Source organism: Nelumbo nucifera, chromosome 6 (assembly GCF_055504915.1).
Source record: "Nelumbo nucifera cultivar China Antique chromosome 6, China Antique-T2T, whole genome shotgun sequence".
In the NCBI taxonomy this organism is placed as follows: domain Eukaryota; kingdom Viridiplantae; phylum Streptophyta; class Magnoliopsida; order Proteales; family Nelumbonaceae; genus Nelumbo; species Nelumbo nucifera.
Window position 1 is genome coordinate 41,016,457 of NC_142654.1, and position 72,089 is coordinate 41,088,545.

The 72,089-nt window shown below is 40.4% G+C and overlaps 1 protein-coding gene across 10 annotated transcripts; it reads right to left on the minus strand.

The window, feature by feature from the left end:
• Positions 1–12,611: 12,611 nt before the first annotated feature.
• On the minus strand, positions 12,612–36,550 carry LOC104610649 (pentatricopeptide repeat-containing protein At2g46050, mitochondrial). Of its 10 annotated transcripts, none has more exons than XM_088890719.1 (4): positions 34,252–36,531; positions 17,557–17,704; positions 17,189–17,392; positions 12,612–13,444 (listed from the first exon to the last, which is right to left on the minus strand). In XM_088890719.1, the coding sequence occupies exon 1, from the start codon at positions 36,378–36,380 to the stop codon at positions 34,359–34,361; it is 2,022 nt and encodes a 673-aa protein (XP_088746845.1). In that variant the 5' UTR covers positions 36,381–36,531; the 3' UTR covers positions 12,612–13,444; positions 17,189–17,392; positions 17,557–17,704; positions 34,252–34,358. The 10 variants fall into 10 exon arrangements, with proteins under 10 accessions (XP_088746845.1, XP_088746846.1, XP_010275677.1 ...); XM_088890720.1 differs by having other exon boundaries at positions 12,612–13,025; positions 17,557–17,750; XM_010277375.3 differs by having other exon boundaries at positions 17,557–17,750.
• Between the last annotated feature and the right edge of the window lie 35,539 nt (positions 36,551–72,089).

The following is a 72,089-nucleotide window of genomic DNA, read 5'->3' on the forward strand; positions in this document are numbered from 1 at the left end:
ACTTGCCATTGTGGGCATTCTCATCTCAAATTGTCTGTGGATCTAGTTTACCACTAGCTGAGAATCACTAAAGGCTTCTACTCTTCGAGCTCCTAGGTCTAGGGCGAGGTGTAGCCCAACAATCAAAGCCTCATACTCAACTTCGTTGTTGGACGCTTTAAACTCGAACCTGAGGGCATGCTCTAACATCGTGTCATCCGGGCCAAGGAGAATGAGACCAGCTCCGCTGCCTTGCGGATTGGATGAGCCATCCACGTGCAGGGTCCATATTTGCGGTTGTGGGGCAGGATCATCAGTGGTGAATGTGCATTCGGAAATGAAGTCAACTAGGGACTGAGCTTTGATCGTGGGTCAGGGTGCATATTCGATGTCAAACTCACTCAACTCCACGCTCCATTTGATCAGGCGGCCAGATGCTTCTGGCCTTTGGAGGATTTGCTTGAGTGGCTAGTCGGTGAGCACTCGAATGTTGTGGGTCTGAAAGTATGGTCTGAGCATTCTGGCCGAGGTGACCAGAGCTAGAGCCATTTTCTCCAAGTTGGAGTATCGAGTTTCCATGCCACCAAGGACTTTGCTAGTGTAGTAAATTGGCCTTTATACCCGGTCTTCCTCCTTGATTAGTACTGAACTGACGACCTCATCTCCGGCCGAGAGGTAGAGCAATAGCTCATCCCCTGGGCTCGGCTTGGTGAGGAGAGGCGGCAAGCTCAGGTATTGCTTCAGTTCTTGAAAGGACCGTTCACATTCCTTGGTCCATTGAAAGTCCTTCGGTCGTTTGAGGGCTTTGAAGAAGGGCAGACACTGGTCCATAGATTTGGACATGAACCTGTTAAGGGCGGCTATTCTACCGGTGAGCCGTTGTACATCTTTATGGGTTCGGGACAATTGCATGTCGAGGATGGCCTGTATCTTTTCTGGATTTGCCAGGAATTTACTCGAGACAACCCCGAAAGCACATTTGGTCAGGTTCAACTTCATCTTATACTTCCTGAGGGTATGAAAGACTTCCTTTAGGTCGGCAAGGTGCTGCTCGGCCTTCTTGCTCTTCACTAACATGTCGTCAACGTACGCCTCTACGTTTCGAACAAGCTGATCTTTGAACACCTCATTCATCAGTCGTTGGTAAGTGGCGTCAGCGTTCTTGAGGCCAAAGGGCATGACCTTGTAGCAATACAAATTGCAGTCGATGATAAAGGCTATTTTCTCCTGGTCATCGGGATTAGGGCTGTTCATAAGAAGGCCCAACCCGACCAACCCGGGCCGACCCAACCCGAACTGAACCGACTTAGTAATTAGTAGTTAGTTCCTACTTCCTATTTAGTAGCTACAACCTACTTAGTTCCTACTTAACTAAGTTGTCTCTATCCTAATTACAACCTAGCTTAATTTCTAGTCTTCTAGTTAGGAATAACATTAATGGCAAGTATTGTAAGACAACTAAACAAGGATTTTTTTTTTGGAAAAGTTTAAAGAAAAGAATCAAAAGATCCTAGTTTCTATGGTCTTTTACACCAAATAGGCAACAAATTACAATTAGAATTAGGTGTCCTTTTTTACTTAGATTAGAAGGTTTCTTGAAATATACAAATTTTAGTCTTCTTTCTTTAATACAGTTTGACTTTCTATTTTCTTGATAACTTCTATTCTAAGTTTCTAACTTGATCCGCCCCCATTATTGCAATTGAGTTTCTGTCAAGCATGGTTGAACTTAGAGCCGAAACCAACCCAAACCGATCCAACCCGACTTAAACCGACCAGGTCGGTTTTGCTTAACACTGGGTCGGTTTCGGTTTCAAATTCAGGTAACCCGACCAAGTAGGGTCGGTTGGAAAAACCTTAGTAAACCAACCCAACCCAACCCGTGAGCAGCCCTAATCGGAATGCATTCGGATCTGATTGTACCCTGAGAAGGCGTCCATAAAGCTCAGGAGTTCATGGCCCGTCATTGCATCGATCTTTGGTAGAGGAAAGTTGTCTTTGGGGCAGGCCTTGTTTAGGTTGGTGAAGTCGATGCATATCCTCCACTTCCCATTGGCTTTTTTCACCATTATGACATTGGCCAGTCAACCGAGGTACTTGACCTCCCGAATGAAGCCAGCGTCGAGTAGATTTTGTACTTCGTCTGCAATCACCTGCCACCGTTCTATTGCGAAACTCCTCTTCCTCTGCTTGATAGGTTGGTAGCGAGGGTCAGCGTTCAAACGGTGTGTGATGACTTCGGGGTCGATCCCCGACATATCTGCCGCCGACCAAGCAAATACATCAGCGTGGTCTCTCAGTAGTTGTACAAGCTCTTCCCGGAGGTGGTCATTTAAGAGAGAGCCGACCTGGACTGTCCTCTCGGGGTCTTCTTTGCTAAGCGGAACCTGGATGAGGTCTTCGATAGGTTGGCCGCGCTGTGTCCTCACCTCATCTCGAAAGTCATAAGCTTTTGTCATTAGTGTTTCTGCAGCCGGTCGTGGTTCTTGGTAGGAGAGCAGGTAGCACTACCGCGCAGTTCTTTGATCTCCACGTGCTACTCCTATGCCATATTCGGTGGGGAACTTCATAGCGAAATGGAATGTGGAGACTGTAGCTTGCAGAGCATTAAGGGTCGGCTTACCAAGGATGGCATTGTAGGAAGAGGGGCAATGAACCACAGTGAAGTCCACCATGGTTGTTGCAGTAATGTCACCGTCTCCGACCAGTAGGGGAAGAGTTACTTTCCCAGTGGGCAGAAGGGACTCCCCTGAGAAGCCAATTAGGGGAGTGTTGACGAGGGTGAGGCGCTCTTTGTCGATGCCAAGCTTTTTAAATGCATCCTCGAAGAGTACATCGGCGGAGCTACCTGCATCAACCAGGATCCGTCTTATCTCGAGGTTGGCCACCTTGGCTGTAATTACCAAGGCGTCATCATGCGTCGGTAAATGTGATGGTCTGGCCACGCTTCTTCTTGTGCCCCCGGTTGTCAATTTCACACAGTCGCACATACTTCTTGTGCCCTGAGCTACTCTCCCCTCCTGCAACGATTCCACCTGATATGACGTGGATCACACCAGTAGAGGGAGCTTGGGGCGGTGGTTGAGGATCCTCTATGCATTGTTCTTCCTGTGTCGGCTTCTCGCTCTTGATGAACCCATCGAGGTATCCGCACCTGATTAGGTCTTCAATGTGGTTGCGCATGTCGAAGCAGTTCTCTGTGTCGTGGCCATGATCTCTATGGAACTCGCAATGCTTGTCATGATTCCTCTTGTTGCTTTGCGTTTTCATCTTCTCGAGCCAACAAACGTAGTTACGGTCACGGATTTGCATCAAGACTTTATACAACGACATATTGAGCGGTGTGAAGTTCTAATAGGTTGGCGGGGGTGTCCGTGGTCCGTGGTCGGGTGGGCGATCTTGCCTCTTATGGTTCCGATATGATCTTTCTAACTTTCGCTCCTCAATATCTCTCCTTCTTTTGTCGGGCCTCTCTTCCTCATCTCGTAGTTGTGTTTGCGCTTCTTCTGCGTTGATATCCTTCTATGCATGGCTCATCACCACAACTAGGGTTTGCGGGGGTTTCTTGGAGATGGAAAAGTTGAATGGGGATGGGTGGAGGTCGTGCTGGATAGCGGTGACAACCACAAATTGGTTCAGGTTCCTAACCTATAGTGCTTCCTTGTTGAATATGGCCAGGTAGTCCCTGAGGGACTCGTTTTTCCTCTATCGCACCTACATGAGGCTGATTGAGGTCTTCTAATGCTTTTGACTCACTGTGAACTGAGCACAGAACTGGGTCTCCAGCTGCTCCCACAACGCTATTGAGCGTGGAGGCAGGGAGGAATACCAGGTTAGGGCTGGAGGTTTTGCACATCAAGCCCTTGGAGGATCTGTGCAACATTAACTGAGCCTTCAATTTTTCGATATGGTTGGCGAGATCTGTGTTTCCATCGTACTTGTCAAGTTGAGGTGCCCGCCATCCTGTGGGAGGTACCTCGTCCACAATTTCCTGGGTGAAGGGTGGTTCCTTAGCCGTGGGCACGGTAAGTGGCGTGGGCTGATCTACAACCGGCGTTGTGCTTCTCTGGCTACGCTCTAGCTCTTCTAAGTGCTAGTGGAGTTCTCGAATCTCATCATCCCTTTGGTCCGGAACCGCGGTGTGCGTTGCCCTTTCCTTCTTGGGGCACGCTGCGCGGTCTTTCATGGAATTGGATTCGGCGACGAAGACCACGTGAGGTGGCGTTCGTTTGCCGAGCCTTTCCTTGGCCGGGATCCGCGTTGTTTGGTCCGTCCTGCTACGAGAGCGGATGGAGGGGGCCGATCTTCTTGTTGTATCCTGCTTTTCTTGGTTGGACCGCGCGACGCCCTTGTCTGCTCGGTGCACTTTAGGGTCCTCGGGACGAGGATCATCCTACGTGCGCGTCGGTGCATAAGGGGGGACAGTCTTGCTAGGCGGTGTCACGGGTCTTAGGTTCTGAATCATTTTGAAGATCTTGCCAACCTTTTCTTGCATTACTCGGAACTGCTCAGGATCAACCGTGGCTGGAGGTTGTGGAGTTTCTTGATGGGGAGGACTGTGGTGGCGAGATTCCCGAGATGGGGATCAACCTTTTAAACGCTTGGGCTGGTTCTTGGGCATCTTGATCGCTTTCTTGATTACGCGGTAAGGAAAGATTTTCGATAAGGGCTTTTTGTGTGTGTACCAAAAACGACGCCAATCTGATGCTACTCAATCCGAGGTGGTGCACGAACTGAGGAAAGCAACCAGATAGTCCTTGCTGGTAGGGCGGGGCCAAGCTAGAAGGACAAGGTTGTACTTCAAGACCTATGATCAAGGAAACTGAAGTCAGAGGCCTGAGGAGTTATCCTTGGGTAAGGACTCCGATGCTCAAGTCAGTAGGATGTGATGGATGGCTGGGCCGAGCTATATGGATGCTGGTCCGAGCTAATTAGTAGTATGGGTGTTAGAAGTTGGGGATCCCTTACCTCGAGCATGGAGTACCTTTTTATAATTGAAGATCCGTGTCCTGGTCAGATTGGGCTTCCGAGGTTATCGGGATGAGGTTAGCCGTCGAGGTATTCGGGATAGAGTCCCATTCCCCAGCGGAGTCGTCTCTCCTTATCTATTGGTGTGCTCATCCATATGACGTATATTTAACGTGACTGTAAGGATAAAATGGGGGGCCACAATAATAGCATAACTCGGCCGAGCTGGGTTGACATGGCCGAACTATGCCAACGTGGTAGGGCAATAGTTGAGCGGCCAGGTGTCTCGCAGGGCCAACTCAGCCATGACCCGAACAGTGCCCTTTTTTGGGGTGCTGATTTGGGCACATCCATTCTTTCTAAAGAGGTGGTGCATGAAAAAAATGAAAAGTTAAAGACAACAGTTATTCTTTTTTATTTTTCTTGAGCAAGAACAAAATTTAAAATAAAAAAAAAAATCACCTATATTTGATTAATTGGGGGTGTTGTCTTCCTTTTTTTGTCGAAAATGGGATCTGCCCAAATCAGTCCCTTTCCAAATTTTCGACATTCGCTAACGTCGAAATTGTAGCTTTCTTTTATTTTAAGGCTTTAAGCAAATAAAAATATATACATGTTACGACTTACGACAATAGGGGTGAACGTTATCAATGGCAAACAAAGCAGTTGGATAACGGCCTCAATAAAAGACGTTACGTTAACAACAAAAGCCGTGGCTGGCAAAATATGAAAGGAAGATACGAGGAAGGTGGGTTGGGTGTATCATGTCAGGATATAATTTGGCCTCTTAAAGCTAAAAGTATATCGGGTCAAATTGGGAAATTGGAAATGATGTATGAGTTTGGATTTTGGAATGAAGTTTGGCTGTATTTTATTCATAAAATATATTGGAAGTTAGGTATAGATTCTCTAGCCATAAAAAAATTATTATCATCTTGCAGTCATTAATTTTAGTGTAGAAAAGCTGAAAAGGCCTATGCTTTGTTTGGTTGCAGTGCAATTTTATTTGTACTAGTATAAATGTATGGGAATGCAAATGAAAAAAAAAATGTAAATTTTTGATTAATTTTGTTTTGGGTTTTACTTATTCTGTTTTATGTCTTAATTTACTTCATTTGCATTGCAATCAAACAAAATAAGCTAAAATTTTGAATAAAAATAAGTCAGAATTTAAACTCAAACCATTTACACTGCCACAGTTTTGCATTAATACAAATTTATTTGCTTTGCAACCAAACACAGCCTAAATTTAATTTAACATTATCAAATGCTAATAATTTAAGCAAAAGAGAACGTTCTAATCGAGCACACCCCACACCCTTGATCTGAGGCTTGAGGGTCAGAGCCCCATATAGAATTTTTTTTTGTTTTTCTGGTAGTCCGTTTACTTTAGATTTTAGTGGTCTCCTACCTGCACCTGCCCCTGCCCCTGCCCCTGCCCCGCAAAACCTTATATATTGTATTTTTAAATCTTGTTGTATTTGTATTATACATATTTGAATTTATATTGTTTGGTGAAGATTAGAAAGAAATACAAAAAAACATAAATGGTGGGTACAAAATGTATAAAAAATAAAATCATAGGCAAGAAAGGCATTGGGGCTGACAATTTTGACCCCAATCCACTTTACCCACCCATTCTAATGGAGGATCAAGATGGGTCACTCGACCCATTAGGGTCAGGGTGAGGTTGGGTTGAGCGTTACTCATTGACCCTCCATTTCTTCTTCGTTTGATTTTTTTTTTTTTTTTTCTACTTCGACATTTCTTTTTCTCCTCTGTTTCAGTAGGGTTTTTTGATTTTCTCCTCTTTTTCGGGTTGCTAAACTTCCAAACGACCAACGATCTTCATTGCCGTTGTTCTCTCCACCGCCGTTTAGGGCTCTCTCAAGTCGCTCACTCATTGCTACCTTTCTCGTTGCCACTATTTAGGGTTCTCTCAAGTCACTACCATGATTTTTGTTGCCACTCTCGCTGCCGCCATTTAGGGTTCTCTCAAGTCGCTGTCACTATTCTCATTGCCGCCGTTCTCACCACCACCAGCAAGGCAGCAATGGTTTCGCATAACTGGCAGATGAAGCTTTCAGAGCTAGCTTTTACAGAGCCTCACCCCAAGCTTTGAATCAACGACTAGATATTGAAGAGAGGAGATGATGCCTACGATTGAACATAGCAAACGATACTAATGATTGAACGAAGGAGGAGAAACAAGAGCGAGCAGTCAGGAATAGACAACGCCGACGAGTGAGACGAAACCATCTGATCCGAGAAGCACCACCGTAGCCAAATCTTTTGAGATTTTTTATCATTTTTTATATTTTATACAATTATTTTTTATTTTCTGCAATTTTTCTGTTACTCTAATTCTAATCTTTGGCTGAACTGAAACATATATTTTTTGAAAAAATTATCATTTTTTGTGTTTCCTACCATTTTTGTACTTTGATGCAATTTTGGCATTTTCTTTAATTTTCTATATTTTTTACAATTTCTCTTTTATATTTTTATTCATTTTTTATTTTCTAAGTTTTTTCTACACTTTCTGATGTTTTACAGGAAATAGAATTTTTTTACCACTTATTGTATTTTTTATGCATTTATTTTCATATTTATGTTTTTCGGTTTTCGTAGTTTAAATATATATAGTCATATGCTTTTATGCAATTGGAATCGAGAAAAGGTAAAAGAAAAGAAGGGTCTAATTTGAACAATTGAATTAAAGGATGAAATGGGTGGGTTAGTGGGTCAGGGTCAGAGTGAGTTGTGGCCTTCTTTAACCCATAGACATGGGTGACAAATGGGCTAATGGGTCAATATGGATGGATTGGTAGTTGGTACACCCAACCCATCCATTTGCCATGCATCATAGATATCGACACAATTAACCACCACTCACCAAGCACAAGCAGCCCCATGATAACTTGCAAAGTAAAGATTGTTCGCCGTGCTTTGTCTTGTGCAAATTGTTCAGTGTTCACACAGAGACCGTTCAATCGAATGACGAAATAATGAAACACATTGATGTAATTACAGCTGAATAGCTGATGAAGGGTTGAAAAAAAGAGAGTTCAGTGAACTCCACAAGATATTTATTTGATATTTTAACAATTCGGTGCCTTACACAGCCACTAGAGGTGATCAATAAAAACCGAAAACTCAAATTCTGATTAATCAAATCGATCGGTTTGATATTTTCGAAAAATCAAAAGTATTTGTTTGGTTTCAATTAATCAATATAAAAAATTGATGGTTAACGGAACCAACTGGTATATATAGTATATATTTTTATATTATTTATATATCATAAATGAATATATATACATTATATATAAATATATAATATATAGTATATTATTTATTATTTATAATATAATATTTTATATATTTCTAGTTTTTTATTATATATTTATATATTTATTTATAATATATATTATAAAAATAAAAAACGAAAATCGTCGAACCAAACTGATCAACTGATTAACCGTTCAGCTTCGGTTGGGTTTCGATTGCTAGTTATCCTAAAACCAATACTACCATTTCAGTTTGGAAAATAGGCCACTGATTTGTGAGCATCCCTAACAGTGTAAAAATTAAAAAAGAGAAGGCAGAGTACGAAGGTTCATTGCAAGTATTTGGGAGTTTATTGCAAAAGGGCAGAACCTCATTGCAAGGTTTCTTGAATTAAAATGAGTGAACGAATGAGATATAAATACAATTCGTGTCAGTGTAACCGACTTGTAACTAAGTTGCACAAGTGGTAGGTGACACGTGGTTAGCCAACTGTCATACAACTAATTATTTATTCTAACACCCTCCCCCCAAGTTGAGCATGAGAAGACATAATGCCCAACTTGAAAATGAGGTTTTGAAATGATGATACCCCGAGAGCTTTAGTCAGTAGATCTGCTGGCTAATTGTTGCTGCTGATGTGGAATGTTTTGATCCCGTTGCTCTAAATCCGCTCTCAAATAAAATGGCAATCAATATTAATGTGCTTTGTGTGTTCATGGAAAACCGAATTGGCAGTGATATGGAGAGCAGCTTGACTATCACAGTATAATTCCATTGGTGTTGCGATGTGAATTTTTAAATCCGCAAAGACCCGTTTAGGCCAAATGAGTTCTGAGGTTGTAACTGTCATAGCTCGATACTCGACTTCTACAGAGGATCGTGACATAGTGTGTTGCTTCTTGGTATTCCAAGAGATTGGAGATTGCCCAAGCATCATGATATAACCTGTTGTGGAGCATCAGGTAAGTGGACAACTAGCCCAGTCGGAGTCACAGAAGCCCTGGACCACAAAGTCATTAGTGGATGGGATAAAGATGCCATGATGAGGAGTGGACTTGAGATATCTGACCACCTATAAAGCAGCCTGGTGGTGCTCTTCTCGTGGATCTTGCATGAATTGACTAAGTTGATTAACTGTAAAACTGATACCATGCCTTGTGGTCGTAAGGTACAAGAGGCGCCCCACCAAACGCTTGTATTGGGCTGGATTTGAAAGAGCTGGACTGACATCATTATTGAAGTGTCGTTGCTATTCCATAGGAGTTGAACATGGTTTGCATTCGTGCATCCCAGTTTCGTTCAAAATGTCAATGATGTGTTTATGCTGACTTAAGAAGATGCATGAGTTTGAACAAGCCACCTCAATGCCCAAAAAATATGTCAAGGGTCCAAGATCTTTGATGCTGAAGTACTCATTGAGGTAAGATTTAAGGGAGACAATATGGCTTGGATCATTTCCTGTGATGATGATGTCATCTACATACACAAGGACTACAACAAAGGAGTTGTCTTGTTTGCTTGTAAAAAGTGATTCGCTTGCCACTAATTGGGTAAAACCGACATGTAAGAGCGTGTGAGTGAAGTTTTGGAACTACATCCGTGAAGCTTGTTTGAGGCTATAAAATGATTTTTGGAGTTTGCAAACGCGTTGATCACCATCTTTGGAAAATCCAAGAGGGATATGCATTTAAACATCTTCTTGGAGCTCACCATGGAAAAAAACATTGTTTACATCAAGCTGGTGAAGTTCCCAACATTTGGCAACAGCCACTATGAGTAGGAAACGAACAGTAACAATCTTTGCTACAGGTGCAAAGTTGTCATGGTAGTTAAGGCCTTCGACTCGATTGTAACCTTTTGCCACCAAATGAGCCTTATATCTGTCAATACTACCATCAGCTCTCAACTTAATTTTGTAGACCCATTTTAAACCTATGGCCTTCTTTCCGAGTGGCAAGTCTACAAGTGTGCATGTGTTATTCCACTCGAGTGCTTCAATTTCGGCTATCATTGCCTGTCGCCACTTAGGATCATTAACAACCTCAACAAAAGAAGATGGTTCTATTTCTGAGGAAATCGTAGCTAGACAAGCACCCGAGCTAGTAACCGCATTAGCAAGAGAAGGTGGAAGTTAGTAGTCATATGAGCGCAAACGGGTGGAGACTTGTCGAGGCCTACGTGGTCATGAGCCAAGCTGGGTTGGAACTTGGTTATTTTCTTCAATAGCAGTTTTCAGGTGAGCTTGTATTAGATGGTATATCATCAAAAGGCAAATGTCTGGATGGTTCCGTGCGTATTTCTAGGCTGCTAGCAAGTGTACTTGTGATTGGAGGTGGCGTATGACAAACAACTTCAGATTTAATTCAAAAGATAAGTTTAAGTACATCTCGTATGATCATCAACAATGGTAAGAAAGTAATGTGCGCCCGTATGTGATGGAGTCTTGTACCCTCCCCATAAATCACAATGTATCAAGTTAAAGGGTTGAGCAGCCCGAGACTGTTGAATAGGAAATGGTTTCTTGGACTGTTTGGCCCTGTGGCATGCATCGCAACAGCTGTTTTGAGGAAGGGTCGGAATTTCTGGAATGAGATAAAGGCGCTATGATGAGGCATGCCCAAGTCGTCTATGCCAAAGTTCTTGGCCTTTATTCGAAGTTGCAGTAAACACAACAGAATTATCTACAAATCCAGTAGTGGTAAAGTAATACAGTCCATCAATGAGCTTACCCATCCCAATCATGGTCTGAGAGACAAGGTCCTGGAGAACACAGAATGAAGGGAAAAAGAGAACAACGCATTGCAACTCCTATGTAAGTTTGCTAACAAAGAGTAAGTTGCTGTGGAATTTTGGGACATGTAAAACATGATTAATGATCAAGTTCGGTCCAAGATATACAGTTTCGTAATGGGATGCAGTTGTAACATCCCATTTGGAAGATGAATTGGTTTGGAAGAATGCAGCTAAGTGCGATTGGATGACAATGATGCAGTGGAAACCATATGGTCGAAGGCACCACTATCTAGAATTCGTCCAACGGAAATAGTGGAGTGCTTACCAGAAAGATTCACGTGTAGCTGATTCATGGTTCTCTCTGCTCAAAAGGCTCATCAACTAGTTATATTGCTGAATGGTCAGACCAACGATAGATGATTCATCATCATTGGTGTCTGCATTAGCACATGAACTCTGTTGTGGAATCTTTCTGGGCTTTATAGAGCGATTTGGCCCGCCCTTCTCACATCCAATAGGGTAACCTACAAGCTTGTAACATCGCTCCCTCATGTGTCCAGTTTTTTTGCTTAAAAGAGAGATTGACATCTGGTGGCGTTCTTCTTGGATTACAAGAAAATACGCCATGTTCAAATTCAGTAATGGATCCGATCCCAGAATGTTCGATCGAATGATGTTGAAATATTCATTTAAACCCATCAAGAATTGGTGGAGTTTTTCTTTCTCACGATCAGCAATGAAATGTTTCAAGGCTCTACAGGTGCACTAAGGGAGATCGGTGAGGCTTGTGAGTTCATCCCACAACCCTTTAAGTTTTGTGAAATATCCTGCTACGGTTAGGTCTCCTTGTTGTAGCACTACCAAGTCCCGTTTTAGCTGATGGAACCGTGGGACATTGCTCTGTGCAAATCTTTCTTCTAAATCTTTCTAGATCTCAGAGGCCAAGTCAATGAAGGCTACACTTTTGTGGAGTTCTTTGGACAGAGAGTTGAAGTGTTGAACAACCAAGAAACCACCATTGAATTACCTTTAACCCAAGCATTCTCCTTTGATGATCTTGGTGGTCGTGGTAAAGATCTGTCCACAAACTGGTATTTATTCTCGGCTCTCAGTGCATTCAGCATGGCACGTTGCCATGTCGGATAATTGTCTCCAGTCAAAGGAAAGGATACAAGAATGCTCCCTGGGTTATCAGATGGGTGTAGGTAGCAAGGAGAAGTTGGATCAGATTCCATGGCCGTCACGGTTGGAAACAACGGCGGGTGCAACAGCAAGAAGAAAAAACTCAGTGATGAGAGACCAAAGAGAATGGAGGAGTGATAGATGACACGTGGTTAGCCATTTGTCCTACAACTAATTATTTATTCTAACAGCCACCATAAAACACTACTAATCCAGACACACAATGACAGGTCACACCCGCCCAGACCATAGGTTGGTACATTCATTTGTAGAGATTGTTGTCAAAAAATACCTTTACTTATTGATCATTCTACCAAAGAAATGGAAAGACAGTAACCATATACAATTTACAGATACAATGCAAAAGAAGTAAAGAACAATTCATCCAAGCACCTGGATTTGCAGATTAAAAGGCATGCTGTACAAAAACGGAAAACTAACCCTACTAAATCATCTGGTGAACAAGAAAAATTCGGAGTTTACCATTTCTTTTTTTCCTTCGAAAAACAATGCTTCACGACAGCTCCCTCCAGTGCATGTGCAATCTTCATCATCTTTCTGCTTTTAATCTACCCAAACCACCAGAACCCTCACAATTAAGGTCTAGAAATCAAAGATATCACAAGGGAAAATGAGTCGTATGTTTTGTGTTACGGCAGTCTCCTTAAATTTGATTTGTCACAAATAACCAAGAGAAGTGTTGGAATAGACACGTTCTCTCATAGAAATGCCATTGACCAAATATAAACACAGAAACCCCTTGTGCCTCCAATAGTCCTTTCCTGGTAAACTTCCATTTCAAACAGTTGAAGAATTCTCCCAATTGCTGGTCTTACTTGCTATGCATTAACAGTATGATTGAATGCCGTTTCCTGCATCACAACAGAAGCACAGCCTTTTCAGATGGACAAGGATAAAAAACTGACAGGGCATATCCCTGTATACAATCATGTTACAGCATCACATTATCATCATCCATTTCTTGGATTTTGTCCTTCATATTCTGCAGGGAGGAAACATTAAATAGTTTGTTGGTGACTATTTGAGTCCCAATACAGTAGAATAATACTATATTATCTATGTAACTTAATTTCCTGAAATTCGCTATACCTTCAATTGATCCAAAACAACAAAAAAATCATTACATCTTTAAGACGTGGGGAAACATCTTCCGCTTCAATTGATGAAATGATAGCTTCACTAAACACTGAGGTGTCAATCTTGTTGAAACTACCTTCTTGAGTGGATGGTGGAGTTTGTGAACGTCCCAAATCAACATCATATGGCAGAACTGCAGGAGGTGCATAAGTTTTAAATTTCACTTGTAATAACAACACCTATATGTATCTAATTATATATGCAGAAAATAATACATTCATAAATACATAATATTATGGATGCCCCCACACACAAATATAGGTGTAATTGAAAAAAGCTAAACTTAAAAATAAGAAAGAAACATATATTATAATATTTGTAACCCATGACCCACTGACTGGGTTAAGAAGGTCAATGGTCAACACTAAACAGCTAGGGGTTATCATTCTTAGCCCGGCCCAGCCCGCAATATATTATATTTCAGATATACATATATGTAATATACATAGCAAATACATAATATATTTATATTATAAAATGCTATATTATATATTGCATATAAAAAAGTATATATACTTACTGACCCCTTTCATTAATTGGAGTGGACGGAGAGTGGTAATTCTCAAATCGGCCCAGTCTCTTTACAACCTTCTCCATCAGAAAAGATGATAAATTAATTAATTAAAACATGAGAAAAGGAGAGAGGGGTTTTCTTGGTAATGAAGGTCCGAAGAGAGAGAGAGACATCTTTTATTTAGTGCCTTCAATCTCCCTTCTTCCCGCCTTTTCTTTCCTTGCCCTGTTTTTTTGCAACCATAACAGAGGGGGGCAAACCAGCTCACCACCAATCTCTCCCTCCTCTTTTCCCTATATTCTTCCTTTTCTTTCTCACTCTTCTCTTCTTCCTTCTCTTTTCTTCTTTTTTTTTTTCTTTCTCTACTGCTACAACCAAACTGGTTGCAGTCACCATTTGACCACCCTCCCTCACCAGCTCTGCCTCCTCCCTTCTTCTTTTCTTCTTCCCCTCCTCTCCTTCTTCCTCCATTTTCTCTATTGACTTAAGTATAAAACACCATCCAGTCACCCCTTGCTCCTCTTCCTTCTCCTCCCTTCTTTTTCTTTTCTTCCTTCCTTTCTCCCTCCTTTTTCCCCTTTCTTCTCTGCCAATCAGACATAACAGAGAAGGTAGCCAAACATTGAACAGTCTGTCAGCCACTCATCTTTTACCTATCTATTCTCTCCCCCTTTCTTTCTTCCTCTTCTCTTATTATTTTACACTTTACTAATAAAAGTATAACTTTCTAATGGAGGAGGAATGGTAATTCAGGAATTTACCACTTCACCATCAAACAAGAATTACAACCACTCCATGCTTCAGACATTTAAGTCCTTTGTCCTTCCTTCCCTCTCTTTATCCTGTTTAGCTCACCATCTTTCTAGTCCTCAATCACACTCATCCTCATCAAACCAAGCTTCAACGGGAAATTAGGAGTCTTAGTCAGACCCGGTTTCATCCCTTGTCTCACACCATAGTCACAGTATCAATTAGACCATTTGAAGTCTATATTTGAGAAGGCTTCCCTCCTAAAAGTCGACCAAACAATATTTTTCATTTCCATTCATAGTTTTAAAGGCAGCAAGGAGAGGCTGGGCGATAGGGGGCGCCTAGGTTGAACCCTCAAGGAAATGTGATAATGGAACCTAGGGAACTACCCTAGGATAGAAAATCAACATATTCATAAGAAAAAGAAGAAACAAAAGAAAATTCAAAAAATATAGGGGCTGAACCCCTATTTTGCTTGGTGATTAGGCGAGGCAAGCCTCCAAAGCACAGGGGTCAATAAGTATAGTTTACCCCAAACCTCAGGGGAGGTATAAGTAATATACCCTATGGAAATTACAAAGACCCCCTTAAACTATGGGGTCAATGACAATTACCATCCTGAACTTCCATCTGCTCACTGTACAAGCTTCTGTACAAATGAACACCCTTTCAACCTGAAGCTGCTTTTGATAAAAAATCCTCCTATTTCTTTCCCTCCATATTGACAACAGAACTGCAAAAGGAATTTCTTTCCACAAGATCCTACCTTTTTCTGCTCTGCCTACCACAGAGCTAGGCAAGCAAATACAAGTTACATCTGACAGCACTAAACCTTTTCTTCTCAACATAACCTTCGTCAAGCACTTTTCTTCAGCAGCCACCCAAACAAAAAACTTCACTATAGAGGGTGCCAAACCACCCCAAACTAATTGACTGGGGAAAGCGCCTAGGGTGGCAGGCTCCAAACCAGAATAAAAGGATTTCACTGAAAAGGACTGACTTTGACCAATCCCAACAGCGCTGATCCGGAGCCAATGGATTTAACTTAAAGCCCTGTAGCCTTAAAAGAAAATCTGTTACCTGCAGAATCTCCAATCATTAAACTCCCTTTTGAAAGAGGGAACCCAAACTGAAGAATCCCCTGAACCAACAAAGCATTCAACCACCATAGCTTCTTTATCAGATGCCAGAAGAAATAAATCTGGAAACATCTCTTTCAAAGGGATGTCAGAACACCAAGAATCAGTCCAGAATTTCAGCCTGGAACCATTTCCTACCTTGTATTTAATTCCTTTAAGAAACCGGGGATAAGCTTTATAGATCCCTTTCCAGAAACTCAGCCGGATCCCAACCATTAACATGAAAGCCATACTTCTGCACTATAACTAGCCTCCAAAGCTCGTTGGACTCCTTGAGGAACCACCTTCTTATTTTAGATTGTTTCGTTTGGAGAAAATGGAGGTATTTGGGATTAATTAGGGTTTAAGAGAAAAGTGCAAGGAAAATAAAACAAGAAAAGGTTCATGTGGGCATTTTGGTAATTCAGCGCACTCTGTCATCTGACTTAAACTCATGTAGGAGAGAAAAACTCAACCTTCATCTATATAAGGAGACAAGCATATGTTGAACCCCATACCTTGGGGTACAGAGTGGGGGTTTTTGACATTTTCAATGTTTATAGCTCTGCAGTGGAATTCAGAAATCAACATTGGGCCTGTCCGTACTTAGACCGGGCTTGGGCTACAACCTTAACATGGGTGCTAATCCCAGCTTGGTGGCCCAGCCCATGATCACCCCCCATCAATCACCTGTGTCAGCAAGTCACTAACCAAGAAAAAGATTTTTTTAAGCAATGCAGATTTAGGGTTTACCTGAACTAAAGTCATGACCTAATGACAGGTCAAACAATCCAATTGTTCAAGTCAACAATGGATTGAAAAGACTTGGTTCAGTCATTAGGAGTTATTCATCTGCTCATTATTCAGTTTAGTCTGAAGTCCCATAATCATAAGTTCAATAGACAAGAAATTCTAGGTGTATGTCTTACTTTTGGGGTCCATTGGCATGGGCATCTTCATATTTATCATTAACAATGTGCAATACTAACTTGATCACCTATAAATTGTTATTTTGTAAGAGTAATTCTGAGATTTCTGAAAGTGGTTCTTAAAGGAACCCTAGAGAGATTTTAGGGTTCTATCTTCTTTTCATCTTGTTCCATAAATTGGTGTTGCTATTACATTGATTGTTAAAGTTCAGGATAACTGAACTAATGGAAAATACATGGAGTAGGGTAAAAATTAGAAGAAAAAGCATGGGATTGTAGTTTTAGAATTAAAGGATTAGGGGCCCTATAGGTTTGGAGCCAAAGAAAAGTAAGTGTAGACTCACCATTCACCTCTCTTCTTTAGTTAGAATTAGAGTTTTACCTAATTATATGCCAAGGGATCTCTTTCAAAAACAGAATACCTATAGCTAAAGAAAACACTGTCAAGATTTCTAGCTTTTGTCTTACATGGTAAAAGTTTCAAAATCAGTTAAAGGAGCAATAAAAATAAAATAAATAAATAATACTCCTAGAACAAGATAAAGATTTCCATCACAGACCCATACACTGTTGTGTTGTTTATAATGGCTGATGGGAGCATAAACCACCCCATTTGAACAGCCACGTGGATGCTGATGTGGATGACATCTGGTCGAGCTGCTCAACAAGGCCAATATGGAGAACGACGGCGTGGCACACTATCATTCACCTTGGAGGATGAATGGTGCACGCCACGGACCTCGGATGGTGTTGAAAGGACTTATTTGTGCCTGAAAAGGTCAAACCTTATTGGGCTTACAGGTGTGAAATTTAAATCTTCTATCAGTCCAAGAAAGGCGAATTCAAAATTCTCATGGAGAAACAATTTTCTCCTAAGATCACAATCTAGGGTTAAATGATCAAATTTGATGTCCAAAATGAACTAGAATCGTACCTGATATGGATACCACAAATTGCAACTCCCTGAGTGGTAGTTCATGCCCAAACTCGGGTCCAAATTGAGTCAAAGCAGAAGATGGCACAGCCCCAATTCCATAACTCGATGTAGAAATTTGGTGTGGATCAATGTGCACTCAAATATCCTACTTTGTTTGCAGCTGTTAATGACTTGAATATTCCGTGTTTTTGCTGAAAAAAAAAAAAACTCAAAGATAAAAGAGAGAAAAGTCTCCCCTTTCAGCCTAGATGGAACTAGGGTTTGGAGGTATGAGAATAGGTGATTATCTCTTTCAAGATTCTCTCCTACTCTATCTTATATAGAGTTGGAAAGTCATAGTCCTACTACGAGTTTCCAATCTTATTTCTAACTTAATTACAAGTTCTATACTTTGGAAACCATCCTAATCTTATTAGAAATAAGAAAGATCCAAGCCCATACTTAATTCGACCCATATAATTCAATTATCCAATTGTCTAGTCAAACTAGTCACACTAGTCTTTAATGTGAATTGGACCATTCACTCAAGTCATTTAAATCACATGTTTAGCTAGCCCATTAAACCTGAATATTGTATGGTGTGGGACTTACTAAGTCCTCACACTAATCCATATATATGGGTTTGGCCCATGTAGAGAACCACATGGAGCAAACTCACTAGACACATCTAGTGAACCTCTTGCCCAATCTAATTGGGCTTAGAATAGGCCCAACACTTAAACATAAGTGGACTTTGGTTTCAGCCAACTTATGAAGCCTAAAGCCAATGAATTAATATGAGAAATTCCATCATATTTCAGCCCAAAAGACTTTTGCTCTTAACCTCTCAGCCTATAATATCTATACATTACTCACAGAGAAGGACCTCTTCCTTGACTGTGAAATGCAATGTCACATCCTCTGCTCAAATAGATCCCGGGATTAAAACCTTTTGCAAACCTTTTTCATAAAATAAACTATTTATAAATTACACATTTTGCAAATTGATTTCAAAACACATTGAAATCCATTGTCGACAGTTTTAGGTTTTCATCAAACAATATAAACTAGGATATTCTCTTTGTTTGACAAAGTGGTTGATCCTATAACAATGATCTATTTGACCCTTAGAGCATTTCACTAGTTGGTACATCAAAAGTAGTCCAATCCAATACTCTTATATGCAGTACCATTATCAAGTCTTGAGTTAAGTTTCAACTATCCAGTTTTGCCCATTTATCTCCAAGGTCTAGGGCATAACTGGTTCAGTTTTGCCCACTTTTCAGTGTTTCAAGAAAACACCCATTGATTATACTTTAGATGATGCAATAGGACTGAAACAAACTATGACAAGACAGAAAGAGAGAGAGAGAGAGAGAGAGGGAGAGAGAGCGAGAGAAAGGGTACCATACAGCAAACTTGCAAGAGAGCTCTAAAGAAATCTTCATTATCTTCAAAAGGAAGAGAATACATCTATTTATAGAGTGACTTGTGTGACCCAAAATACTGTTCACCATAATTACAAAAAAGCCACTCCTTGTCTTGTGCATCGAGAAACATAATAACTTTCTACCTACTAATGCAAATAAACTAAAAATTGAAAGAGAAGCACTACTAAGCTAGAGGAACAAGATGCTTGATGTAATCTTAGTTATGTGCCACAAGGGCACTTTTGTCTTTTTATGTTTTTATTTTTTATTGATGCCCTAACATATAAATACAAAGACTGGTGCCACCAGCCATACGTTTTGGTCTCAATCGTCTCTTCTCTCTTCTTCTTTCTTCTTTCTTTCTTCTTCTTTTTTTCTTCTTCTCTGGACTGTAACTTTCAAAAGTCAATCGAATTGATCAGGAACCTAGACTCAAGTGCTTTTTTCATTGGTTCTTGGTATTGTTAGCAAGAACATCCTAAAATCTGCCCTAGCCGAATGGTGTAGGCTTGTTTAATAACTTCCTGTGGGTCGGTGATCCAAAACTGTGTGGGTGAAGAACCTATGTAGGTCATGTGTGACCTGGTTCAGATGGAGAAATACATCAGCAGAATTGTAGATGTTATGTGTGGCTTAAACTAGCCCTTGTGAGGTCAGTTAGACCTGTAAATCTGTGATAGCAGGTGTTGTGTTACTGTGACTGCAATTTGTTTTTAAACCTTACAGTGAGGGTTGTGTGTTTGTGAGTGTGTGGACTGCGGGGGAAGGGTTGTATGTCTAAAACTTCTGATAGCAGCCTTTGTTATGGCCTCTGAAGACTCTGCAACCTCTGGAACTTCTTTCAACCAAGGAGGAATGAACAGCAGTCTTGACTCTATGAGCTTTCCAACAATCATTATTCCCTTAGATGGCAGAAATTATTTGACATGGTCTAAGGAGATGCAGCTGTACATCATAGCCCGAGGTAAGGCAGGGTATATCAATGGAAAAGTGAAGGAACCTAGGACTGGTACTGCTGAATATGATAAGTAGGACCAAGAAAACTACATGATTATGTCATGGCTTTTGACTACTATGCTACCATCAGTTGAGCAGAACTTTATGTGGGCTGAGACAGCCAAGGAAATAAGGGAACAAGCAAGGTCAACTTACTCTGAGCAGAGACACTATGCTAGAATCTATCAATTGCAAGCCGAGTCTGCAACATGTAAACAAGGGGAAAGAAACTTATCCACCTACTATTCTGCCCTCACATCCATCTGGAAAGAGTTAGATTACTATCAGAACATTGATTGGGAGAGTGAAAAGGATGTCAAAACCTACAAACAGTTAGTGTCATAGCAGCGGGTGTTTGCTTTTTTGTTAGGGCTAGAAGGAAGACAAACTTTTGAAATAAATAGACTGTTTAAAATAGTTCAGAAAAGTGATAGAAAACAGCAGAAACAGAGTATCAAGAAGAGAGAAGAGGAAGAAGAAGGTGGCGGCAATAAGGGTTCAAAGAGAGATTTTCAAAATCTAATCCTCTCTTACACCCTAATCCCTTTTCATGAACTTAATTTCAGTAATTACAAAGAGGCCCTTAACTGGGCGAATAATTTAAAATAGACATAACATAAGTAAGGCCCATGTTGAGGCCCATTACAGCAAAGAACATTAAGAAGAAAAAATAAGAAAACAGTTTATGGGCCATTCGGCCCATCTTCTCTACACTCCCCCTCAAGCTGAGCATAGATGTCAATCATGCCAAGCTTGCCAATATCATGCTGAAGTTTGGCCTTGGGGATGCCCTTGGTAAGGAAATCAACTAACTGTCCTTCAGAAGAGATAAATGGTAGACAAACTTCTCCAGAAGCCACTCTTTCTCGGATAAAATGTCTGTCGACTTCAATATGTTTGGTCCTGTCAAGTTGCACCGGTTTGTGAGCAATTTTGATGGCAGTCTGATTATCACAATATAACATTAATGGCTTATCATACTCAATACCCAATTCCTCCATCAAGGATCGAAGTCAAAGCAGCTCAAAAACTCCATGAGCCATGGCTCTGTATTCAACTTCAGCTGAAAATCTGGCAACAACTGATTGTTTCTTGCTTCTCCAAGAAACAATATTACCTACCACCAAGCTACAGTACTCAGAAGTTGACCTTCTATCATCAATGTTTCCGGCCCAATCAGCATCTGTGTAAGCCTCCAGTTTCATATGACCATGCTTAGCAAATAGAATTCCCTTTCCAAGAGAACCCTTTAAATAACACAGAATTCGTTTTGCTACTGCCATGTGAGTGTCCCTAGGAGCATGCATGAACTGACTAGTGCAGCTAACAGCATATGCAATGTCTGGCCGAATCATGCACAGATAAAGCAGCTTCCCAAGTAACCTCTGGAAGACTCCCTTATCTTCAACAATACTCCCTCTGAGGCAGAAAGTTTGACTCATATCAATAGGAGGAGCAACTGGTCTAGCACCTACCTTCCCTATTTCAGTGAGCAAGTCAAGCACATACTTTCGTTGAGAGATAAGGATCCCATCCTTAGACTGAGCAAGTTCTATGCTAAGAAAATACCTCAATTTGCTCAGATCTTTGATCTCAAACTCTGTATGAAGGAAAGATTTAAGATCATTAATCCCTGTTACATCATTACCAATCACAATTATATCATCAACATAGACAATAAGATATTTAACAAGGGCAGCCCTAAACCTTTCAAACCATGCCCTAGGTGACTGTTTACGTCCATAAAGAGATTTCTTCAACTTGCATACTTTTCCCTCCATATCTGTGTCATACATCCCCGGAGGAAGAGACATATAGACCTCCTCATGTAACTCTCCATTCAGGAATGCATTTTCACATCCAGCTGGTAAAGTGGCCAATATGAATGTGCAGCCAGAGATAACAGAACCCTCATAGAGGTCATCTTTGCAACAAGAGCAAAGGTCTCCAGATAGTCAATCCCATATGTCTATGTATAACCTTTTGTAACCAGCCTAGCTTTGTACCTTTCAATTGTGCCATCAGCATGATATTTGATGGTGAAAAACCACTTACAGCCCACTAGTTCCTTCCCTTCATGCAAATCAACCACTTCCCAAGTGTCATTCTTATGCAGGGCATCAATTTCCGTTCTCATAGAATCCCTCCATTCGAGAATAGTAAGAGCTTCTGACACTGACCTGGGTATTGGGTTAGAAGCAACAAAAAAAAGATAGCCAAAATATGAAGGAGAGAGCAAATTATAAGAAAGGTGTTTTGGAAATGCAATGTGCAGCACACTTCCTTTTACCTTTCCTGATAACAATAGGGGTATCAAGGTCTAGGAAGGATGGCTCCAAAGGGATTGTATCAGTACTTGTTGTTTCTTCTATGACTGGAAGTGTAGGAGGCTCATGTGGTGTAGAGGAAATAATCTGCCCACTTCTAGTTCTCTGCCGCTAGTACAACCTAGGATTAAAAAGAGGACGAGGAGGTAACGAAGGAGGAATAGGAACATTGGAAGGAGAATAAGATGACTGTTCCTCCCTTAACTCATTTGAAGTAGAAGGAGGCTCAAAAGAATACTCAACTGGGACAGGAAGAGGGAGAGCAAACAACTGTGACAAATCCTCCCCCTTTGGACAATGCTTCTCCAGAGAAGGATCATAGAAAGAAGAAGACTCATACTCATCAAAGGTGACATCCATTGAGACAAACCAAGTTCCAAACTTTGGATCAAAAACCAAGGAAAATGCACTTGTGGGCCTTTGGTTTAAATTTATGTCTCTGGGTACTTGGAATGTATACATAACAAGTGCAGCCAAAGTCACAGAGTGGAATAGGAAAAAAGTCCTTGCCTAGATGAAGGAGACTTAAAACCCAACACTCAAGATGGCATATGGTTGATTAGGTAGGTTGCAATGAGGACAACATCCCCCCAAAATCTTGTAGGAATATGTGAGGCAAATAGGATACTTCTTACAACTTCAACAATGTGTCGGTTTTTTCTTTCAGCAACTCCATTCTGTTTTGGAGTTGGGAATTGCATGGTAAGTCGAAGTGGGCACAAGACCCAAATGAGAAATCAGCACAAGAACAGAACAAGAAACCAAATCAGAAGAGGTTCACCTCGGCTAACTTGGCCTCTCATGAGTCACAAAGTGGAGGAACTACTGTGAACTCTCAGGATTGCCCCCCATAGGTCTGATCTCAAGGAAAATATTATCACTACCTTTCATGATCATTTGGAGCAATATGGTAGGGCTCTCACACAAGCAGATTCTGGACCCACTCCTTCAACCTCTTTTGCTTCTTCCTCGGGTAACTTATCTTTTACATTCCATGTGTCTACTGAGACCACCGAATCTCCATGGATTATTGATTCTGGTGCTTCCAATCACATTACTGGTAAGTCAACCTTTTTCAATCATACACCCTTCTTTCTGGCAAAGATAAAGTGAGGTTAGCTGATGAGGACAACATCCCCCCAAAATCTTGTAGGAATATGTGAGGCAAATAGGATACTTCTTACAACTTCAACAATGTGTCGGTTTTTTCTTTCAGCAACTCCATTCTGTTTTGGAGTTAGGAATTGCATGGTAAGTCGAAGTGGGCACAAGACCCAAATGAGAAATCAGCACAAGAACAGAACAAGAAACCAAATCAGAAGAGGTTCACCTCGGCTAACTTGGCCTCTCATGAGTCACAAAGTGGAGGAACTACTGTGAACTCTCAGGATTGCCCCCCATAGGTCTGATCTCAAGGAAAATATTATCACTACCTTTCATGACCATTTGGAGCAATATGGTAGGGCTCTCACACAAGCAGATTCTGGACCCACTCCTTCAACCTCTTTTGCTTCTTCCTCGGGTAACTTATCTTTTACATTCCATGTGTCTACTGAGACCACCGAATCTCCATGGATTATTGATTCTGGTGCTTCCAATCACATTACTGGTAAGTCAACCTTTTTCAATCATACACCCTTCTTTCTGGCAAAGATAAAGTGAGGTTAGCTGATGGATCCTTCTCCTCCATTGCTGGTCAAGGATCTATATCTTTACCATTTGGCTTACCTCTATCAAATGTTTTACAAGTTCCAAAACTGCCTATTAATATGCTATCTATTAGTAGCATTACACACTCTTTGAACTGCTCAGTAACCTTTTTTCCTCAATCTTGTGTCTTTTAGGATTTGGCCTCCGGGAGGATGATTGGTAAAGGGAGCATGGTGAATGGTCTCTATGTGCTGGAGAATAAAGTTGGTCTTGCGACCTCAGAGTCTTTGAGTCAGTCAAGTCTGTGTCAGTTAATGATTTTCAGTGTCAAGTGTGTCAGCTAAGCAAACATTGTAGAACTTCATTTTCTTTACGTAATAAAAGATCAGATGTTTCTTTTTCCATTATGTATTCTGATGTTTGGGGACTTGTAAATATTCCAATGGAGAATGGCTACAGATACTTCATATCTTTCATTCACGACTTCTCTCCATATACGTGGTGCACCCTATGCACTCTCGAGACGAAATTCCTAAACTTGTGAAAGCCTTCCAACGTATGGTATACAAACAATTTCAAACAGAGATTCAAATTTTCCAATCAAACAATGCCAAAGAGTATTTTCATGGTGACCTCATAGAATTTTTTGAAACTTGTGGCTCTATTCATCGTAGCTCTTGCGCTAGAACCCCTCAACAGAATGGGGTTGTAGAGAGAAAGAATCGTTACCTTCTAGAGGTTGCTCGGGGGTTGCTGATACACATGAATGTTCCCAAAAGGTTTTGGGCGGATGTTGTTATGACTGTGGCTTATCTTATCAATCGGATGCCATCTCATCTCTTGGAGTACAAGTCCCCTCATCAGCTCATCTTCCCTACAACTCCATTGTTTCCTATCCCTATGCCATTGGACTCTCAGGGGTTGAATCCATCACCGCATCTAGGTACTATTGTTCCAATTAATGTCCCTGAACCCATTGATATTGATACTTCTAATTATGATCTGGATCTTCCTATTGCTAAGAGAAATGGTGTCAGATCATGCACCACACACCACCCAATGGCTCTTCCCTTATCCTATGAGAATGTTTCACCCTTTTTCCATGCTTTCCTCTCTGCTATTGACAGTGTTTCCCTTCCTAAAAGTGTTGCAAAAGCTTTACTTGTTTCTAAGTGGACATATGCAATGAAGGAGGAAATCAATGCCCTTCACAAAAATGGCACATGAGAGTTGGTAGATCTTCCTAAGGGAAAGGAACCTGTGGGATGCAAATGGGTATTCTCTATGAAACATAAGGCAGATGACACAGTAGAGAGGTACAAGGCCCGACTAGTTGCAAAAGATTTTTCACAGGTGTATGGAGTTAATTATGCGGAAACCTTTGCACCTGTAGCAAAAATGAATTCTATTCGAGTTCTCCTTTCTTTAGCAACAAATCTAGATTGGGATCTTCATCAACTGGACAGTAGGTTCTAAAAGGCAGTTCAACAGATGGGCTTTAAGCAATGCCAATCTGGTTACACAATCTTTGTGAAGAGAGAACAAAGAAGAATGGCAACTTTATTTCCTTGGAATTGAAGTTGCCCGCTCTAATCAGGGTATCTTCATCTCCTAAGGAAATATGTTCTAGATCTCCTAAAAGATACGGGGAAGCTTGGACCAAAACCTGCTGACACTCCTATAGATCTAAACCACAAGCTTGGGGATTGTAGTGATGAGCCCATAGCAAACACAAATCAGTATCAAAGATTGGTGGGCTGACTTCTCTACCTATCTATGACAAGACCTAACATTACGTATGCAATGGAAGTCCTTAGTCAGTTTATGCATGCTCCCAGGGCCTCACACTTGGAGGCAGCATACAGAGTTCTTAGGTATTTGAAGAAATTCCCTGGGACAGGACTCCTATTTGAAAAACATGGGCATATGAGAGTTGATGTTTAAACTAATGCAGATTGGGTTGGTTCTATGGATGACAGAAAATCCACTAGTGGCTATTGTGCCTTTGTTGGGGGAAATCTTGTTACTTGGAGGAGTAAGAAACAAAGTGCGGTGGCCAGATCGAGTGCAAAAGCTAAATACAGGGCCATGTCTCATGGTGTGGCAAAACTTCTATGGATAAAGAATCTCTTGGGTGAATTGAGCTTTCCTCTCAGTGACCCTATGTCACTCTATTGTGACAATAAGGCTGCCATCAATATTGCAGCCAATCTTGTTGTCCATGATAGAACTAAACGTATAGAGGTTGACAAACACTTAATCAGGGAAAAATTGGAAAAGGAGAAGTTTGCACTCCCTACATCAACTCTGAGGAACAACTTGCAGACATCCTTACCAAAGGATTAAACTCTATGCGGCATTATTATCTTTGTGACAAGTTGGGGATGATTGATATCTATGCCCCAACTTGAGGGGGAGTGATGTAATCTTAGTTATGCGCCACAAGGGCACTTTTGTCTTTTTATGTTTTTATTTTTTATTGACACCCAAACATATAAATACAAAGACCGGCGCCGCCAGCCATACTTTTTGGTCTCAACCGTCTCCTCTCTTCTTCTTTCTTCTTCTTCTTCTCCTCTCTTCTCTACTTCACTCTTGATCGAAGTCAATGCTATAGCCCAAGCCCACATGGGACTGGTCAAAATGACGAAAATACCCCTGACCAGATCAGTCCATGTCCCAAGAGTCTTCCCCATGCCAAATCAGAACCGATTTGTTGTCCTTTGTCTTACGAGAACAGGTCTTATATTGCCTGGACCGATCCTCATCATCTCTCCCTGGCTTGAAAGAACTTGACCCTGACGAGTTAAAGGCATGATTCATAAAGTTCTGGATTAAGATGATATAAGTCTTCAGTTGTAATCCATGAGCATTCTGAAAGAGGTAGATTCTTCCACTTTACAAGAAACTTTTGATAACCACCACTTGCTGTAGAAATCAACTTCTCATCAAGGATGTCTTCAGGCACATCGGTAGGTGGAACCAAAGGCAGCTTAGCCAATGGGACTGTGGGACAATCAATATGGCCATGATATGCACTTAGGCCTTCAACATTAAAGATTGGGCTAATTCCCATGTCTCTTGGCAGCTCTAAGACACAGGCATTAGAACTAATTTCTTAGTGATCTTGTAGGGACATTCACTCTTGGAGTGAAGCTTCTTATAAAAGCCCTTAGGAAAGCGATCAGAACGTACACGCACCATAACCATATCACCCTCCTGAAAATCAGCTAGGCGCCTATGTAAATCAGCTTTGACTTTGTATGCATCATTGCTAAGAGCAATCTTGCATCTAACTTCATCATGGATTTCTCTCATGTCGCGAGCAAAGCCTTATCTCAAAGGGACTTCTTCTAGTTGACCTATTAATTGAAATGTTGTAAGCAAATTCAGCCATAGGTAGGATGAGATCCCACTTAGAAGTATGATCACCAACTAAGAAACATAACAAATCACCGAGGCTCCTATTAACTACCTTAGTATGGCCATCAATCTGAGGAGGGAAAGAAGATGAGAAGTTCAACTTTGTATTGAGGAGTTTCCGAAGTGTCTTCCAAAAGTAACTCATAAACTTAGCATCACAATTAGAAACAATAGTAACAGGAACACCATGTAAACGAACAACTTCCCTAAAGAGTAGGTTTGCCACATGTGAGGCATATAATATCTTACTGCAAGGAATAAAGTGGAGCATTTTTGAGAACTTGTTTACCACAACATGAATTGAATCATGACCCCTTACTATCTTGGGCAGACCTAGGACAAAATCCAACTCTGCACTATTTGATCACACAATCAAGATCAGCCTTAAGGCTAGGCCAAATAATGTGATCTTCTACTATAGCAATGATCTTGTCTCAACCAAAATGCCCAGCAATTCCACCTGCATGTAACTCCCATATAACATAATCACATAGTGAAGTGTTAAGAAGACACAAGCAAGTTCCCTTGAACAAATAACCATCATGGATAGAAAAGCCAAGATATTCAGATTGTTGTCCAGCCTGTAAAGAACCATAAATGATGCTGAAATCCTTGCAACTAGCATAATCTTACTTCAGCTGATCAAACCCCAAAACCTATACAGACATAGAATGAAGTGTGTACACCAATCAGCTCAATGTATCGACTACTTGATTGTCGGCACCAGCTGTATGCTTAATTACAAAGTTATATTCTACCAAAAATTCAGCCCATTTTTTGTCGACTACTAAGATGCTTCTAAGATTTGAGATATTTGAGTGCCTCATAATCTAAATACAGAGCAAACTCTTGGAAAATTAAATAATGACACCAATGTCGAAGACATTGTACAACAGCATAGAATTCCTTGTCATATTCACTAGTTAGATTGATTTGAACCAAGGTATATCCGAATCTGGTCCAATATCATCCAAAGATTTGATCGGATCTCACAAATATTGATTTGGATTCGAATCCAATAAGGATGTTGGATATCCGAATCTGATTTGATCCAATTTAACTTTTAAAAAATTAATATTAATAAATTATTAAAAAATATATAACAATTTAAATAAAGAAAAACAAAAAATAAAAAGTATTTCTCAACTATTTTCAACTATATTATTTATTATAAAAAATAAATAATATAAAATATTTACAAAAATGCAATATAAATAACATATATATGTTATATATAACATATAAATATATAATATCAGATTGGATACTTTCAAATCAGATAGGGGTGATCCGAATCCAATCTGATGTGATCCGAAAATCCAAAATGAGGATATCCGAATTTGACAAAATAGGGTTGAATTTAGGATCGAATCAAATCATGATCTGATCACCTTGCATCCCTAGTGAAAAGCTATAGGATGTCTTTCTTGCATAAGCACACCACCTATTCCAACTTGGGAAGCATCACAAAACACCTCAAAGCTTTTTGAAAAGTTGGGTAGTTGTAGCATTGGGGTCTCGGTCATCCTTTGCTTGATAAAGGCTTTAGTTGCAGCCTTAGACCAAACAAATTCCCGCTTTTTCATAGCTTTTGTAGTTGGAACCATAAAAGTGCTGAAATTCCTTATGAAACACCTATAAAAAGTAGCCAATCCATGAAACCTTCTCACTTCATGGATGTTAGTAGGGGTGGGCCAATCAAGTATAGCTTACACCTTGTCAAGATGGCCAATGACACCTTCAGAGGATATAATAAATCCTAAAAAGATAACAGTAGGTATCATAAAAGAGCACTTCTTTTAGTTGATGTAGAGCTTTTCCTGGTGTAAGACTCTCATCACTTGACATAAATGATCAAGATGATCATCAGGAGTACAGTTGTATATAAGAATGTCATCAAAGTAAACAACCAAGAAACGACCAATAAAAGGACAAAGTACCTAAGTCATAACTCTCATGAAAGTGTTGGGTACAGCACATGGGCTGAAACTCTCTCTAATGAAGCCCTTCTTCAATAGATCATCCACTTGCCTCTTCAACTCAGCATGGTCTATGGGATTCATTCAGTATGGATCCAGACAATTCGTCTGGGATCAAATCTAAAAAATCAGCCAAGAAGTCTCCAACCTCCTTAGGCACCTCTGAAATAGGGGCATGTGCTGGTTTATTCACTTCTTTCACTATTAGGGCATAAACAAGGCCTGATTCTTTGCTTTCCTCTTCAAATTGCTTCTTGGACAGCAAGAGAGGTTGCTTCTTTTGTTCAACTACTTGTTTCTAGGGTGGAGCTGCCTTTTGAGGGGTCTTAGTATGCTTTCTAATCTCATCAGGTGACGTAGGTTTCATAACAACTCTCTTTCCATTAAATAGAAAGTAATATATATTTTCTTTTCAACAATGGTATACACCCCTATCATAAAGCCATGGTCGGCCTAATAGAATATGCGTAACATTCATAGGAACAACATCACACCAAATATCATCAACATAAGCCCCATATGAAATATAAACCAGAGCTCTTTGCTCTACCTAAAGAATCATCTTGTTTAACCAAGCAATCTTGTATGGTTGAGGATGAGATTGTGCAATTATGAACCTTTCAACGAACTTCCCAACAGAAAAGCATACTATTAGAAGAGGAGGGAGTCAAAATGGACATTCATAACTCAAGAGGTTTCATGGCGACTTCAAGGTGGAGACACTTCCTGAAAGTGGAGGCCAAGAATTCTCTATTCGAGGAGTTAAAAATCAAGGGACAACTGAGCTTGAAGATAAGGGAGAAGCAGAAGGCAACTGTATTGGTAGAAGGAAAAGAGATAGTGGAATGGCTCAAAGATTTTCTGCTTGAGGCTGCAAACAAAGGATAGAACCCAAGTTGGAAAGAAAGAGTTACACTAACAGGAAGAAGGTACATATTGGAATGCAGAAGGAACTATAGAGGATTTTACATTACCCTTATAGAGTTCTTTGCCAAGGGTAAGAAACAATTGGTATGCTTCCCAGAAGGAAAGGATAGCCAAGGTTGACAGGGGGCTGCTGAAAGTCTTAAGGCTCTTCTGAATAACTAGAAGAAAGAAAAACAAGAGATCTCTCAAGTGGAAGTACTGCAAGCTCCCTCTGAACCTTCAGGCTCCAAGTATGACCCTATAGCTTTGGCTCAAAGTACAGCCACCCCTACTGTGAACATCAATCTCAGGAGAGAAGTGTGGGAAAGGATGCTGGTAGTTGAAGGTAAAAGTCCAGTCTCTGATTGAAAGAAAGTTGTTGATCTTACGCAACATAAGTTGAGGTTAAGAAGTACTTTCATATTAACTCCTTTTGACAGTTTTAAAGCAGTACTCTATCCCCTTGATAATTTGATGGAAGTTTCTGCTAAGAGCTTCCAAGAAGTCTGGGGTCTTTTGATGTGTTTCATTAGACTCCCTTATCTAACACAAAGACATTTTTGGTTATGGATGGAGTGGTGATTCAGGTGTTAGGACTTAGGGCTGCCTTTTTATCTGTGGAAACATGAAGTAGCCTCTCTCATTGTTGTTCTTTGTGGTGCACGTCTCGATGGTGAATTTTGGGGAGATCTTCGTTCTACAGCCCTCCTCTTGAGTGGAGTCAAACCAGAGGAGATCCCTAGGAAAATAATTTTCTGTGTGGATGGACTGTTCATCCCAGTGTGGCTGGCTTCCTCCATTGAAGATGCAGGGAAGGTCGGCAGGAAGAAGATCAACAGGTAGAGGCACAGGTGCTACATGGAAGGTTGGGATCGGAAATTCAGGGGTCTGACAGAAGGATGGGATTGGAAGATCAGAGGTTTGACAGAATTTTCACAAAAATGGATAAGCAGGCTTTAGCTCCTCCAAAAGAAGTGGGCAGATTGGAAAGTCAAAAACGTGAAGACCAAGGGCTGGCTTATTTAAAGACCTATGCCCAGGTGGCAGTTAAAGGCGCCAAGAACAGGCTTTAAAACACTTTAGGGGGTCTTTCCTCAAAAGGAAAACAATTTGAATTTAATCTAGCTGCAGAGAAGACAAGGGAGTCTCCAAATAAGGGCAAACCAGTGGCTCAAACCAGGGGGGCCTCTAACTTAAGTTGTCACGTGAGGGCCCATATTAGCACTCATAAGACTGTAGAATTGTGTGGGCCCATTTTTTTCAGAAGGAAATGACCCAGTTAATTTGATTCCACTTGGCCCATCTATCAAATTGGCAAATGGGCCAAGTCTAGAAGGCCCACCAGCCTCAAAGGCACATGATCACTTAAGTAGTCATGTGCCAAAGGGTCTCCTTTCGATAGACACTAACTGTGGTCTATCTTCTTCTTCAAGCCCTGCAAATCAGGTTTCAGCCTCAACCCAGAATGGAAGCTCTTTACAGTGGATCCCGTCCAAGAAGCTACAGAATCTCTCATTTGGCTGTCGCAATCCCCGAAGTGTCAGACGCAATCAGTTAGAAATGGAGGAGGAAGACAACTCCAAGGAGGAGGAATTTTCTTTAGAGTCTAACACAGACGACACAGACTTGCTTTTCTTAGAAGATGATGCCTTGGGCCCATCAGAAGACATCCAGGAGGAAGTTTTGCAAACTCTCAGGTCACCAAAATTGGCAGTAAAATCCAGCAGAGCCTACAAAGGAAACACAGGGGACACTTAACCCGAAGCCTATTCCCTTTTCAACAGAGCAACACACTCCCTTCACCAAATCAGAGGATTAATTGAGAGAGGGGTGAAGGTTTAGGTGGTGATATTTCAATTAGTAAAATCAACAGTGGCGATAACAGTAGGCGTGAAGGTAATGGAAAATTATATGTTTGGTAAATTGTATGAATCTACTTTTACAAGGTAATGGAAAATTATATGTTTGGAAAGAAATTATTAAGTGTGGGTTTTCTTTGCAGCCTATTCCCTTTATGATTTTTTTTGCATTTTTTGACATTTTTTTTATTTTTTAGCATTTTTTTGTATTTTTTACGCCTTGCTTCAAAAAAGCGCACGCCTCACCTTGCACCTCAGGTGCAAAATTGGCCCTTGCACTTTTTTTGCGCCTTGCGCTTTTAAAACACTAGGACCGATCCCCATCATTAGGTCTAACCCTAGTAGTTGAGACAAACTACTCCACCAATTCGGCAGTATAATAGTGTCATCCTTGGCAAAAACATATCGAAACACATGTCTGATTGGAGTATAACATACCGATACATACCGAGACAAACTGCTCCACCAGTTTTGCAATATAACGATGGTGGAGAACATTCTAAACTAACATATGTCTCATATATGTCTAGTTTAAGGGGTGATGCACAAAAAAAAAAAAAAAAAAAAACATACCAAAACACACATTAATAATAATGGTCTGATTTTATTCCCTAATAAATGTCAAAATACATCAGTCTGATTGGAGAGGGACACGTGGTGAACACCATCAAACAAGACGAAGAGGGACACGTGGTGAACACCAGGCTCAACCCAACCTCCTTCATGCAAAGAGCACGGAACCAATCCTTGGAACCTCATTCAAGGATGACCTCAAGAAACCACATGCCCTGCAAAGTGAGGAGCACAACGCCACTCCCCTACAGCATTTAAGGGCATGCCACCCAAGGTATTTCTTCTTTCACTCTTTCTAGAATTTTAGCTCTCCTACTCTCTATCTCTTAAACTCTCTATAGCTCTGCTTAGCTACGACCAGCTCAACCTAGCTTATCTCTTCATCCTCTTATTGACTTGAGCATCATAGTGCTCCTCCCTAGGGAACCACCTGCAGGCCTCTAACCTTTTTGCTAACATCACTAGCCATTGATCTCTCAAATTACATCAAAACCCATGTGATGCCAAATATGGAAGCAAAGACAGACACCATTGTTTTATGATTCCTATACCAATTTTAGAATCATAGTTTTATGATTCTTACACCAATTTCAGAATTTTCAATGATCAAGATATTTGCATTTTTGTTTTGAGTTTTTTAATTTATTTTCTAGTTTGTTGGTGTATTAGGAACATGATTAAGTTTGTGTCTTCCAAAAATTTACTATTCTTAGTGAAAACAAAATAATTATGTACACTAACTTTCAGACTTATATGTATAGAAATTCCCATAGTTACTATTTATAGTAAATTCATGATTTACTGTTTTTAGTAATTTCTAGTTTCTTTACATTAAATTAGTTTAAGTAGAGTTAGCAATGGATATCTAGAGTTACCTTGGGAGTTAAAGTCTTCACTTGAGCATCTCCATGGATTATTTATGGGTTTGTCTTAGTTCTAGAGCAATTAGAATTTAGAAGTTGTTTTTGAGTCAACTTCATAGTCCAAATTGGAGTTTGTAAAGTGATTCAAATTCTTGTTGAGTCTAAAAATAGGGTCTTTATGATTTAAAAAAAAATGGACAATTGATTTGATTAAATGAAGTTCGGTTTGGTGAATTCTAGTAACTGCCAAGTGTTCTCTCACTTATTTCTTCTTCTAAGTGATCCATTTGTAGATTTTATAAGTCACCTGAATTAGCACAGAATTTAGTACAAGTGCAATAATAAATAAATTAAATCTTATCATCCTCAATTCATGAGTTGACTCACTAGGCAATAACTTTCCTCCCTGTATGTATGTTCTAAGGAAGGAAAACTTCATGCAACCCCTACCTGCTAGCTAAAACAAGGCAGCACAAACTTCTCAAGTCATGCTTACATCAGGTAAAACATAACATCAAATGCAGGAATCCAATGCCATTAAAATCACTACTAGAACTATTCTATGCAATAGAAAGAGTATCCTATGAATTGAAGGCTTATAAGAGAATTATAATATAGAAATTGTAATACAATAGGTGACAATTATGTTAAATTATGTAGAAGATGCTGAAACTTTAGTAAATATAAAATCTATTAAAAGTTCTTACCTCAGAATGTTGAGCAGGAGTCATATCTATGAGATGACCACCACTGGGAATGCTCATCAAGTAGTCATCAATATGAGGTCCATACCTAGCTTAGAATACATTCAACTCTAAACAGGGTGGAGCAGAAAGTCCACATTGTATGCATAATCTTCCTCCTTCATTACCCTAAGCAACATATGTAACATAGCATACAACTCAGGTGCCTGATGGTGTGATTTGTCACTAGATACAAATGTGTGAACCTCACCACCAACCTCCATCCAGCTACAACCCGGCATCTTATAACCACACTTCTCCCTCATTGTCTTGCGTGTTCTTGCCACATCAATCCAATGTCCTACTGAAGCATAAAGGTTAGACATGATTGTGTAATTCACAGGGTCATCTGGTTCTAACTTGAAAAGCCTTTCTGCTGCCCACTTCGCCAATCCGACATTTTTGTGGATCTTACATGCCCCAATAAATGCTCCCAAGACATTACAACTAGGTTCATTAGGCATATTAATCAGAACATTATAAGCCTCATCCAGATGACCAGCTCTGCCAAGAAGGTCAACCAGACAAGTATAATGCTCTGAATCTGGGGAAATTTGGTAATCCCTTATCATTGAAGTAAAGTAGTGAAACCCCTCATCCACAAGACCTCCATGGCTGCAGGCTGAGAGGACCCCAAGGAATGCAATTCTATCTGGTCTTACCCCTTTGGAAAGCATTGTCTCGAAAAGTTGTATGGCCTCCCTAGAAAGACCATGAAATGCGGAAGCACCAATCATTGAAGTCCAGGTAAAAAGGTTGGGCTCCAAGATTGAATTAAAAGATTGGAATGCACCAGCAATATTTCCACACTTGGAATATGCATTTACTAGAGAGTTCCCGATAGATAAAAAGCCTCCAAACCCTCTTTTCAACAGATGGGCATGAACTTGGAATATTTCACAAGTAGCAGCCAAATTGGCACATGAGCTAAGGATGCTAGCATATGTTAGCTCATCAGGCATAAAATATTCCTGGATCATTCTTTTGAGAAGTTTCATAGCCTCCTTCCCATCGCCATGGTGCCCATAGCCCACAATCATGGTGGTCCAGGACACTAAATTCTGAATTATCATCCCATCAAAAGTTTTGTGAGCATCCTCCATACTTCCAGTCTTTGCATACATATCAACAAGTGCACTAGCCACAAAAACATCCAAATCAAAGGACATTTTATAAATGAAACCATGTAGCTGTTTCCCTAATGGAAAAGAGCCCAGAATTCCACATGCATTTAACAGACTAGTAAAGGTAAAATCATCCCCATTTACACCTTCAGACTGCATCAACCGAAAGATTCCAAAAGCCTCTTCCCCCTTACCATTTAAAGCATAGCAAGACACCATCACATTCCAACAAACCAGGTCTCTCAAAAGAACATTATCAAACACTCGGCGTGCATCATCCACCAAAGTGCATTTCGCATATAGATCAACAAGTGCAGTGTTCACAAAGCAATTTGAATTGAATCTCAATTTCAATATAAAAGAGTGCAACTGTTTCCCAGACTCAATGTCATCTAGCTCGGTGCAGGTTCGGAGCAAACCAATAAAAGTAATATGGTTGGGCTCCACCCTTTCTGCCAGCATTTTCCTAAAATAGAACAAACTGAGGTTATTGCTTGACTGCGAACTAGGGTCACAGCGCACAGCTCCTGAGATCATTGTATTCCAAGACACTACATTTCGTTCAAGCATTTCATCAAACAATCTATTTGCATCGGCAAACGCTTTGCACCTCAAGTAGAAACTTAAGAGATGGTTTTGCAAAGATTGACAGTGATAATATCCTAATTTCACTATGTGTAAATGTACTTGTCTTCCTTCAGGAAGAAACTTCAATTTTGCTGCTACTTTCGAAATGTTTGGACAAAACGAATCACCTGAATGGGATGCAGCGACATTTGTCGCTTCGGAAATCTCCATTGAGGCTTTCATTCTACCAGAACGGTAAGGTGTGATGGGTCTGAGGGATGCGTCCTCGTGTACTTTGCCATTTGAAGGAGACCTAATAAAAGTTGGAGAAGGAAGAGCAGAGAACAACTGACGTTCGATACGAACTGTGAGAATGAAAGGTGGGAAGAATTTAAGGAGCATGGAATCGCAAAAGCCGTTAATGGAGATGAAGAAAGGCGCATCGCTTCAAATGTAACAAAAAAAGCGTGAAATTTTTCAATCAAACCGCCGGTTGTGGCACCCGTCCATCCACGGGATTTGTATAACGGTAAATTACAGATAGGTGCCCTACTTTAGGGTAGTGACATATAGGTATCAACTTTCAATTGCAATATTTTATAATTTTGAATTTTAAAAAATACACACATGGATCCATACGTTATTATTGCGATAGTTAAATATTACATAATGTCAAAAATATCATTTTGGTGTATTTTTTAGATCATTCTACAAACTAAAATTATCATTAGAGAATAGGGGTGCAACTTGGGCAGGCCTAGCCTGATCTCGAATTGGCCCAATCAAGAATTTTACATGGGTTGGGCTTGGATTTTCAGTCCTTGGGTTGGGTTTGGGCCCAAGAAATTGAGCTTTTTTATTTTTCGAGCCGAGTTTGGGCTATGTCCGAACCCGGCCCGAGCCTAGGCCAATTATATACATTTATACATATATACATACATACATATACATTAATACATTTATATAATATATATGTATATATGTAAATGTTGCACACATATATACATACATATTTGTATATATAACATTTGTATAGATATTTCGCATACATACATACATATATAAATATATGTATATATTTGCATAAAGAAATTTATATATGTATAATTTTAGAGTGGGTTCATTGACCAACTTGAGCCCGGCCCGGGCCCGAGCCCAACACGAGTGTATCAAATTACAGAGCGAGTTGGGAAAATCGGGCTTGACCTCAAGCTCGGGCCTTAAACCCAAATTTTAAGGCTGGGCTTGGGTTGACCATAAACCCGGCCCAACCTGCCCTACTAGAGAACGTCGTAATCAGAAAATTTGAATATGTTATTTGTTGTCCATGTGAGAACATCATCATGGGGAGACGTTTGGTTACCTAAAAATGATCTCAGAAATACGTGAGAAGGGTATTTTTGGCATTATGTAATGTTTAGCTAACGAAATACTAACGAATGGACCCAAGTATCTATTTTTGAGAGTTCAGGGTACTCAAGTGTTACAATTGAAAATTTAAGGTACCTATCTGTAATTGATCCTAAAATAACTATCATAAATAAGTGAAACAATAAAAATCGATAACTATATAAAGAAGAAATGTAATGTAATCTTGTTTAAAATAGGGCAAATTTCTTAAACTACCCTTATTATTTAGCTAATTGACAAACTCCACCCTTACTCTTTAAATATTGTCGTTACCTCTACTGTTTTTAACAATTGACTAATTACTCCCATGTCATTAGGGTTCCGTCACAATCCACTCAAATGCCACACCACGTGACTGTTATATTTTGAAAAAATGACAATAATACCCTTTTTGTTACAAATTATTAATTTATCTTTAAAACCTTTTCCCATGTCGGAGTGTTTTCAGTAGCTCTCTCTCTCTCTCTCAACGGATCGGAACTATAACCCTAAGCTCAAATACGCTTGAGCTCTTGCACTATCCTCCTCCAAAGCATTGCAGAAAGCCCTATGAGTGATAGAGCTATCTCACCTTCAAGAATGAACAAATGAACAAACAATAAAAACAATGTCAGGACCACCATCAAAGCCTAAAAAGAAACCTAGAAAACAAAGTTCTACAATCGCATATGTATTCTTTGGTTCCACAACCGCTTCTGGATCTGCAACCCAAATAATAAATAGAATGAAGGAAAGAAACATGGCAAAACCATGCATGTTTATATTAATTAGATGTTTATCCTTAATCTTACTTGATGTTCTAGGAAAATTGTGCTCTTTCGTCATCGACAGCGGAGCTGCTTGGTAACCAGATGAAGATGCACTAAGAACCCAAAAGCTCAGAATTCACCACTTCATCATCAAAACAGTTTAATTATTATTAGGCGAAGGTAATGCATGGGCACCAACATGTCACACAACCTATTAAAATTGATGGAGACACATTAGGTCGTGAAGAACTAAATTGGATAAGTTTGGAGAGTAAAAGAAGAACTAGAGAACATAGAATTCTTACAGTTCTAAACATCATTGAAGCAGTCGCAGGGATTAGTGGGCCAATCAATTGGGGTCTGAGCTTGAACTAGAACGACAAATAGGGGATTATTTTGGTGGGGATCCATTTTGAAATAGTCATGCCGAGAAATCATCGCCCCTTTACTGACTCCCTACATTTAGTGTGAAATAGGGAAGACAAGGACAAAAATGGGAGAAGATATCCTCCATTGGTGACCTCTCTCTGCAACTCTACAACTTAGATGAGAACCGGGGAACCTCCTGAATCCTGAAGATAGTCTACTCACTCCTGAATATTCCCGATTCCTCATGTGAATTGGTTTCATGATCTAGAGAAAGAGAATACCAAGCAAAGAACCTTCCCTTGGTTCTGAGCAGAGGAGTAAATGATTCCATTTGACTTTAGCCATTCAAGGTTTATGTCTCCTGAGTCATTTTAATGGCGGTCCCAAAATGTGTTGCATTCATTTATTGTGGAGATCATTGCCAACCTCATCAGTGCTAGTGGTTTAGTTTTTGGCCACCCAGCTATTTGTAAGAATGTTTGATTAGGCTTACTTGCCTTCCCTGCAAGGCTCTTGGTGCGGTTTAAGAGTTAAGTGTTTTCCATTCTATCCCATTATAAGAAACAAACTAAAGGCTTTACAGTAAATATTTTACTTTATTAAACTCTTATCCCCATCTCTTCCTCCGTTCTTCAAAGGTAGGTAGGTTTATTGGAGCCAATAATTGCAATTTTGGTTTTCTCATGTGTGAAGTGATGAACAGATAGGGAGAGAAAATTACATTTCTTTCTCTCTCTGAGAATGGAGGCTTCAACTAGGTCTGTGAGAACGAAGGCATAAATAGAAATGGAGGCAAAGAGGGAGATGGAAACAAAGACGGGGACAGAAATAGATAAGGAGATGGAGATGGAGCAGCGATTTGCTTCCTATCTTCCTAAAAGCTTTCATCAGTTAGGTTTTATTTTGAAAATTTGAGGAATAGTGGAGGGCAAATTCAATGTTTCATTTTTTCTGTTAGCACTTAACAATGATGTCAATTGTGTACTTTAAGACAATATATAAACAGTACGGGTAGAGTTTATTAATTAGCTAAATAGTAAGGGTAGCTTAAGAAATTTGCCCTTTAAAATAAGGGCAAATTTCTTAAAGTACCTCTATGCTTTAGGAAATTGACTAACTCATCCTTATTGTTTACATATTTATTAGTGGGACCAATGTGATGCACGGGTTTTGTTAATCAAGAATGAAACAATCAAGACTTATAAACAAATTAGAAGAATAAAAAATGGTCCAATCAATTTGACAAAAAAACAAACATAAATTATAATAAGAATGGCTAAAACAAAGTCAATTGCATAGTTTATGGAAATAATCATAAACAATATAATTCATGGAAAAGAAAGTTAATGTAATTCATCAGTGTTCACATGAAAGATAAAGGGCCCATTTGGCAAGTCTTTTCGTGTGGTCTTCCATCTATTTAGAAGCTCGTAAGACCGAAAAACAGTTTATTCCCGTTTGGTTCGTGCAAGATCTCACTACCAAAAGACATTGCACCGAAACAAGGGCTAGACATGTTTTTTCTAGTATGGTGTACCTTGTCTCATAGTCACATAATTTTTTATTTAGGTAGTAAATGGCTATTTCCTTTTTACTTGTTTCATCATGTTGCCCCAGTATACATCCAATGGAATCTTCCTATACAGACAAATACATAAGCAAGGGTTCCTCAGGCCTAGGGGGAGCTAATATTGGTGGGTTGGTCAAGTACTCCTTAATTTTGTCAAGTGCTTCTTGACAGTTTTCATTCCATTTCACCGGGGTATTCTTCCTTAGCAACCTAAAAATCGGCTCGCATATTGGTGTAAGTTACGCTATGAATCTACGGATATATTGCAATCTTCCCAAAAAACTTCTAACTTCCTTTTCTGTTTGGGGAGGAGGCATATGAACAATGGCTTCCTTAGCAGGGTCAATCTCAATCCCTTTTTTAGTAACGATAAAGCCCAATAACTTTCCTGATGATGCCCCAAATATGCATTTCTAGGGATTTAACCTGAGGTGGAATTTCTTGAGTCTTTCAAAGAGCTTTCGGAGGTCCTTTAAATGATTCTCTGCCTTCTTGGTCTTAGCAATCATGCCATCCATGTATACCTCCAATTCTCTGTGAATCATGTCATGAAAGAGCACTGTCATTGCTCTCTAATAAGTTGCCCTAGCATTCTTAAGCCCAAACGACATGACCTTGTAGCAAAAGGTTCCCCATGGTGTTATGAAAGTCGTCTTTTCTTTGTCCTCTTCTTCCATTTTGATCTGGTTATACCCTGAAAATCCATCCATGAAAGAGAACATTTCATGTCCTGACGTGTCATCAACAAGAATGCCAATGTTTGGCAAGGGAAAATCATCCTTGAGACTATCTCTGTTTAAATCCCGAAAATCCACACACATCCTAACCTTTCCATCCTTTTTAGGCACTGGCACAATGTTGGCTAACCATTCAGGGTAGGTTGCTGGTGTGTCCAGAAGTGCGTTGTTAAACACTCCGAAATACCAGTTTAAACATTTATAAAATTTTTTCGATTCTCAAACAAATACAAACACAGTAAATGGGTGAGAACGGGTCGTATCCACAGAGAAGCAAGGGAAAAACCGTTACATACTTGGATCTGAGAAAGAGAATACAATTAGGAATTGTAGAAAATAATAAAATAAAATTTATTAATGCTAAAATTAAAAATTCAGAATTAAACAAGACAATAACTAAAATTCAGAAATTAACAAAAGAAATAAATAAAAACGATTCAGAATCTGGATCCGGTGGCGGTAGTTGCAGATCGGCCAGACAGTTTGTAGAAACCCCTCCTCACAAGAATTGAGCGTCCGTCCTTTCTACAACCCTCGAACCCCTCGAGAAACCTTAGACATGAACCGAACGAATTCAGATCTGCAAAATAGAGAAACAAACAAGAATTAAATCTAAAAGATTGCAGAAATAAAAATAACAGAAAATAAAATAAAGAAAATAAAAGAGTGGTTTATCATGTCCAGTGGCTGTAGTTGCAGATTTGTTGAACAGCTTGCAGGAATCCCTCCCGATAAGAACTGGGCGTCCTCCCCTTCTACAACCCCCTTCTATAGAGCCCCTGTGACCCTTTTTATAGAGAAGGGTGGACACAACTAGAAATAAGGAGAAAGATGGGGGCGACAGCTGGGTTTTAGCAAAGTTAGGGATGCCCTAGGGTTTCTAATGGATGGCTGAGATGGTTTTGGGGTAATCCTATGGCTGAAAATAAAAGGAGAGGGTGCCCAATCTTATGTAGGGTTGAGATTTGGGTGCCCAGAAATGGAGGGTGTAGATTAGAACATCTAAGGTTGAAGGGTTAGGATTAAAAGAATAGGTGGTGCCTTAGATTGAATGGTTGGGATATAAGATAGAGGGAGTGGCTGAGATTTCATGGTAGGGGAGCTGAATGGTGAGGATTAGCAGAATAGGTGGCGCCCTAGGGTTTAAAAGCTATAAAGGATAGCCCTAAAATGAGTGATTGAGATTAGAAGAGGTGGAGGGTGGAGATTAAACACCTAGGGGCGGCTAGGGTTTGCTAAGAGTGAAAATATTAGGTTAAAAAGGCTCCCTAGGATTTGCTAAGGAGAGGGGAGCATGGTAATACAATAGGATGGGCGCCAACTGGGTTTAGCAGATAGGAGGCACCCTCCTGTCCTCAGTTCTTTACAAAAATACCCCATCTCTCAACTGGTCTTCACACCAGCTTCCCAAAAATTACACTTCAGCCTAGAAAACTTCACAGTTTTCTACATAATTTGCACAGAGACCCTCAGAGGTCACATAATTGATTTTAACTAGGAAAATGGTACACTTTGACTTTTTTTAAGGCCGAAAATACCCCTGAATTGATGCCCTTAAAGCATCAAAATGTAGGGTTATCAGTTGCCACTTCTAGAAATCCTACTTCAAACTACTTCTTAACCTCTTCTTGAATCTTTAGAGACCACTTGGGATGGAGCTTCTTGAGCTTTTGCTTTATTGGCTTTGCATTGGGATATATGGGAATCTTATGTACCACCAAGTCAGTGTCCAATCCTGGCATGTCTTTGTCGAACCATGCAAACACATCCTTAAATTCTTTCAACAATTCTATTATGTCAAGTTTCTGCTTTGGGATTAAATGGCTCCCAATTTTTACCAACTTTGGGTCATCATCAGTTCCAAGATTAACTTCCTTTGAGTCAACTTCTGGTCTTTTTTCCTCTTTTTGTTCAATCTGGTCAAGGATACTTTGAGGGATCTCCTCCTCAGGAGGTTCCTCCTCTATTCCCATGAGAGCAAAGTCTAACTCAAGGTCGAAGTCATAGGCTGGTGAGATGGGTTCGGGTTCTTGTAAGATGAAAAGGAGGAATAAACATGGGAATTGGAATTGAACCAAAAGAAGATTTTTCAAAAAAAGTGGTCGAGCCCAAGCTGTGAATTAGGGTTTCCTACGTACCCTTTTGAGGGGGATCAAGCCATTTGTAGTTCAGCAAAAGGATTTTCATTTCATTTGGATCAATGGAGTACAAAAACTGCTTTTGGGATTGAGGCATAGGGTAGAAAGCAATGACCCCCTGGTCTGAGAACTATAGCTTAACAAACCTCAAGAGAAAGGGCCTTTAGGCCCAAGGTAGTTGGAGAAGACATCCAGTTACAAATAGGTTCTTGCAAAGGGACAATTAACTGGGAAGGGTCTTCCATGGATTCGCCTCCTATCACACATACATCCCCATCCAAGGATTCCCAAATGGCATGCTCCTGGAATCTTCTAGATCTTAATAGGGCTCCACATTCTAGGTCAATTCAATCTTCTTGTGCCACCACAAGCTCAGTGTAATAATTCCATTGGACCTTGGATGAATTTTCTCCGTAGACTTCCGAGTAGGGAATGACAAAGGGTTTTTGCGGGAGGTTGTCATTGGATACAGTAGAAGGGGTGAAAGGGTTATTGGTAGATTGTGTAGAAGGGACTAGGATGCAGAAGGGAGGTCTAATAGTGCAAAATGGTGTCAAAAGGTGGTTGAATGCATGGCACTAGTACTGTAGGTAGGGTCCCTATAGGAACAATCAACACTGTGGGGTCCATGAACTGCTTATCTTCTTCGATGCAATGAATGCTATTGCTTGGTCCTACTCCGTGTGGGGGCATGGGATTTTTGGTGATCCCCTTTGGTTGCTGCTTTGATTGCTCTGCTTGAAAGGTGATGTGTCCATTGTCGATCAACCTCTAAACCTTAAAGTTGAGTTGCCAACGCCTATCGGTCACGTGCCCTGGGCCTTGGTGGTAGGCGCAGTGGGCATTCTCATCGTACCCTCTTGGCTTAGGTTCTGGCGGTGACTTCCATGTCAACAAACTCAAGTACCCTTCTTTTACCTATGCAGGCAATAACTGAGAGTGGGGGTATGACAGGGGGTAAACTCTATCCTTTTTTCTTTCTGGATAAGGGTTTGGTCTGTTACTATCGAAAGCTACAGGGGATAGGGTGGCTAGTATGGTCGTGGAGTTGGCATTGGACGAAATGGTTGGGGTGTGATAGGCGCTGGTGGTGATGGTGTAGGTAAGAAAAATGGTGGTCGGGGATTACTAGAGTAAGTGGCTGCCACAAAATTAGGCCGAACTTGCTTGTGAGGGGATGGGGAAATAGCATGTACTTCACTTTCTAACTTCTTCTTGATGGGGGGTTTTCTGACAATGGTTTGGGATGGGCCAACTCCCCTAATTGAGGGATTGATTCTTCCTTGCCTTACGACCTCCTCAATCCTGGTGGCCCCCCTGACAACCTCATTAAAATCCTTAAGAGGCTGGGCAATCAACATTGAATAATATGGTTCGCCTAGTGTTTTTATGAACATCCTTACCATTTCCTCCTTAGGCATTGGATACCTCAGTTTTGATGCCATTTCCCTCCATTAATATGCATGCTCAAGAAAATTTTCTCCTTCCTTTTTTGATAAGGCTTTTAAGTCGGCTCGATCAGGAACTAGTTCCATGTTAAAGGAGTAATGATCCAAAAAAGCTTCAGAAACTTTCTTCCAGGACTTCTTCTTTGCAGGGTCCAACATGGCGAACCAGGTTCATGCATCTCCTGTCAAACTCTTTTGGAACACCTGGATAAGGAGCCTCTCATCTGATCCGTATTGGAACATATCTCCACAGAAGATCTTAAGGCGGGTTCGTAGGCATCCTTTTCCATCATACTTTTCTAGTTCAGGCAATTTAAACTTCTCCGGGAGTACTGCATCAGGGCATAAGCACAATTCTTTAAAGTCCGTAGTTCCCAGGTTATGAACCCCTTTTAGCTTATGGATTTCTTCCTTCATTTTCTCCATTTCCTCCATAGGATCGCTCGCAATTGAGGCTAGCTTGTTTGGGAGGATAGACTGGGAGACTCAAGGGTCTTCTTCTTCAAATTCATCAACTTGGTTGACTATTGGAGCTGTAGGTTGCTTGGTGAAGATGGTAGGTTGTGGCCTTAGGGTTGGCGATGTGGTACTTGCGGTGAATACGAATGGGTAGGAATCCCAAGTTGTGGGGACGACAAAAGTTTGAACTTGGGCGGTGTCTTGGGGGTTGGTAGAATTTCTTTCTGAGAGTGAATCCACCCGAGCAGACATTTCTGAAAGCCTTTCTTGAAGACAGAGAAATTCGCTATATGAAACAGTAGTGGGTGTAGCGGTCTCCACATTAGTCGTGTCTTGTTGCCCTGAGCCCTCCGAGGTCGTACCTTCGGTTGCCATGGTGCGGGCGAAGGAACGGGTCACAATTCTATTGGTCCTCGTGTTGGCTTGCAGTAGGCAAAAAATTATTCACTGGTTGCAAGAGAGAAGATAAAGAAATTGATTTTCAACATTTAATGGGATTGATTTGACTCTTTTTTTATTCTTTATTTTTTATTTTCTTTCCTTTTTGATTTTTGATTTTGATGATTTTTTTTTAATTTTGATTTTTATTCTATTTTATGGGTTGATTTGATGAACTTTGTAAACTTAATTTTGGTTTTTTTTATGCTTTGATTTTTGATATTCGATGAATTGGCTTGAAGAATTTGGTAAGTTTGATTTCAATTTTTGATGATTTGATTGGATGAGTTCATTTGACAACTTAACTTTGATTTTAATCTTTTCTATTTGATAAATTGATTTGATGCTTTGATTTTGATCTTTGTTATTTAGTGAGTTAATTTGCCAAATTCCGATGCTTTGATTATGATCTTTGTTATTTGATGAGTTAATTTGCTAAATTTGATATATGATGAGTTGATTCGATGAATTTGACGTTTTTTTTAATAATGGCCCAAAACAAAAGATAGCTCCTTCATTAATGTTCATTACATCCAATTTTTCCAAAAAGAAAAGGAGATACAACAATCTTGATCAGCTGGAAGGAATGTCAATGCCATAGTAAGTCAAAGTGCCTTCGAGTATCACCATTCGATTTGCCACTTGCATTGTGTATGCTTCCATGCGGTTGACTAACTCTTCATATCTAATGTTGGCACTAGTCGCCTCATTCCTAGCTTGATGGAGCTAGCGGCGAGTTTCCTTGGTTTCGACTTCCAACCTTTGCTTCTCTTGAAGTGCCTCTGATAATTTCTCCATTATTTCAAAATGACTTGCTTGGGATTCACTCAACTTTTTCCTTTGACTTTCCAATCTCTCTTTTAATTCCATCATTTCCTTTCTTAAATTTGACTCTTCTATTTCCATTTTCCGCTTTTTCTTAATGTGCTCTCTTATCTGCCTTCTTATAGAATCATTGTGCCTCCCGATCCTTACTTCTTGCTCCTCAGTTATCCCGTTTTTCTCATGAAGCTCTAGTACTGCCTTCAAGTATGGATCATCTAAAGGGTGCTTGAGAGATTCCTTTGATATGGTACCTTTGGATGGAGGCCTTACTAGGGTGGGGAGATCGGGCGATGGCGCTAGGGGTGACGAGAAGCCTTGATTGCACACCCAATCCCTGTATGTATGATCACACATCGGCTTGGAGGTTGGAAACATGGTAGATAATTCCCTTTTTATTTGAAGCCTAGTGTTCTTTGAACCTCCTTTCCATGTTCCCACAATACTTGATAAAATCAACCATGTCCCCTTTGATGTCATCGACAGCTAGAATGAACTGTAAGAAGCCTAGTTGCCTTAGGACACGTATTGGGACGTATGGTGCTGATCCATATCAGCCTGCTAGAACCATGCTCTATCTTCCTTCTGCGGCTAAGCAAGGTTGATTGCACCCTTCTTGGGTAGCCAACCCAATGTTCCAATTAACCTTTCCTTCCGCGACCTTTTGTAATAACGCAAAGTTTTGCTTCTCTATCAAGGCTTCTACTTGTGGAATAGTGCTCAATATTTCTTTTACCTTGTATGTGGGTTGAGATAAAAACTTTCCGGTGTGGATGACCAAACGTGGCAGATGTTGTATCAACCAGCTGCAAGATCTGGAGGGATCCATGGAACGGCCATGCTCTATGTGTCTACAACATGGTTAGACCCCTTAGAATTTCTGTGAAGATCATGGGAACCAAGGTGACTGATGATGCTTCTTTGATTTGATGCAGTATTGTGACTAGTCTTGTATGAATCCTTTTGCGGTCAAGTGGGAAGAGGAGATGTCCTACGATGGCCATAAACAAGGTATTTTTCTGTTCTTCCCTATTTTTCTCTGGCTTATCTGATTTGAAGACTTGGGTGCTGCGGTTTAGAAGAAACTGGGCTGTAATGGATTCTTCATCTGCCATCTGTAGTTGGGGTTTTTTGCATGCCAAGAATTGGCATAGGTCGGCTTTGTACCCCTGCTTGGCAACTAGGAGGGAATCTCATCTTCGATGGGCATTCGTAGGAGATAAACTACCTCTTCTAATGTCGGACACATCTCAATTTCTTCAAAAGAGAAGACCATTTTTTCTGGATCCCAACATTCAAAAGCAGCCTTAAGCATTGGCCATTCCAACTGCACTAGTGATAAGTTCATAACATTTTCCCAACGGGGTGCCCCTCCAATGGCTCTAATGTCATCTACTTTTGCGAGAATCTGGTCTTTAAGGGGTGTACAACATCCTAGATATTCGAAAAAGGTTTGATCCATTTTTTGTCAAAAACAAGGAAATGATTAGTAGGCCATTATTTATCACCCTTAGTTTTTAACTAGAAGAACATAAACACCAATGAAGTATCGTTTAATACTGATTAAAGGAGGGTTAGTCCTTTAGTCATATTTGTACTTACTAGATACCTCTGGACAAGGGTTATGCAAAATATCTTTTGGTATTGGTCAAAGGGATGTTAGGCCCTTTACCATACACACACCTGCTAGACATCCTAGAATTCAAAAGCCACAAGGCAAAGCCAAAGTGCACCAACTGAAAGATGAAGTATCTTTTGATATTGGTCAAGAGAGGGTTAGACTCTTGCCATATGCATACCTACTAAATACTCTAGGAAATTAGGAAGGTCGAAATTGTCATTTGATGTTATTTCTCAAGAGTTGAACTCTTAGAGTTATGCATTTACTTAGCTTTGAAATGGGCATGGGATGAACAATAGTAGATGTCGAAATGCCCTTTTGATGCTACTTCTCGAGAGTTGAGCTCATGGAGTCATGCATCTACTTAGCCTTGAGATGGGCACATGATGAAACACATAAGAGGTCAAAATTGGCCTTTTGATGCTTCTTCCCAAGAGATAATCTCATAAGGGAATGCATCTACTTAGCCTTGAGAACAACAACCTTGAGTGGCAAGATAGGCTTTTTTTTTAAGTATTTCAAATGGGATAGATTTGGAGAACTTAATGGATTTTGATCTTGATTTCAGATTTGATTAAGTTTTTAAACTTTGATATTGGGTGTAGCATTGACACTTAAGGGGTATTTTGATGTTTTTTGTTTAGATTAAGCTTTTTCTTTTAAGGGATTTAAAGTTTATTTTGATCATACTTCCAAGGATGGTAACCACATAGTGCAACATTCTTTGTGTCCTAACCCTAATTATGCTAAGGTCCTATCCTACTTCCATCTAAGGCTCCTATGTATGGGTATTCTATATGCAATGCATGAAGTTGTTGGGGGAGTTCTAGACTTTAAGGTTCCAACAAGGTTGTTAGTCTTCAAACTTCCACCCATGGACAAATGGCTTCTTCGTTTGATGGCTAGTTTGAAGGTTTTGGTGGAGCCTTTAAGGACCAAAATCCAGGGGCACACACCTACTACCCTTCCTCTAATAGGTGAAATGGGATTCTAATTTTATTTACATGAGAGTATGTGTGACTATGAGTGTTCAAGCATGTAAGAAAATTGAATAAGAAAGCAATAAAACAAAAAAACAAGGGGAGAATGCAGCCACATGTTTAAGTTTTCAAGCAACCCTACAAGTTTTCAAGTGGCCACATTTAGGGATCTAGTAGAAGCTAGGTTTTCTCAATGCTTTTTAACTAAAACAAAGAGAAAGAAAGAAACAAGGAACAAATGCAATTTACTACTATCCAAAACTAAGCTAATCACAATCAGTTATAGAGAAATCAAAAACTATAAATTTTGAGAGATTACCAAAGGAAAAGAAGGGGAAGGAAAAAAAAACCCCAAAAAGAAACAAAAAAAATAAAGGGAAAAAACCTAAAAAAACAAAAAAAAGGAAAAAGCGTGCTACGACAGAGGGTGCGATGCGATAAACGGGCGCGAGAAGGGTAGATGGGTGCGATTTCGGTGCGATAAGCAGGAAGGAGGTGTGATGAGATTGAACTAAGTTGTGATGAGGTTGATTTGAGTTGCAATGAAGTTAGGCTGAGTTACGATTTTGGGCTTCTAGGTTGTGATGAGGGTGATCTGAGTTGCGATTTTGGGCTTCTGGGTTGCGATGAGGGTGATCTGAGTTGCGATGAAGTCTGGCTGAGTTGCGATTTTGGGCTTCTGGGTTACGATGAGGGTGATTTGAGTTGCGATGAAGTCAGGCTGAGTTGTGACTTCGGGCTTCTGAGTTGCGATGAGGGTGATCTAAGTTGTGATTTCGGGCTTTTGGGTTGCGATGAGGGTGATCTGCACTAGGAAGGTCTATTACGCCTAGCCTTCCTGAGGTGCGATTTTGAACTGCAAATCAGCAAGTCTTGAACTTACCAATGCAAAACAAAAAGAAATAAATCAAAACTGAATAACACCCAGTAAAGGTTTCGATTTCCCTAGTGAAGTCGCCAACTGTGAGCTCTAGAAAGCTCATGGCTGGCTCAAAGGAGTTTGAGTCGCCACTCATTTTTATAGAGGAAATGGGCCCTCATTTACGGGTTTGAAAAACAGTTTACTGGCCTTGATAGTGACTCTGTTCTCTGCCAAGGAAAGACACTGAACCAAAAGGCTTTGGGTTCAAAGGATTGGGAGAGGGAAGGTGTTAGGAACCCCTCTTTCCAAGCTGCTATAGTAGCCCACTACGGGAGTAATTTAGGCTCAAATTCTGGTAGAAATACGTACTAACGAGATTGTTCAAAGCTCCTGAAATCTGGCGAAAATGTTCTGAACTTCGCTTAGAATTGATTGGAGGTGATGTTATCAGGTCTTAGGTACTAGTTTCCCTAAGACCCTCGCCTCTCTACCTCTTTTTCTCAATCCAGAGGAAGCTGGGAATGCAAATTCCCCAAGATTTCAGAGCTTTAAGCAACCTAAAACTAAACTAAAAGCAAAGAGACGGTGGAATGAGAAGCTTACCTCTCGTGTACGACCCTGAAACAAGCTTTCCAATAGTTGAAGGGACTTCAAATGAAAACATGAACCAGGCAGAAGCTAGCCTGGGCATTTTTGGTGTTGAATCTAGAAAACAGAGGATGAGGCTTGAGCTTGGCTTCAAGGATTCCGGGATTTCAAGCAAGCTTGGTGTGTTACAAGAGTTGGAAAACTCTCTTCCCCTTCAAGCTCGAGCTGAGCCTCTCTTTATAGAGAAAATGGAGGGAGATGGGTCTGAAACTTATCCAGCTATAGTGTCTGTAGTGCAACAGAGTTTTTTCACCAAAATGGGCAAGGATTTTGAGAGAAAGGGGCTTGTAGTTGACCCTTCCTTCTTTGTGCAACAAATCTTCTCGATTTTGGGTGGTTTCTCATGGGTTTCATGTGTCCAATGAAGGATTGGGGTGTTCCAGACGTTGCAACCCTGTATTTGGGATTGATAGTGGCAAAAAACGTAAATTTGAAGAACTTTTAAATGCTATTTTGTCTTTTCTTGATTTTAAGTAGGGGCCTGTTTGGCATTTTGAGTTTTTTAAGCCTATTAGGCTCAAAATCATTGGTCTAGGTGTTTTAATGGAGTTAAGTAAGGATCTGACGTCAGTTCCCACCCACTTAAGATCCTAGGTTGGACCGCTGATGTGGCGGTTCAATTGGGTTCTTTTGGGTCTCTGAACACAGTGGTGAGGTCTTTTTCGACAAACACGGTTGGGAAGGTTGAGATCTGTGGCTGACAAGTTTGGATCAATATGATTTGCTGAAATAGAATCTTTATTTGATGAAGGGTTAAATAGGGAAATTTTGGAATGAAATTTGGTGGGTAGGCATTTTCAAACATCCCAAATCTGATGGAAGTGATGGATCTTTGATCAAAGGTGTAGATTGACTGATTTAGTTCAGATCATGGTCTTAGCTTATGGTTTTTCAATCAACGAGATGGTCCGTAATGGAATCATACTTTTTCAATAGTCAAATGGAGGTGTTTAGTCGTGGAATTTGACGTGATGGGGTTCTTTGGGTCATTGAACATGGTGGTGGGGTCTGATTGGAGTTTTGTGACCGGTGAGCTTTTGATCCATAAGATTCACCAAAATAGAATCTAGGCTTGATGTTAGGTCAAACGAGGGAATTTTGGGATAAAATTTGGTGGGTAGGTATGGATTGAGATTATGAGGCTATTGGAAGGGTTTAATCGTGTTAGGTGTGTATAGATCACGAGTTTTAGGTTTGAGGAGTGTCACAGTGTTATGTACGTTGAAATGAAATCTCTGATGAATCCAAGAATTTGGGGTTGAAATTTTGCGTGATTGGTTGTTTGAGGATTTTGTTTCACGTGATGGATTTTGATTGGGGATCAGGTATGGTGATGTGGCATAATCAAGACCATCAAAAGGGGATCAAGTAGATTTAACAGTGGATTTTTGGGCATTTGGGCTAAAATTTGGTTTCTTAGGGTTTAGACATGTTTTAAAGTGATTGGTGTGGTTCGATCGGGCATTCGGAATGTAGGAGATGGGTCAAAGAAGGGACCGAGAAAAAATTGGGTGCTAACAAGTACTAAACGACGTACACAATGCCAGTTGTGGAGATGTCACAGTTATACTATTTCGTCGACTACAGAGGTTTAGGGTATTACTAGCTTGTGATGAAGTGGGATTCTACCAAGGTACAAAGAGAATGCGATATATGCATCCCTCAGACGGATGACAGAGAATGTTTAGCAGTCTGTGAAGAAGACTGGAAGAGAATGTATATAGAATACCTATAGGAGCACACATTGCTCATTGACATGACATTGATAAGGAAGCTATTGTCTAAGGTCAAGCGATTCTACCTCCAAGACGGAGTACTATATAGGAAGTCGCACATAGGAAAACCTTTACGATGCCTAGCTGGCAATGAGATCGATGGAGTGTTGGAAGCAACCCATAGTTCCGAACTTGTAGCTCATCAAGGGCAACTGGTGCTACACAATCACATCCTACACCTAGGGTTCTACTGGCTGACCATGATGGAAGACATGCAGTGGGCATGTGCACAGATGTCACAAGTGCCAAATTCACAGTGAAAGAATACATAAGCCTGCCAACAACCTCCACCCAGTCATCACATCCAAGCCATTCCACACTTGGGGGTAGACCTAATAGGCAAAATACACCCACCTTCTAGAGGGTACTGTTTCATCATTGTAGCCATAGATTATTTCACTAAATAGGCAGAAGCCATACCCTTGCGACGGATCTATGTAGCTATAATAGCAAACTTTCTAAGACAAAACATAGTCCATAGATTCGGAGTACCGATGTGGATATTGATAGACAACGACCTATCCATAAAAGCCAAGAAGTCTGTGACCTGGTAGGGTTGTATGGTGCAAGATTAGGAACATCCACAACATATTACCCCTAGGGAAATGGTCAGGTAGAGGCCACAAACAAGACTCTACTAAGGATGTTGAGCAAAATAGTGGCCGATAATCAAAAGGATTTGGTAGATAAGCTGTCGGAAACCCTTTGGGCTTATCGCACATCTGTAAGAAAAAGTACACAGGCAACGCCCTACTCCTTAGTCTACGGTCAAGAAGCAGTGCTTCCAGTAGAGATAAGAGTTGTATCCGCTAGGATAGCCCTCACGATGGGTAAGAAGATTAGGCCAGAGGACTTAGATTCATTACTTGTAGATAGACTCGAGGTAATCGAAGAAGCTAGAGATGCAGCCTCGCAGAAACAGAGCATGTACAAATAAGCCCTAGCCAAAAACTTCAATAGACACCTGAGACCCAGAAATTTCAAAGAAGGGGATAAAGTACTAAAGACGGATCTCAATGTTCGGTAGGGAAAGCCTACGGAAAAGTTCGCACTAATATGGGAGGGGTCATACTTAATAAAAGAAGCCCATAGTTTGGGCTACTATGTATTAGGAACTATGGACACGGACGAAGAGGATGAAACCATAAATGGTTATTGGTTGAAACCTTACTTTGATTAGCTCTGTGTTTTTGTAATCACATGTTTTATGAATAAATCTGCGATGTTTTAAAGTACTCTTTAATAGTCACTCTTTTGATCTGCGATAAAATCTATTTCCCTCCATAAAGAATTCTGATTGTGATGAAGTTGTTTTACTTCTTTACCCTTCAATTATGATTACACGCATTTGTACATTGTGAAAATAGCAAACTGAATGGTACACTACAATTTGCTCCAATATATGCCACAGACTTGCTTAGATATATATGTTGTTATGATTCTACAATCTGTTCTACTATGCTCTCAAAGCCCCGGCAACCCCGGGCACTCTATACTGCATGCTCCAAGCGAAGGCCCTGGCAGCCCCAGGCGCAACTCAAAGCCCTGGCAACCCCGGGCACTCTATACCGCATGCTCCATGCGAAGGCCCTGGCAACCCCAGGCGCAACTCAAAGCCCTGACAACCCCAAGAACTCTATACCGCATGCTCCATGCGAAGGCCCTAGCAACCTCAGGTGCAGCTCAAAACCCTAGAAACCCAGGCACTCTATACCGCATGCTCCATGCGAATGCCCTGGCAACCCCAGGCACAGATAAAGCCCCAGCAACCCCAGGCACAGATGAAGCCCTGGCAACCCCATGCACAAATGAAGCCTTGGAACCCCAGGCACAGATAAAGCCCTAGCAATCCCAGGCACAGATAAAGTCCTGGCAACGCTAGGCACAGATAAAGCCCTAGTGACCCCCAGGCACAGATAAAGCCCTAGCAACCCCCAAGCACAGATAAAACCCCAACAATCCTAGACACAGATAAAGCCTTGGCGACCCCCAGGCACAGATAAAGCCCTGGCAACCCCCAGGCACTGATAAAACCCTGCAATCTCCGACAAAGGTCAAGCCCCAACACCTCAAACGTAGATAAAGACTTGCAAAACTAGGCGGGATACACCCTCATGTAATTATTGGAGGGCTTTGTTAGCAACATCGATGACTTCCCCAAATTCATGAACACAATGCGTGGTATGTCCGGAAGCGTGCCGTTAAACACTCTGGAGCACCAGTTTAAACATTTATAATTTTTACCGTTTCTCAAACAACTACTAACGTAGTAAATGGTGATAATGGGTCGTATCCATAAGGAAGTGAGGGAAAAATTATTACAAACCTTAATCCAGGGAAAAAAATGCAAAGGGAAATTGTAGAATCACAAAACTTTCATTAATTAAGTTGGAATTAAATAAAAATGGAGTTGGAACACTGCTGAAAATAAAATAAATAACAACAATAAATAAACAACAAAAATTAAAAAGAAGAAATCCGCAATTCGATTAGAGGTAGCAGTCTCCGAATCTCGCCGTTAACCCTCGAACTTCTCGAGCTAGGCCTTCCGTCTTACTTGGCCAAATTTCAGATCTGCAAAAAAGAAATAAAGTACAAATTAAATATAATAAAAATAAAATTTGCAGGAAGAAAAAATAAACTGGAAATTAAAGAACAGAAAGTAATTCTAAAACTAAAGAAAAAATGGTTGGGATTCAAATCCAAAGGTGGTAGTAGTGGTGTTGGCGAACTGCAAGTAGGAACCCCTCCTCTTGCCTGGGCATCCTCCTCTTCCTCTACTCTTGAACTTCTCAAGATCAGCCTTCCTTCTTACCTGGGTGAATTGACCAACCCCTTCTACAGGGCCCATGGGACGCTTTTTATAGAGAAGGGTGGACACAACTAGAAATAGAGTGAAAGATGGGGGGCAACAACTGGGATTTAGCAAATTTAGGGACGCCCTAGGGTTTCTAATGGATGGCTAATATGCTTTTGGGGTGACCCTATGGCTGAGAATGAAAGGAGAGGGCACCCAATATTATGTAGGGCTGGGATTTGGGCACCCTAAAATGGAGGGTGTAGATTAGAACATCTAGGGTTGAAGGGTTAAGATTAAAAGAATAGGTGGCACCCTAGATTGAATGGTTGGGATATAAGATGGAGGGAGTGACTGAGATTTAATGGTAGGGGAGCTGATTGGTGAGGATTAGCAGAATAGGTGGTGCCCTAGGGTTTAAAAGCTACAAATGAGAGCCCTAAAATGGATGGTGGAGATTAGGAGTGGATGGTGGAGATTTCACATTTGGGGCGGCTAGGGTTAGCTAAGGAGGAAAAGATTATGTTAAAAAGGCTCCCTAGGGTTTGCTAATGAGACTGGAGCATGGTAATACAGTAGGATGGGCGTCAACTGGGTTTAGTAGATAGGAGGCGCCCTCCTGTTCTCAGTTCTTTACAAAAACACCCCCTTTCTCAGCTAGTTTTCATAGTAGCTTCCCAAAAACTGCACTTCAATCATGAAAATTTCCTAGTTTTCTACATAATTTGCATAGAGACCCTCAGAGGTCACATAATTAATTTTAACTGGGAAAATGGTACATTTTGACAATTCTAAGGCCAAAAATACATCTGAATTGATGCCCTTAAAGCATCAAAATGCAGGGTTGTCACACCCCCCAACTTAACCATTGCTAGTCCCTTAGCAATCTAGCCTTAAAATTACATTGAGCATAGATCCTTCCCATCTCAAGGTCATCCCTAACAGAATTAATTGAGCATCCTGATACCAACATTCTCAAACTCTATATAGGTTGGTATTGGGCTTTAGGGGTTAAACTGTCTTGTTTTGGTTCAGCTCTATATAGGTTTGTATTGGCCATTGCTAGAAACGAACATCTTAAGATTATCGGGATATAGTTCAGCTCCTCGATTAGGGTCATGTCTAGGATAAAATCCAATGGGATGTGACAACCCTCTACCCTAATCATGACATCCTCAATAACACTTCAAGGAGTGTTGACTGACCAATCAGCGAGTTGCAGAATTATCGGGGTTGATTTTAACTCACCGGTCCTGAGCCTATCATAAATGGATGGAAGCAGAGTTATACTGGCCTTAAGATCCACTAGTGCCTGATCAAAGGTGATTCCAATGATGACACAACTTATGAGAAGAGCACTAAGGTCTTTCATATTCTGGGGGAGTTGATTTAGGAGAGTTTCATTAACATCTGTCGGGAGCATCATTTTTTGTGGGGCCGATTGTGGCTCCACCATTTGAGTACACAACTCTTTCAAGAACTTGGCATAGGCCAGGACATGTTGGATTGCATTGAGGAGAGGGATGTTAATATGGACTTCCTGACTCTCCTCGTTGTGAGTTTCTTTGTTTTTTAGCACTGGTCCGACTATGAGCGCAGTTGGAAAGGGAACTACGGGTTGGTTTACTATAGGCTCTTCTTCTAAAGTTTCCTTTCCTTCTTCTCCCCCAACTTAGGGTCTTCCTACTCCTTTTCTTCTTCTTCAATTTTCTTTTCTTCACACATGCCCTCTAAAATCCTCTCACTCCTTAAGGTTGTAATAGTCTAGGTATTTTCACACTGAGGGTTCTTAGGAGGTGGTTGAATCTTCTGTGGAGGAAAACCCGGTGGATGATTCCTAGGGTTCGCAACCGGTTGACTCTGTAGTTTCCCTACTCCTCTTCTCGCCTTGGCTTCGGTTAGCTGTCCTATTTGGCTCTCTAATCTATCAATGGACTACTGCATGAATTGGTCATCTACTGTATGTGCTTGAGGAGGTTGTGGGTAAGCCTGATTGGGTTGGGCCGATTGGATCCTAGGATGCATCTGCTGGAATTGACTTTGCATTTGTGGCCTCTGAAATTGGTGAACCATGGAGTTAGATAGGTGGTATTGCTATTGGGACTGTGTATAAGTTTGACATGGTTGAGCCGGTTGAGTTCCATACTCCTAGTGGGTCTAGGCTTCAGACCACTGAGAGTGCATATTTGGCCAGGGTTTTTTGGACTTGGGCCCTATAAATGAAGTTGGGTTGATTTTCCCACCCAGGGTTATATGGACTAGAGAATGGGTTAGCATTGGGTTGGAAACATCTATTGGCCGCATGTACTTGGTTTGGAATAACTAGTTAACATGGGCCTGCCGCAAGGCACTGACTAACATGATGGGTCGGGCTTGCACAGATGGATCATGGTGGACAGGATGACAAGATTGGATATGGGACACCTTGTTGACGGTATGCAAGGACTTGGTCAAGTCTTTGGGCCATCCCATTAATCTTGTCCAGTTGTCGAGATACATGGTTCTAATCTATTTGTGGCTCAGGTTGGAAGTAGTTTCTCATTCCACAAACTCCGACCATTGAATTCATTTTATTTTAACCCCCTTTTTCTGTTTTTTTTTTTTTAATTTGAAATTTAAATTTTGAATTTTAATTTCAAATTTAGATCTTGAAATTTAAATTCTAAAATTTAAATTCAAATTTTAAATTTTTGAAATTTAAATTCAAATTCAGATTTTGAATTTTAAATTCCTAAAATCTAAATTCAAGTTTGGATTTAATTTTTTATTATTTTTTGTTCTTTTTTCTTTATTTTTAAAGGCAAACAAATCAACCACACGACCTAGGGGCTGACCTAGGGTTTCCTAAACTAGTGGTTCGACCAATGTGAATCCTTTTAGGTTCACTTGGAATTACACCACTTCCTTTAGTTAGCCAGGTAAGAGGTGGGGATGTGGGAGGTTCCCCTTGTTATCGCAAGGACCTAATTAAGTAACCACAAAACTCGCTTAGGCGTAGCCGTTTAACCTCTTTCCTTAGACACCAACCTCCGGTTATGGAAAATAATTTCAAGCTTTCCTAAAATTCAACACACCTTTGAACCAAATGTGAGGCTTCCCTAAAGGAACTTTCTATCCAGATTTTAAATTAGGGTTAGGGTGAACCGCATGTGAATGGTGTTGATTTTGGGGCCAAGGAAGGGTGATGAAACCCCCACCTTATCTTATTTAGGTTGGATGCCCTTAAATGAATTAACGAAAAAAACAAAATAAACACAAAAAAATGCAACTAACTACAATGCATGAACAATTATTTCTAAGATGCAATTCAGCAATTAAACCTAAAAGAATAAAACAAACAACTAAGCAAAAGGAAAAATTAAAATAATAAAAAGAACACCTAACACATTCACAACTAACAATAATAATTTCAGCAATTAAATAAACCTATATGATGCATGCTCTAGAATATCATACCCTAAATATTGGAATGGAAATGCAAGAAAAATATTAACTATTTTTTTTTTATTTTTTTAATATTTTTAATTCAAAATTTAAACTTTTGGGAGTTTAAATTCAAATTCAGATTTTGAAATTTAAATTCCTAAAATTTGAATTTGATTTTTTTAAAATTTTAACTTTTTCTTTTAATTTTTTCTTTTCAATTTTTTTAAATTAAAAAATTTAAAATTTAAATTTCGAAATTTGAAGTTCAAATTCAGATTCGAATTAAAATTTAAATTTAAATTCAGATTTGAAATTTAAACTCAAATTCGAAAATTTCAACAATTTCCTATTTAGCAATTAATTATTCAATTAAACAACTAAAAGAAAAGAAATTAAATAAAGCAACAAATAAAAATTTTAAATAGAAAATAAAAAACAATTAATTGTGCTAAACAGAATTAACAACTAGCAAAAATAAATTCTAACAAACTAATTGCTAATCTACAAATTAAACTGAAAATAAATTGATCAAAAAGAAAATTATGCAAGAAATAGATAAAATAAAAGAAAAAAATACAAATCTAAAAGAAAATTAAAGCAAAAATAAAATAAACAAAAGAGAAAAAATATGCTGAATTTTTTTCTTTACATTTTTTTGTGTTTTAAATAAAAGAAAAACAGAAATCTAAAAATTAATACAAAGACAAAATTAATGAAAGAAAAATACGCTGCAAAAATAAATAAAATAAAATAAACCAACTTTTTTATTTCTTTTTTTTGTGTTTTCAATTGTTTTTATCTGAAATAAAAGAAAAAAACGAATCTAAAATTTAAACAAAAAATGAAATAAAATAAAATAAACAAAAGAAAATTATGCTGCAAAAAATAAAATAAAATAAATGATATTTTTTGTTTTTTAATATAAAATAAAAGAAAAATACAAACCTAATAAAGCAAAAAAAATCAAACAAGAAATGAAAATAAAGAAAGAAGAATAGATCTCGAAACAAAATGGAAGCAAAATAATACTAAAAAAATAAATCAGATCTAGAAAAAAATTAATTAAAAATTCAAAAATAACTATTCTATCAAAAATAGAGTTTGAAAATAAAAATAAAAAATAAAAAATAAAATGGAACAACTACACCTGAAATACAATCAAAATTCTCCTCTCTTTTCTTCCGTCTCGCAGTCCCACTACGCTTCGATACCCCACCTTTCGCTGTTCTGTCCTGCAGAATCAAAGAGAAACAAGAACTAAACTGAGATAATGGATTAAGTAATAAAACGAAAAAGAAAAAATAATGAAACAGATCCGAAAAAAGTAAATACAAATTTTTCTCCGTGCTTCCCTAGCAACGACGCATAAAAACTTGGTGTGTCTGGAAGCGAGGGAAAAAGAAAAAATATTACATTTATATTAAACATTTATAGTTTTTACCGTTTCTCAAACAACTACTAACGTAGTAAATGGTGAGAGCGGGTCGTATCCACAGGGAAGCGAGGGAAAAATTATTAGAAACCTTAATCCGGGTAGAAAAATGCAAAGGAATATTACAGAATCACAAAACCTTCATTAATTAAATTGGAATTAAATAAAAATTGGAGTTGAAACAGTGCTGAAAATAAAATAAATAACAACAATAAATAAACAACAGAAATTAAAAAGAAGAAATCTGCAATTTGATTAGAGGTAGCAGTCTCTGGATCTTGCAGTTGACCCTTAAACTTCTCAAGCTAGGCCTTCCGTCTTACCTGGCTGAATCTCAGATCTGTACAGAAGAAATAAAGTACAAATTAAATCTAATAAAAATAAAATTTCTAGGAAGGAAAAATAAACTAGAAATTAAAGAACATAAAGTAATTCTAAAGTTGAAGAAAAAATGGTTGGGATTCAAATCCAGTTGTGGTAGTAGTGGTGTTGGCGAACTACAAGTAGGAACCCCTCCTTTTGCCTGGGCATGCTCCTCTTCCTCTACCCTTGAACTTCTCAAGATCAACCTTCCTTCTTACCTAGGTGAATTAACCAACCCCTTCAATAGGGCCCGTGGGACCTTTTTTATAGAAAATGGTGGACACAACTAGAAATAAGGAGAAAGATGGGGGGCGACAGCTGGGATTTAGCAATGTTAGGGACGCCCTAGGGTTTCTAATGGATGGCTAAGATGCTTTTGGGGTGATCCTATGGTTGAGAATGAAAGGAGAGGGCGCCCAATATTATGTAGGGCTAGGATTTGGGCTTCCAGAAATGGAGGGTGTAGATTAGAACATCTAGGGTTGAAGGGTTAAGATTAAAAGAATAGGTGGCAACCTAGATTGAATGGTTAGGATATAAGTTTGAGGGAGTAGCTGAGATTTAATGGTAGGGGAGCTGAATGGTGAGGATTAGCAGAATAGGTGGCGCCCTAGGGTTAAAAACCTACAAAGGAGAGCCCTAAAATGGATGGTGGAGATTAGAAGGAGTGGATGGTGGAGATTTCTCATTTGGGGAGGCTAGGGTTAGCTAAGGAGGAAAAGATTAGGTTAAAAAGGCTCCCTAGGGTTTGCTAAGGAGAGGGGAGCATGGTAATACAGTAGGGTGGGCGCCAACTGGATTTTACAGATAGGAGGCGCCCTCCTATTCTCAGTTCTTTACAAAAACACCCCCTCTCTCAACTGGTCTTAACACCAGCTTTCCAAAAACTGCACTTCAGCCATGAAAACTTCCCAGTATTCTACATAATTTGCACAGAGATCCTCAGAGGTCACATAATTAATTTTAATTGGGAAAAGGGTAAACTTTGACTACTTTAAGGCCAAAAATACCCCTGAATTGATGCCCTTAAGGCATCAAAATGCAAGGTTATCAATGCACTCTATCCAAGTCCACACTGCTGGAGGCTCGATCAGAAAACGAGGTCACGTTGTTTCTCTCCTCTAATGATTTAGAATAAAGCAATAATATGCTTGCACTTGATTATGATAAAACCGAACAGGGAACTCGTTAACTAACACTTATTAATACAGCCCTCTTGTGTGACAAGTACATGCACAAATGCAGCATGCCACAATTAAGTTTTCTATATGTTCATGTTACAAACATCGCTCAAAGAGACCCACTAGAGGCCTCAGTCTTGACAAACCTTACACTTAATAAATCCCATGAAGCACACTGGTAACATCACTCAACCACCTTAGCGCACTATGATAAATCCTACCAAAGCAGTTCCACAACAAGAAGAAACGCACGCTATGGTTAATATTTAGGAGCACCCGGAATCTAAAAACCTTTTCTCACACATTATATGACAAAAACTAAGAGTACACATCATTGAACTTTTTCACTATCTACCAAAAATTATTATACAATATATAATCACGGGATAACCCCGGTATAGTCCATTACAGTCCAACACAGTCAATGGTCACTTGGCCCACTCTTCCCGTATCGCAGATATGGTATCCTACACTCGACTAGTTTCTTCAAATTTCTTTAAACTTTCCAACTCCGTCTTGTAATCTTCAAGGATCTGCTCCTGCCACACACATTCCTCCATTAGACCCTTGAGCATATCTGCAACTCTGGCGACACCTGCCTCAACTATCTTCTGGCACCCACAAACATCCTTCATAGAACAGAACAAATCAACCTGAGGTATGTCCCGACCAACCTTCCAAAAGGCATGCGCAAATACCACGACATGCTTCTCGATTTGTTCCAAGAAGAAACCCATCGACGAAAAAGCTTGACATGCCTCCAGCCAGCAAGTGAAGTCAGTCCAAGATAAATCCTTTGCTGGGTGGGCCATCACACGACTCATTAGCATGGCAATGGTGTTCAGTGCAGGCCCTACAACCTCTAGATGCAGCCTTCCTTCCGACAACCACTCTGCACGAATCGCGGTTGATGCAAACTGGGCAATTGCACTGGAAATGTTGTGCTGCACGCCTTTGCCCTAGTAGTCGATCAAGACTACAATCAGTCTTGAATTCGAAAGAAAAAAGGAGAAATTTCAGAAGAGAAGAAAAAGAAGAGAGGGAGAAAAGAAGAAGCACACGAAGGGATTTTGAAAAGAGAGAGAGGGTTGATCAATTGATCTGCCGACCCACTCTTAATATTTATATATGTTGACTAATTGTAAAAGGGATGAATTGCCCTTATTGCTTACATGGCAAATAAACTAATAATAAAGCTGAAATAACAAGCTGTAACAAAAAATTGAAATAACTACCAATAACTACCAACTAACACTGACATAACTAACAAAAAATATGCTATGCTGCCATACGAACACAGTGGGGACCACAACAGTGGGGTCCACATCAGTATTCTCTACACTCCCTCTCAAGTTGGGAATAGATATTTGTCATTCCCAACTTGCATATTTGCCCCTAACTTCTTCCTTGGAACAACCTTGGTGGGAAGATCTGCAAGTTTCATGCTGGAGGTGATATACGGGAGACACACTTCTTGAGACGAAACCCTTTCTCTGACAAAATGTCGGTCGACTTCGATATGCTTAGTTTTGTCATGTTGTACCAAATTATGAGCTATATTAATAGCAGCCTGATTATCACAATACAACATTAAGGGCTTATCATAAGCAATACCCAACTCCTCAAATAATGACTTCAGCCACACTATTAGCCATAGATCTATATTCAGCTTCAGCACTAGAACGAGAAACAACACTTTGTTTCTTACTCCTCCAGGAGACAAGGTTACCTCTTACAAAGGCACAATATCTAGAGGTAGACCTTCTATCATCAATACTCCCAGCCTAATCAACATCTGTATAAACCTCTATCTTCATGTGATCATTATTCTTGAATAATATACCTCTACCTGGACATTTCTTCAAGAATGCTAATATTCTCTCAACTACAAGGAGGTGAGTAGTTCTAGGAGAGTGCATATATTGACTGACAACGTTGACTGCATAACTGATGTTCAGTCATGTGAGACAAAGATAGAGGAGTTTTTCAACCAACCCAATCAGCATCTATATAAACCTCTATCTTCATGTGATCATTATTCTTGAATAATATACCTCTACTTGGACATCTCTTCAAATATGCTAATATTCTCTCAACTGCAAGGAGGTGAGTAGTTCTATGAGATTGCATATATTGACTGACAACGCTGATTGCATAACTGATGTCCGGTCGTGTGAGACAAAGATAGAGGAGTTTTCCAACCAACCGTTGGAACATAGCTTTGTCTTCAAGAGGCTCTCCACCCTCTGCACTAATCTTGTGATTCTATTCAGTAGGTGTATCTATAGGCTTAACACCCAACTTTCCAGTTTCTTCCAATAGATCTAGAACATACTTCCTTTGAGAAATAAAAATCCCATGTTTAGATCTAGCAACCTCAATACCCAAGAAGTATTGTAGCTCTCCTAGATCTTTCACTTCAAACTCTTGATGAAGGAGTTGTTTAAGAGACTCAATCTCACTATTATCATTCCCTGTCACTACAGTATCATCCACATATACAACAAGCAAAGTCAAGGAATAGTCCATTCTTTTAATGAACAATGTATGGTCTGACTGGGCTTGTGCATAGCCGAATTTTTCCAGGGCTTGTCTAAATCTATCAAACCAAGCTCTAGGGGATTGCTTTAGTCCATACAAGGCTTTATTCAACCAACAAACCTTCTTACCTGTCTCTGCATCATAAAATTCAGGAGGTAACTGCATGTAGACTTCTTCCTGTAAGTCTCCATTGAGGAATGCATTTTTAACATTCATCTAGAACAAGGGCCAAGAATAACTGGCTGCAAGGGATAACGAAACTCGAATAGTGGTCATCTTTGCTACTGGAGAAAAAGTCTCCAAGTAGTCTATACTATAAGTCTGAGTAAATCCCTTTGCAACTAACCATGCCTTATACCTTTCAGTGGAACTAACAACATTATGTTTCATAATAAATACCCATCTATATCTGACCGGTTTCTTTCCTTTAGGTTGGTCAACTAGCTCCCAAATATTATTCTTCAGAAGGGCATCCATTTCAACCTTCATTGCATCTTTCCACTCAGAAACTAATAAGACTTCATGCACTGTTATGGGAATAGGAATATCAGCAATGGATGTGAGAAATGACCTATAAGAGGGGGACAGGCGATCATAGGACAGAAACTAGGAAATGCAGTGAGTTATGGATGTGGTGCAATGCCGTTTGCCTTTACGGACTACAATGGGGAGGTCAAGGTCATCCAAAGGAGGTAAAGTAGCAACAATGGACGGTATCTCAAGGGGACCTAGATCTGATAAAGGGACTATGGTACGTAGATCTAGATCCGTAGTAGGAACTGGGGCTGGCCTAGACTGTTGATGACTGTATCAACCTGCCTCCACCGCTTGTGATAGACTCTCAAATCCTAACACCTCTAACAACCCTCCCCATTACATCCCTCATCACTCAATGGAACATGTAAAGGAATTTCTAATGAGTTAACCCCTCTCACTACTCTCCCCCTGAGGAGAAACCCTAGGATAATAGGGTACCTCCTCAAAGAAAGTAACATCCATCGAGACAAATCTCCTCCCAGAAGTAGGTTCGTAGCAGCAATAACCCTTTTGAGTTTGTGCATAACCGAGAAAAATGCATTTGGAGGCCTTAGGATCAAATTTGGAGCGATGAGGTCCAAGAATTTGAATAAAGCAAGTGCAACCAAAGGTTTTAAGGGGAATACTAAGCAATTCTTTATCAGGGTATAGAAGGGTAAATGGAGGCTTCATGTTAAGAACCCATGAAGGAACTCGATTAATGAGATACACTACTGTAAGAATAGCATCACCCCAGAAACAGATAGGCACATTGGAGTTAAACATAATGCTTATAGCCACCTCCAATATGTGCCTATTCTTCCTCTCAGCAACCCCATTTTGCTATGGTGTATAAGGACAAGTACTCTGGTGAATAATTCCATGATCAAGCAAATAAGAGGCTAATGGCTTGGTAAAGTATTCTTTCACACTATCGGATCTGAAGATTTTGATTTTGACCCCAAACTGGGTTAAAATCATCTAATGAAAGATCTAGGTCAGAGTAGGAATCTCATCTCGAGAACGCATAAGATAAACCCAAGAAAAACGGGTATAGTCATCAACAAACAACAAGAAATATCTGTATCCCCGCATAGAAGGGATGTCATACGGGCCCCAAACATCGCTATGCACAACATCAAAAGATTTACTACTTTTATTACTTAAGGAATAAGATGTTCTACAACGCTTTGCAAGCTCACAACTCTCACATCTCAAATTTGACATCTGAACAGACTCAAACAAATTTGGAAACAAACTCTTCAAAAACCGAAAGGATAAATGACCCAACGGATTATGCCAAAGCATAACCTAACTAACATACTGAGAAACAAAAGATTTCCAATCTTCACGATCTTCCCAATGAGAACTCTCTCCAAGCAGATAGATCCCATTTGTCTCACGACCAGTCCCAATCACCTTCCTTGTCTCCAAGTCCTGAAAAATACATCAATCAGGGAAAAAAGTTACTGAACAATTCCGATGTTTTGTAATATTGTTGATTGAACGCAAGTTAGTATCAAGCTTAGGAACATGCAGAACTGAAGATAAGGAAATGGTATTAGACAACTTGATGTCTCCATTGCCAGAAATGGGAACAAGGGAACCATCAGCAATGGACACTTTATCTCTAACAGAAGATAAGTGATAGGTTGTGAAGTGATAGGTTGTGAACAGTGATGGCAAGTTAGTCATATGGTCAGATGCACCTGAGTATATTACCCAACAATGTTCAATGTTACCTGGAGCTGAAGCATGGTAAGGTGAGGCCCGAGTACCTGAATGATCAAAGGCTGATGTGGGAGGAGCTGATGATGGTTGAGATGATTGAGCTGAATTCCCAACTTCCTTTTCCAACTGAGTTAGGGCAGCCCAAACAGCAACTAAGGTGTCTAGAGGCGTGCATTTTGTGCCCGATGAAGATGCAGAATCGGTATTAACAACCATATGAGCATTACCCCTTTTGTTTCTCACTTTTGCTGGAACTAGATGAGGGTGCAACTTTCAACATGTGTCTTTAGTATGCTTAGGTTTCTTGCAATGTTCACACACTAGATCTCGCTTATCTTCCTTCTTTATATCCCTCTTCGTATCACCCCCAGACTTAGGTTTAACTATTGCCAAGGCTGGTGGGAAGGGCTGATGCTGCATCATAACCTTTCTCCTAGTCTCTTCACTATACACCAAGGAGTAGGCTTGAGATAAGGTCACACTGTCCCTTGTTAGTATTTGTTGTCTCACAATATCATAGTCAGGATTCAGACCAATTAGGAATTCAAAAACCCTATTAGTTTTAACTTGCTTTTTATGAGTCTGTGCATTCTTCTGACTTTCCCACTCAAGTGTTTCTAGGTGATCAATTTCATGCCACAAAGATTTCAAAGTAGAGAAGTAAACCGAGACTGGTTTCTCTCCTAGCTAAGGTTATTAATCTCACACTTCAATTCATAGGCCTTAGCAACATTAAGGGGTTGGGAGTAAGTCTCTTTCATGACATCCCAGATTTCCTTGGCTGTTTTTGCCCACAAATAGTTCCGGTTGATATGTGGCTATATAGAGTTGCACAATCATGTCATAAACAAATAGTTCTCTTGAACCCATTTGGTATACGTTTGGTCCTCCTTAGTTGGTTCTTTCACATTTCCCAACAAGTAGCTGAGTTTTCCTCTACCCCCAATGGCCATCATGGCCAATTGAGCCCATTCTAAGTAGTTGGATCCATCAAACTTCACAGTTGTAATATGAAAGGCATTATCAGACATGTTACCATAATTGCTAGTCCCAAAAACACCTTCCCCCTGATTCTTGAACTTCATTCTTGGTCAAGAATTAACAATAAAAAAACTTTTGAAGCTATTGTAATAGAAAACAACACCCAAACAACTGATAATAGCCGGCCTAGGTCTTCCAAAGAATAAAGAAAACAAAATTTTGTATGAAACCAGTTCAAAATCTAATCTGAAACCAACAACAGTTCTGAATTTTTGGGTTTTCTCTCAAAACCCTAGAAGGAAAAAAATATTTTCCAGCCGCACCTCTCAGAATAAACCAAGATGATTCTTTCAAGGTTATTCTCAAGCAAAAAAAAAAAAAAAAACTTACTTTATGAAAGAAAATCTCTAGCCGCCACCTTCTGTCTGATGCAAAACCCTAATCTTGAGGATCCGAAGCCTTTTCTAATTCTTCCAGACTACTGTAACTCTCCCAACCTTCTACAATCTTCTTAGTAGTAGCCACACACTACCAGTAGCCTCTAAGAATCAGCCGATCCTCCTTTGTTGAAAAACTTCTAAACTTAGGAAATTCTCATGTAGTCAATCTAATTAGACTAACATAAGACCTTCTTCTCTACAACCAGTTTTAGGTCTTGAATAGAAATTCCGATCGCTACCTTCAGTCTTGATAAAGAAATTGATCTTGGACTCTTTATCTTCCTTTGATTCTTCCTGATTATCAAGAACACAATCTACTCTTTGGACAACTGCTACAGTTTCTGATAACCTCCAAGAATCAGTCGAAAAAGGATTCTCTTAATCTTCCAGCCCTAGGCAACTCTCATGTGATTGGCTGGATCAGACTCACATGAGAAGCCCTAATCCTTGCTCTGATACCAAGTAGTCAATCAAGACTACAATCAGTCTTGAATTCAAAAGAAAAAAGGAGAAATTTCAGAAGAGAAGAAGAAGAAGAGAGGGAGAAAAGAAGAAGCACACGAAGGGATTTTGAAAAGAGAGAGAGGGTTGATCAATTGATCTTCCGACCCACTCTTAATATTTATATATGTTGACTAATTGTAAAAGGGCCGAATTGCCCTTATTGCTTACATGGCAAATAAACTAATAATAAAACTGAAATAACAAGCTGTAACAACAAACTGAAATAACTACCAATAACTACCAACTAACACTGACATAACTAACAAAAAATATGCTATGCTGCCATACGAACACTGTGGGGACCACAGCAGTGGGGTCCACATCAGTGTTCTCTACAGCCCTAAACTAGAACCAAATCTATCAATGGGAAGTGCAACAATAGGATGTCGTGATCGTAGTATTCTAACAGCTACCACTGTATCTAGACCAACTCCTCATATAACAACTCCTCGGAAGGAAAAGTAATGTCGGGTTCCATGTACCCATTGCTCGAGTGGTATCCCAAGTCAGCAGACACCTTAGGCGCCATAGAATTGTTGACCTCAGGCCGTGGAGAAGCATCCCTAGAGGCACCACCCATCGCAACAGGGGACTAAGACTCAACAAAAGTCTCAACCCCTACACCCTCAGAGGCATCAGCGTCGTCAATAGCAATAGTATGCTCTACATGATGTGTTGCCGTCTCTGACCCCATGGCCAGTTGACTGGCCTAGTGCACTCCTTGGACAATAATATCACAGACGAAATCGCTACCTCCAACGTCCTCAGCTACTGTGGAACCAAAACTGGGGAGTTGCATCGCCCTCAATCCCTCGGCTAGATTCCTGAAGAAAGCCGTGTTTGGCACCCCATGAGGATACTCGAAGAAGGGCACCTGCGATACAGTCACATATCAACAATTAGTCACAACGGCTCTAGCCATGGGTTAAATAGTAAACAAACAACAAAGAGCAAAACATGCAACTAGCACACCTCTTCCCTTGGTTTGGTGACCCCCATGACATCCTTGTTGGACCGTGCCTCATCGCAATCCACTTTCTTTAAAACAAAAGACTGTTCATTGTCAGCCACCATGATAAGCAATAAGCTTAACATTCCCAAGTAAACGCAAGCACTAAGTACTCACCAAACCCGCCTTGATAGAGGAGTTGACCGGGACCCCCGTCGTATGATCCGGAGTAACCACTGGAACCTCCATGTCAGCACGAGCGCCATCATTCTCCGTAGACTGCAAAAACAAAAAGGAAAACAACATTAGCACAATTTTTTTAACACAACGTAGAAAGGAAAAGTAGAGCGCAAATTATGAGAAACTTACTGAATCATCACCCCCCGGACCTCGCTTGGGGCAAGGGGGAGCTTTCTTCTTCATTCGTCCACTAGAGAACTGAATGATGGTGCCCCTAAGCGAAGACATTGCAGCCGGCACCTCTACCGTTTCCACAGCTGGTACAATCCTGCCCAAAAGAGTTGAGTCTAGAGACCCCTGGCCACCCTCACACGTTTGCAATGAGGCCGCAACTGAAGGCTCTAGTGCCTCGACAGGCTGAAACGAGCGGGGCACCCTCGCGGACCTAGCCCTCTTCACAGGAGGGGGACGACTACACTCCCCCTCATTAGCAACTGACCGTTTCCCATCATGCCTAGCTAGTGGCCTCCTCGGCGAACTGGGATGTAAAACAGCTGCACCTTCCCTCCAGCTAGTAGCGTGACCCTCAAGAGAAGCTGACGCATGACAAAGATGGGGGCTCATCCACAGTAGCACCTGGAACCCCCGAACATCGCACAAAGATACGATAGAAGGAGAGACTTGCACACCTACACCCTCCCATAAATGGGGAACTGCGAATATCCAGGGAAAGCACGGTTATGGTGCCGCACCCAGAACACATTCTCGCCACTGGATGTCAGAAACTGACCGCCCATGTCATCATAACCAAATTGTCGTAGCACTTGGTCTAGGCGATACACCGAAAGTTGTGTTTCACCTGACCGATCAAGATAGGCGATGATGCCAGGCCAAGTAACTAGTTAAGCTACACCCGTAGTGGCGGTCATCATGTCAATGGCGCACTGATTGTCACCCTCCTCTGGAACAGGCACAACGACACAAAACAGCATGGCATGGCGCACCATCTGGGCGTATGGCCTCCAGATAAATCCATCAAGGGAGGATAATTTCACGCTGATCTTGTCCATTTTAAAATGCTTGTGCCTCTTATCTTGGAGCCAGTGTTTCCCTCTACACACCTTGACAACCTTCTCCTCTGCCCCATCACTATGAAGAGTAGCAACTTGGATATGAAGTGGATTTAGTCGGCGTAGCATCAAGCTATGCTCCAATCACTCATAAAGGAACATCCAAAGGAAAGGGGTAAAAACATAGCTCACACGCCTCTTGCAATTGAGATCGTTGAGCCATTGAACCGTGTTGTCCAGTTGCTCATACAAATACCCAAGAAACATAGAGGCCAATGGAAGCTGATGCTCGCTGCCAGCAAGGACAGCAAGGGGAATCAAAACGGTGCAGAGACCATGGTCAGAAATTCCTGGGAACAACAAACAAGACGCTACATAGAGAATATAGGTAGCAAGGTGACACTGTGAGCCAGCACCCCGCACCATAACATCCCGCCCACCATGGCGCTCGAACCAGTGTCCCATTCACTACTCCAATGGCATTTTGCCCCGAGAAGTAGATTGGTTCACTAACGCTTTATACAAAGGAACTTCCTCAAGAAGCTCCTCACACAACCCCCTCAATTCCGCATGAATGAACTCGATATGCTGCAAATGTTGTGCAAACATGACACCTCCAATTGGCAGCGCCAACAAAGCTACCACATCCTCGACCGTAATAGTGAATTCCCCGAATGCACCCACGAAAGTGTGAGTGCGGAAACACCAATGACCGATAAGATAATTGACATGCTTGACACCCTCCTGACCTGCAAGGTTTGTGAAGCAATCCACAAACATGAGAAGCTTAGAATCCTGCAACGCACGACAATAGATAGGGTTCTCAAGAATATACTGCATCCAGATGGTATAACTAGTAAGAGACTTTGAACTATCAGTTCAGGGTTCCTGACATTTATACGACACAGACGCCTCGACACGGTCACAGAGACATATCAACTCTGTGCCGGTAGTAACGTCAAAAGAGCCACCCTCACCCCTAGACACAGGCATGGGAGGCCAGAAACCCCACCCACCACTCGATATGCTACAAATGTTGTGCAAACACGACACCTCCAATTGGCAGCACCAACAGAGCTACCACATCCTCGACTGTAATAGTGAATTCCCTGAACGCACCCACGAAAGTGTGAGTGTGGCAACACTAATGACCGATAAGATAATTGACATACTTGACACCCACCTGACCTACAAGGTTTGTGAAGCAATCCACAAACCTGAGAAGCCCAGAATCCTGCAACGCACGACAATAGAAAGGGTTCTCGAGAATATATTGCATCCAGGTGGTATAACTAGTAAGAGACTTTGAACTATCAGTTCAAGGTTTCTGACATTTATACGACATAGATGCCTCGACACAGTCACAAAGACATATCAGCTCTGTGTCGGTAGTAACATCAAAAGAGCCACCCTCACCCTTGGACACAGGCATGGGAGGCCAGAAACCCCACCTACCATCAACCGCTCGGGCTGCCTCCCTTTCCACTAACATCTCAGTAGTATCAACCTTCCTTACGAAGCCGGCAAAAAGGGAGTCTAGTCTATTCGAATGAGCAGCCATGAGGAAGAGACAAATACAGAATAGAGAGACAGAGAATGAAAGAAAGGAACGGAAACAACTTTGGAGTACAAGGAACTCTAGGAAAACAACAGCACCAGAACCCTACGGAGACACTAAAAAAATGTAAAGGGAAAAATGAAGCGGTTCCCCCTCCCTTGATTTTATAGAGAATCTACTCCTCCTACACGTACAGAATGCCAAATGACACTGGAGAAGATGAAGAGACGCCCATACAAGAACCGATATTATGCTTAGCGAAAAAACAATCGAGAGAATTTACCTAAAGGTCCTTAGAAAGGCGGGACCAAAACGACGCATTAATTCAAAAGAGACGCCATGTCAATAACCGCCACACACGCGTATTGGATACCAGAGCAACCCCACACGTGCGGCCGACTCGCGTTCATTACGAA

Coding starts and splice junctions, on each gene's coding strand:
- LOC104610649 (XM_010277378.3), bottom strand. CDS start 36,380: ATGCTCCTTAAATTCTTCCCACCTTTCATTCTCACAGTTCGTATCGAA.